Here is a 72,089-nt window from a genome sequence, read left to right as displayed (position 1 = left end):
GGTTTCAGTTTGCGAACACTCATCCATAACACCCTCCCCAGTCAGCATGGCCACGTCTCCCCTCCACATATACTTTGTTTTGCATACTTCCTGCTAATTGATTGAGAGCTAACTAAGATTTAGACCCAGAGGCCAGCAGCCATTTTAGCACACATTGCACAGGACTAGAAGTATCACAAGGTGTCATATTTGCATACCTTGAAGTTGAATAAAAGAAGAGCAGGATCTAGATAAACGAGCATTTAAAAAAAAATTACCTCTGAAGTTATTCACTTGGTTTCTAATGCAAGTTAATCTCCCTCTGTTTTATTTGTAGGTGTGGGAGGTCTAGCCCAGAGCCAACAGGCAGAGCTTTGTGAGAGCGCTTGCAGTGTCAGCAGTGAGAGCCGCTTTCTGCCTCACTGCCCCGGCCGCCCAGGAAGTCAGGACTGGCTCCTGTTTGGATCAGGCCATTTTGCAGCCTTGCTATTGGCCTGCAGCGCAACTCGCTACTGCCATGGGACAAGCCTGTGTCCTGTTGGCTGGCCGGTACCTGGTGTCGAGAATCCTCCATTCACTATGCAACTGGGTCATCAATTTTACTCCCTGACACAGCAGGCAGCTCTGGACATCTCAGCACATTCCAGGAGGAAAAAAAAAAAAAAAAAGAGTAAGTTTGAAAGATCATAAAGGATTTTTTTTTTTTTTTTTTTTTTTTTTTTTTTTTTTGTATAGCTCTTAAGCCCATCTGCTGAAGGCCACGGAAATTTCTGTGCACACACTCAGGGAGAAAAAGAGATAAAGAGCAAATCATCTTTCTTTTAGAATAGGAGGGAAATCACACGCTGGGTTGCAAAGATGCTTAACGAAGTAGCCAGGCCTCTTGTAAGCTGATGCTTTTTGAAATAGAGAATTTCCAAATGCAAAGCTTTCCTGACGTTAAGATTAATTTCTTCTTGCACGCCCGTGCATTCTGGTTGTGTCATATTTCCTGGGTAAGACCTGGGGCACACTCCAAAGTTGAAGCTTGCCCAAAGAAACTTTAGTACATCCCGCCCCCCCTCTCCCCACTCTCTCCAGACTTTGGAAAGAAAAGGATTCAGTGTTATTTTTTCATCCCTTGCCAACCATGGTAGATAAAAGTTTATTTGAGGCAATCGTATCTCCCCCTTAAATCAACAGAAGTTTAATTTGATGCGGATGGAGCGCAGAGACACATTCATTTCCCGACACCGAATGTCTTACATGAAATAGCCCAGAGAAGTGCTAATCTGGGTCCAAAGAAAAAATAACCCATTTTATAATAAAAGGATTGTACCTAAAGAGTATTCCAACACAATATTTACACTCCAACCGAGTCTTATTTCCTCTGACTTTCCCGAGCCAGCTGTCAGCTGGTCAGCCTCAGGCACTGGCCCAGGATCTGACCCCTTTGAGACCTAGATTCCTTCTAGATTCCTTCTATCCCTCCTGAGGGTCTGGGAAGAAGAGGACAAGAACGCTCCCAAGCTGTCCTGTGTGTGCTGAAAAACTTCCCAGTGACAGGATAGACTCCCTCCTTCCTTCCAGCCCCCACTTCGCCTCCCTCAGCCTTTTCTCTAGCTCTTCTCCAGACGATTATATGCAGAGCAGTTGACTGCAACATGGCTGTTACCACCCAGCAAGCGTTTCACATAATTTCTGGTTATAAATAAAACTTGCTCCTTTGTGAGCAGGGAACTGAAAGACAGATTGGGGGGTAATCTTAATTTACTGAAACTGTTTAATTAGCAATCCTGTATAATGATGATGGTGGGACTTTAGACTCAGCCTGAGTCCACATTCTTTCTCACTATTAATAGCTACAGAACTTGACTTCCATGGAACTGTCCAGTCTCAGCTTCCTCATGCGTAAAGTGAGAATAATTCAAGAATTAAATGAGATAATCTGTATAAAGATTTTACTCTGCTCCTGACACACGTAATAATGCTTTAATAGGGGCGCCTGGGTGGCTCAGTCGGTTGAGCTTCCGACTTCGGCTCAGGTCATGATCTCATGGTCTGTGAGTTCCAGCCCTGCGTTGGGCTTAGTGCTGACAGCTCAGAGCCTGGAGCCTACTTCGGATTCTGTCTCCCCTCTCTCTCTGCCCCTCCCCCACTGATGCTCTGTCTCTGTGTCACAAATAAATAAACATTAAGAAAAAAAATATTTTTTTAGATAATGCTTTAATAAATGTTAGCTGTCATTGTAAAATTCTAAACTTATGAAGCCTCCCTACCAACAATATCATACTTAAGGACCAAAAATTACTAACAATAGCAAAATCCTCAAGTTTGGGAAAACAGATTGAAATGAAGGGATGAATTCTCTAAATAAAACAAAGGTGTTAAATAGCAAAGCCAATACTTTTCAATGAAAGAACTTTATGTTTTGCAATAAACATGAAATTAGGAACTTAGAATTAATAAAGGTCCGACCTCAGGGCATAGTATTTGCAGCCTTGGTGTTGTCATTTGAGCCTAGTAAAATCCTTGACCTTCTCACAAACCAAGCTGTTCCTAATAATGAAGCATTGTTGAACATGCTTTCTGGTCCCCAGAAAAAGATATTCTAAATTACGAAGTATTACTCTTGATTGATAACAAGCATCCTCCCTGTTATGGGTTGAATTAAGTCCCCCTAAAAGATGTTTAAACCTTAACCCCCAGTACCTCAGAATGCAAAGGTCATTAGGGTGGACATGACTTCTGTACTTATATAAAGAGGAGATTTGGACACAGAGACAGACGCACACACATAGAGAGCACCATATGCATATGAAGGTGGAGATCCAGGTGATATGCCAACGATTGCCAGGAAAGCTGGCAAAGAAGCTGAGAGAGAAGCAAAGAACAGATTCTCCCTCTAAGTCCTAACGAGGAACCAACACTGGTGACATCTTGATCTTGGGTTTTTAGTCTCCAGAACTGTGAGATAATAAGTTTCTGTTGTTTCAGCCACTTTGTCTTTGTCATGGCAGCTCCAGCAAAATAATATTCACAATGATCTCAACCATGATTATATTCAAAACTATATTGATCATATTGAAAATTATATCAAAGACTCACATATTCCCAGCCCTAAGTACAAACAAATACATGCTTTTAAAATTCCACCTGTTTTCCTAAACTATTGCAGCTGCTGTTTTCCTAAACTACTGCTGCAGCCTTGACCTCTTTTGTGGCCACTGCATTATTTCATTGTGCTTTGGTTTGTTTTTTTATTTTTTTTTTTTTTGAGCATAGTTGGCACACAATGTTACATTAGTTTCAGGTGTACAACATAGTGATTCAACATCTCTCTGTGTTATGCTGTGCTCACCACGGGTATAGCTACCATCTGTCACCATGCAATGATATCACCATATCATGGACTGTGTTCCTTGTATCTTTTATTCCTGTGATTTACTCATACTGTAACTAGAAGCCTATACCTCTCAACCCTCTTCATCCATTTTGCCCATCCCCAAGCCAACCTTGTTCTCTGTATGTATAGGTCTGATTCTACTTTTTGGTTGCTTATTCATTTATTTGGGTTTTTTGTTTTTTTTTTTTTTTTTTTTTTTTTTAGATTCCACATATGAGGAAAATCCTATGGTATTTGTCTTTATCCGACTTATTTCATTTAGTGTAATACTCTTGGCCCATCCCTGTTGTTGCTAATGGCAAGATATCACCCTTCATTATGGCTGAATAATATTCCAATATATATATCACATCTTCTTTATCCATTCCTCTGTCTGTGGACACCTAGGTTACTTCCCTATCTTGGTTATTGTGAATAATGTTGCAGTAAACATAGGGACACACAGATCTTTTTGAATTAGTGGTTTTGTATTCTTTGGGTAAATACCCAGTAGTCCCTGAATTACTGACTGCTGTTTTATATTCTCTTAGATATCCATTAGCTTTTCTGTTGTTATTGTTGCTCTATTTGCTTTTCACCCTGTTAAATCTTTAAGATAATTGACATGAACCTTATTTTGTATTTCACTAGTTAAAACTGAGAATCAGGGGCGCCTGGGTGGCTCAGTCGGTTGGGCGTCCGACTTCAGCTCAGGTCACGATCTCACGGTTCGTGAGTTCGAGCCCCGCGTCGGGTTCTGTGCTGACAGCTCAGAGCCTGGAGCCTGCTTCACATTCTGTGTCTCCCTCTCTCTCTGCCCCTTCCCTGCTCATGCTGTGTCTCTCTGTGTCTCAAAAATAAATAAAAACATTAAAAAAAAAACCAACTGAGAATCAGTTCAGTCTACAAAGCAACTTTAAATGTCTGTGCAGTCAATTTGATTATAACCTTGTGTCTTACCTACATCATCCCTCAGACTCCCGTTCACCTTGATCATCAGCAGCACCCTAATATCCCATTAGGGGAAGTTCTTAACTCTAATATCCCTTTTGGGAAATTCTCCAAGGCTAAATGCCTCCTCTCAGGAATGAAGGGATTCAAATCCTTCCCGGTCCCTTATGATAGTCAGGGAGTGGGCATAAAACCCAAACAACCCATCGAGCCTCGTTCCTGGGATGTGGAATCCAGAGCAGGAATCTTTTTGGATTTCAGAGTCTTCCCAGCACAACACAAAGACCAGATGGATTCCGCATCATTTCTTTTCCTTTTCCTTTTCCTTTCCCTTTGCCCTTTCTTTCTTTCTTTCTTTCTTTCTCTCCTTCTTCCTTCCTTCCCCTCTCTTTTTGACTTGAGGTAACAGAGTAGGTCTATGTGGCTTGAAATCAAGAAAGTTGACAGATTCAAGAGCTAATGAAGAGAGGCTACTAGACTAAGGTGCAGTTGTACCTCGTATGAGGAGTGCGACATGAAAACAACCTTAGCCAGTCTGAATCTGTTTGCTAATGCAGAATGTGAGTCTAATACTTGCCTTCCTAAAAGCTCTTTGTTACTCTTAAGCATGATGAAAATGCGCTGGGATAATGATGATGATACTAAAGATGGTGATGATGCTCCATTAGAATCTCATAAACTAAATATGCCAGTAAAAAAAAAAAAAAAAAGAGAGAGGTGAGGTGTAGGGTGGAATACTTAGTTTACTTAAAAATAATTACATAATAGATTCTGAGTATTGGAATAAAATATTTGAAAATCACATGACATTTTCATGCACAATGAAAGAATGAATTATTTCTTAAAAGGTGTATTTAATACTGCTTAAATAACATTCCTCTTGGTTAATTTGTCTTGTAAATATGGATTTCTTTGCTTCAGATTTTCTTAAGGGGACTTCTATCTGTAGGATATGCCACCCATATCAGATCGTATAATCATATCCCCAAAATGCAGTGCCTGTGAGATCTTTTGTTTATACCCTAATGGTTGGCTATGTTTATTTATTTTTTTTTAATGTTTATTTATTTTGAGAGAGAGAGGCAGAGAGAGTGGAAGGGAGCAAATTCCAAGCAGGCTCCACACACAGAACAGAGCCCCACCCTGGGCTCAATATCACCAACAATGAGATCATGGCCTGAGCTGAAATCAAGAGTAGGACGCTTAACCAACTGAGCCATCCAGGTGCCCAGGCCATGTTTTTTAAATAAACATTTTTATTGAATTATACATTCAGGAAGGTATACAAAAGTACAGGTTATTGAATTATCACAAAGGGAACACATCCATGTAAACACAAGCTAGGTCAAGAAACCAAGCATTCTGAGAAGCCCAGAAAATCGTCATGCCCCTCCCAGGCCATATTTAAACTGTCTGAATTGCCCTGAGTTTTAATGCCACAGAAGAATTTTTCCAGTTTTCGTATTTTATATATGTGGAATTGTAAACTATGCATCATTTTGTCTAAGGCTTCTATGGGTCAACACTACATTTTTGAGATTCATTATGGTTGTTGAGCACAGCAGCGTTTCCTTCATTACTGTGTGTTATTCCATTGTATAAATCTACCACAATTGATTGGTTCATTCGACTCTTTACAGAAGTTTGAAATATTTCTAGTACAAGGCAGTCACAAATGATATTGCTTCAAACATTTTTCACTGTGTTTTGGTGTACATACGCAGTTCTGTTGGATGTTTGCTCGGGGGAGTAATTGCTGGTTCATGGAGTATGAATATGTTCAAATCTTGTAGATACAAAACAATTTTCCCAAAGAGGTATAGATCACCAGCAATGCTCTGCATCTTTGTCAACACTTGATGTTCTCAGTTATTTTTTTAATGTTTACTTATTGATTTTGAGAGAGAGAGAGAGAGAGAGAGAGAGAGAGAGAATGCACACCTGGGAGGACAGCGAGAGAGGGAGAGAGAAAGAATCCCAAGCACTAATAGTGCTGAGCCCACTCAAGGCTCGATCTCACGAATCAGATCATGACCTGAGCCAAAATCAAGAGGTGGAAGCTTAACCGACTGAGCCACCCAGGCGCCCCTATTCATTCTTTAAATTCTAGATATTCTGGTGGGGTTTATTGTTATCTCCTCATAGCTTTAATTTGCATTTCCTTGGGGCGCATGGGTGGCTCAGTCGGTTGAGCATCTGACTTCAGCTCAGGTCATGATCTTACGGTTTGTGAGTTCAAGCCCCGTGTCGGACTCTGTGCTGACAGCTCGGAGCCTGGAGCCTGCTTCAGATTCTGTGTCTCCCTCTTTCTGCCCCTCCCCCATTCACGCTCTGTCTCTCTCTGTCTCAAAAACACACATTAAAAAAATAATAAAAAATAAATTTGTATTTCCTTAATTTTGACACAAAAAAGAAAAATTACATCATTTTTCATGATTTACACTCAGGGATATGTAGAGAGAGAAACCATCCCAAATGAGTTCAAACATTACAACCTTGCCCTCAAAATGAACACATATATTTGAATCTGCAGATAGGTAGGTGATCAGGTATATGACTAAGAGTTCTTCAAATAGCTCCCACCCAGAATTCAATGTTTATGAAGGGATAAGTAATAAAAATGAACTAATGTGAAACTTACATTTATTATTAAAATTCCACAATCATCACAACTGTTTAGAACCCAGACCAAAAACAGTCTTTTTCCAGGTAGGGTATTTTATCATGAAGTCTGTTCACATTTCCTGTACATGGTGATTTTCAAAAGCAGACCACTTAGATGATTTCATTATCATTTTAAATTCTCTACAGACAGCACACCCACTTACTGACAGAGCTCAGGATCGGCCACTCCCCTGCCCGGTACTTGGTTACCACTAAGGGGATTTTATGCCTATTTAGGAATGCTAATATGTTAAAAGGTGAAGATTGGCCGGTGCTTTATTCTCTACTAACACAGACTAATAATATTAATTGTTTTTGTTAACTTTTACTAAACCAAGCATTAAATTGTAAATCAGATGTTCTCTGTGTTTCTTTGCCATGTTCTGGATCTTAGAGGAAAGGCTTCCCATCTTGAGTATGATGTCTGCTGTGGATTTTTCATATATGGGCTTTATTATGTTGAGGAATCTTCCTTCAATCTGTCCTGTTGAGTGTTTTTATCATGAAAGAGGTGCCAGGTTTTGTCAAATGCTTTTTCTGCGTCAATTGAGAGAATGATATGTTCTTTTTTCCTTCATTCCTTTTTGATATGGCATATTATCTTGATCAATTTTTATATGTAGAACTATCCTTAACACTTCAGGAATAATTCCTAATTGGTCATGGTGTATAATATTTCTTTTTAAAAAAATTTTTTCCTGCTGCCCTAAATTATTTCCACCTACCTTCCCAATTTATCTTCTCTAGTTTGAATGAATTTCTGTGCCTTAAAACTCAAAGAGCCCAGTTTATAGTAGATGCTGGAAAAAAGTTACCTTTGGACCTTAATTTACTGGGTTCTCTCTCTGCTAACTCTTGGAAACTAGTGGAAGTCAAAACATTATACTATTACTGCTTCTTATTCTAGTAAGAGGATTTTAAAGAGAGAGAACACGTTTGTGGGAGGTACTGGTAAGGGACTTGATCATTGGCATCATTAGCTCACCTATATCTTTGCGGCCACTGAGTGTGTTGATTGGCAGATGTACATGATGAGGACAACATCAACACTTAACTAGGTACAGATGGGAGGAATCAGAAACAGGAACATTCTACACTGACATGTCATTATTTCTTTAATTAGCATGATCATTTTGAGGCACAGTATCTGTTTCCAGCTTGGAAGACAAGGGCACTGAGATGCCCCATCATGGTCCAATAAGATTTCATGAGACAATATTGTTTTTCTTGTAACTTTCTTTCCATATTTTATCAGTTATATGGTAATTATTTAACGTCTTTACTATGACATACCATGGTAGAGTGGGATAGTCTAGATTAACATAATCTTGCTCCTTTATTGACTGTTAGTATGATTTTTTCAAAAGTCCTGGGCACTAAATAGAAACTGCTTTAAGCTAATGCACAGGAATGTCAGCACAGCTAGAGGGATTAGTCAACGGAGGCTGAAATTCTACACTAAGAAAGCATGATAGTTAAGAGTTGAAGGGCGCCTGAGTGGCTCAGTGGGTTGGACGTCCAGCTTCGGCTCAGGTCACGATCTCATAGTTCATGAGTTTGAGCCCCGCTCTGTGCTGATAGCTCAGAGCCTGGAACTTGCTTTGGATTCTGTGTCCCCCTCTCTCTGCCCCTTCCCAGCTCATACTCTCTCTCTCTCTTTCAGAAATAAACATTAAAAATTTTTTTAAAAAAACAAAGTTGAAGCAGATTATCTATGGGTTTTGGCTTTGAGCCCTAGGGAATAGATATTTTATATAATTATAAGGTAAGATTAACTATCCAAGTATTATTTATTGCCTTATGATATTTGGCCCTTTATCCATCCCTTAATAACTACTATTATTTAGTAAATAACTATTACATTAATAGGTAGAGTGCCACACATAATAATAACTATTATAAAGTCGTTATTCATACATAGCCTATTTAATTTTATTACTACATAGTAATTCAAATATTAACTATACAAATTTCATATATACTGTTCGTTGCACAATAATATATATAGCACTTCTCTCCATATAGTTCCCAGTATGTGGTTGTATTAGTATTTTATACTAGTAGTACTAGCAACTAGTAATCATTTCCTAAATAATGAATATATAGAAAATGATTTCAACATTCCACGTGAAGCCTCCTTTATCTCTCCCACTCTACCCTTAGGCTAGAAGAATTGGGCAATAGCCATCACATTTCCAGGCTTCTCCGAGAGACCTAAAATTAGTGAAACTGGAGCTGAGTCTTGAAGGATAAGCAGGGATGTTAGGAAAAGAGAGTGCAGGGCTTTCCAGGGAAGGGCCAGCATGTGTGAATTCCTAGCAATGCCTGCCACCTCAGAGGGTGGTTGGAAGGGCCGGTCTACCTCCTGGCCCTTCAGCCTCACATTCCTGGGGCTCTTTCCAAGTGGCCTCTCTTCCACAAAATTGTCTGACTTCTTTAACAAAGTCTGGCTTCCGAGAAAGCAAAGGCAGGCTTTGTTAGGCTCCTTAAGGACTAGATCAGGCTTTGAGGTCATTTCCGTCACATTCCGTTGCTCGATGCAAGCGATAAGGCCAGCACAGATTCAAGGGGAAGAGAATTAGCCTTTACCTCTTGATAAGGGATGGATGTGTCCATAAGGATGGGAAGAATTAAATACTAGTATATGAAAAAGGATTGTTCCTTGAGACTTGGGAATGGGAAAATCCCAGATTAGCCATAACCCTTTTATTTTTGAATCTCCTTATGCTTTGGATAACCTTACTCAAAAACTGCATTTGTTTTAGTATGTGAAGATGAAAACAGAAAGAAAAAAAGAAATCTCTGCCAAGGAAATGTGCTAAGTTTCCCAAACTAAAACCACACCTGAATCTCATCTATTTGATACTATCCATAAAACAACCTAAAATTAATAGGTATTTACCTATGCCTGTTAGAATATTTATTTCACTAGCAAAATCATCTCAAGTATCGAATTCTAGACATCTTCTGTTTATACCAATACTGTCAAAGAGACTTTGTCTAAAACAGATTTGTGGCTTATTAGGTGATCATTTTTATTAGATTTTATATTAGATGGAGTTCAGTTGTAGAAAACAGACACTACTCCCTTAAGAAGAAAGGGACTCACCATAATGAGTTAGGCGCGTACGAACTCACTGGAAAAGGAGGAGCAAGCTCCGGGATGCCTCAGATGAACCCTGCTGAAGGGCCCACCAGGGGACTGCTAACTGTCATAATCAGGAAGTAAGTCAGGAAGATGCAGTCTCAGTTGGCCCAGCAGCTTGGCCATGTTCTAGGGAAAGTGTATTGCCTGCAGGTGTTGTCTGGGGTCAGAGGATGGAGAAGCCACCACCCCAACCTGTTGGCGTTAAGACCGTGCACACGTGAAGACTTGTATAAGGCCAAATGCAAATTAAAAATAAGGAAAAACAAGTTTGATTCTTCTTATTGAAAAAGGTGACGCACTTCTCCCTCTCCCTTTTCTTAGAGCATTTGCTTTAGAAAACTTGTAACTTCTCTGCTTCTTTAAAATGCGTGTAACTCTTTTTAAAAATGAAATACACCTCTAGCCAACTTTATAACCCAGGAATGTTTCCTCAAGCACCTGGAAACCAATTCTTTGAAATATAATCATCAGGGAAGATAGTGTCCCTATGTTCCAGTTTCCGTGCAAGGGGAGGAGCCTAATTTCAGCTGGCACCTGTCTCCACGTTGCAAACTTACCTCCTGTCATAATGATACGAGAGATTAGTTTCCCTTTGGATAAAGGCAACGCGCAAACCCAGGTGCCTGCCTGCCCCAATTCCTAGATGAATTTAGGATCAACTGTGCGTGGCGAATGGTGCCATCCAGGCCTCACTTAAGGACGAGTTACTGTTTATCTTGAGAACACGTAAGGCATGGGTTGTGTCTGCTTGGCTATATAAAACGGTCAGATTGCTTTCTGTCTTTGCAATCTCTTAGAGGATTGTCTGCAATTCATATCGCATTCTAGCTTATGCTTAATCAATAATAAAACTGTTTTCTTTCTTTTAGACCTATGTGGAGAGGTTTTCCGAGTTTTCAGGAGATTTTTTTTGTGTGTTTCCCCAACACTTACATGCCATCAGCTTCGTGTCTCTGCTACCACTTATTTTTTTTTCCACGGATTCAAGTCTTACATGAGTATCTCTGAGAGATAAAACCTAAATCACAAACAGAACCCGAATTTTGGGTGAGCCTGGGAAATGCAGTTTTATCCTAAAGAATAAAGTCCTAAATTGCTAGCCAAGTAGTGACTAAGGCGTTATGAAAATTACGTAGTCTAACTGAGCTTCAATTTCTCCTTTAAATCCTGGAGGAACCCCAGTATCTGAATTTTTCTAGCTGCAATACGGGCATCAGTACCTGCCAGATGTCAGTGATACTTAGTGACCAGTTTTGAGCATCTGCCCGGCAATAGGCCCCAAGCTACTTATGTTTAGCTCTCACAACAACCCTGCAAGTTGTGCGTAATTATTTGAATTTTACTCATGAAGACACTAAGGTTCAAACAGACTGCGTGCCTTGTCCCAAACTACACAAACTAGAAAGCAGAAGAGTCAAGATTTCCATTTGCATGTTTTGATCCATTCCCCTACCTGTTTCATGATTCCCCCTTTTCACCTACAGGGCCCGAGACAAAGCCAGTGGCGTTTTCTCCCACTATACCCACTGAGTCTCATTACTCCTACTAAAGTTAAGAAAGTGCTTTCAAGATAAAGAAATGGAGACTCTTCCAGAGGCGGCTTAACTCAGGACTTCTACGGTACTGCCGCTGACGTTCCCCTTCTCCCAGCCCACGCCTGACCACTTCCATGAGTGGGGGACAGGGCAGCATCAAAGCCTGGTTCCGCCTCTCACCAGCCAGGTGATGCTGGATAGGTCACTTGACTTTTCTAAGCCTCGACCAACTTGCAAATTTTTAAAACACAGATAAAAATAGAATCTGCCTCACAGGTTTGTGAGGACTAAATGAGATAGCACATACAGTGCTTGCGTCAGGGGCGACTGGGTGGCTCAGTTGGTTAAGCATCTGACTGGATTTTGGCTCAGGTCGTGATCTCACCGTTGGTGAGTTTGAGCCCCGCACTGAGCTCTGTGCTGATGGTGCAGAGCCTGCTTGGGATTCTTTCTCTCTTTCTCCCTCTGCTCCTCCAGCACACTCTGTCTCTCAAAATAAATAAATAAACTTAAAAACAACAACAACAACAACAAAGTGCTTGCCCCATAGAATGCACAGGATAAAGGTTAGCACTCATGATTCTAGAATGATCAAACCTAACACCTCACAAAGCAGTGCATTCTCATTCAAGGCAGCCTAATTATTGAGAAATTATTTTGTCTACAAAACAGAATTTTGCCTCTAGTATTTTTCATTCACTGATCATAAGTATGCCTTCTGGGGAAAAACAAATAAACAATCATACTCTGTCTTCTATGTAATGACCCTTTGAATATTTGAAGATACATTTTCCCTACATTTCCCTACACGTTCCCCTCTCCAAGCTAATATTTCACAGTCCCTTCCATTGACTGTGATATGGCTGTCAGACCCTATGCTATGCTGTTTGCCCTTTAGACCCTCTCTAGTTTATCACTGGGAATAATATGGGGCTCAGAAGTGAGCACAATACTCCAGAAGTGCTATGCCAACACCGAAATTGAAAGTATTTGGGCACCTGGGTGGCTCAGTCAGTTGAGCACCCAACTCTTGATTTTGGCTCAGGTCATGATCTCATGGTTCATGAGTTTGAGTCCCACGTCAGGCTCTGTGCTGACAGCATAGAGCCTGCTTGGGATTCTCTCTCTCCCCCTCTCTCTCTGCCCCTCCTGCATGCTCTCTCTCTCTCTCTCTCTCTCTCTCAAAATAAATAAATAAACTTGAAAACAAAGTATTAATCTCTCTTGGTCTGTACAATTTAACTTAACCTAACCATAGGATTAGCTTTCAACAGCCTCATTAGGCTGTTCACCTACATCAACTTTATGTCTGCTAGCTTCCCTCCCCTAACACACGCTCATGGCTTTTGTGTATGAACTACTCTTTAGCCAGTTCTTCTTGCCATTTACATTTTATTTCATCTTTATTTCACAACAGTTTTGACTTTCATTTCAGTCTGTCAAGAGCTTTTTGATATTGATTTCATTGTTCAGCACAGAAGCAATCTCTCTGGATTAATCAGGATTAGATGTGGCTATAAATAACATGACACTAAGACATCACAATGTAAACAACATAGAAATGCATTCCTATCTTATGTGAACAAAGACCATAGGTAAACACTTCAGCACTGGAATGATGACTTTCTGATCATCAGGGATGCTGACCCTTCAACTTGGTTTTATTGTCCTAAACACCTCCTTCATTTCATAGTTCAACATGAAGGCTAGAGATTCAGCTGTTATATCCACTCTCCAGCCAACAAGAAGTAGAAAAGAGCCAAAAAGTTGGTCTCTGATTTAAGACGACCGCCCCAAAGTGCCATTCCATGCAACACTTTGATTTACAGACCCTTGAGAAATGATTTTTTTAATGTTTATTTATTTATTTTGAGAGAGAGAGTGAGAGAGAGTGTGCATGCAGGTGAGTGGGGAAGGGGCAGAGGGAGATGGGGGAGAGAGTAGCCCAAGTAGGTTCCACGTTCAGCATAGAGCCCATTACCATGAAATCATGACCTGAGCCGAAATCAAGAGTCAGGCATTTAACCAACTGGGCCACCCAGGTGCCTTGAGAAATCATTTTTTATAGGGAGCAGAATTTTGCCTCTAGTACCTTTTATCCATTGGTTAGAACATAGCCACATGGCCACAACTACCTACAAGAGAGGCTGAAAAATGCTATCTCTATTCTGAGCGACAGTTCAGGATAAAAAGAACAGTTATATTATTAAGTAAGAGGGTGAGAACAGGTACTCAGAGACAACGAGTAGTGTCTGTCACACCCTCCCAGATTTGTGTTCTTAGTAAATGTGAGAGCCCTCTTTCTATGGCTTCATTCATGTCATTGATAAAAATCTTTTAAGAGGACCCAGGCATGGGCACATTCAGCAAGTGAGACCTCCTCCCATGTCCAGGAGTGCAAAGTGCCTTAATCATCGTTCATTCAACAAGTCCCCCAAATACAGCAAGGCTGGGGGTGCGGGTTATAGGGCAGGATGGGGATTCGTTAAAGTCAAAGCATACACCATATCCTGCACTCCTGCACAAATGAGGAAATGAGGATGAGAGAAAAGATCCAAGAACATACATGTCCTTTCTTTTATTGCTTTTAGTGTCATTACTTTGTCACCTTGGCCTGTAGGTCTTACTTGATTACCTTCTGCTAAATTAAGGAGGTTAAAACCAAACACTTTCTAGCTTGTTATCTCTACATTTTTAGTTCTGAATCTCAGATTACCACCTTCTTTTTTTTTAAATTTTATCATTGTTTTTAAAGCCAGGTTAATTACCATACAGTGTAGTCTTGGTTTCAGGAGTATAAACTGGTAATTCATCACTTACATAGAACACCCAGGGCTCCTCACATCAAATGTCCTCCTTAATGCCCATCACCCATTTAACCCATCCCCCCACCCACCTTCCCTCCAGCAACCTTCAGTTTGTTCTCTGTATTTAAGAGTCTCTTATGGTTTGCCTGCCTCTGTGTTTTTATCTTATTTTTCTTTCCCTTTCCCTGTGTTCATCTGTTGTGTTTCTTAAATTCCATATGAGTGAATTCATGAGTCTTTCTCTGCCTGACTTATTTTGTTTAGCATAATACACTCTAGTTCCATCCACATCGCTGCAAATGGCAAGATTTCATTCTGTTTCGTTGCCAAGTAGTATTCCATTGTATATATATGTCACATCTTCTTTATCCCAAATGTCCATCAACTGATGAATAAAGATTTATCACCTTCTTAAATGCAAGAACTATAGGCCCAATGACTGCCCCCCACTCCCCAGCAGTTTTCTAGTCACAAGTGGGCCTATCACACAGTCTCAGATCAGGAGCAAGCAAGACTCCAGAGCACCAGGCATTGCCTAAACCTCCATGCTGGTCTGGGTCCAACCTTATTCACTACTCTCAACAGGATAATTCATTACACAAGCAACATTTGGAGGCAGTGTCTATACCTCAACTGTGTCTGTTTAACTTATCTCTAAAACTCAGAGCTCATTTAGATTTCAAGAGTAAGAATTTTATTCTTCTGTTTGGGTCACTACATGCATGAAATTGTTACAAGTTTTTATTTCTTCACCCTACCTCTTTGTCATGCTATGCTGAAGATGGTGAAAGTAAAAAAGTAATAAGTAAATAAGAGTTTGCTCGGATATTTCTTCAAACAAATAACAAATAGCTCATATGTGAGAGTATGTGCGGTGGCTTAAAAATGGCCACAGATTCTTGGCAGCCTTGGCACCGTCAAGAGGTGGAATCTACTTCCACACTCCCTGAATCTGGGCTAGGCTTGTGACTCTGCTGCGACCAGTATAATGCAATGGAAGTGACATTGAGTGAGTTCTGAGTCTGGTCTTAGGAAGCCATACGGCCTCCATCTTGCCTTCTTGGGATCCTACAGCCCAGGCTGACCTGTTGGAGAAAGAGAGACCACCTGGAGCCAAGACAAAGCATTCTAGAGGATCCTCTCTAGACCAAATAGCTCCCAGCTGACCAGCTCACAAACTGAATCCACATGAGTGACCCTAAATAATACTGGCAGAACAGCCTAGGTGACACCCAGAACTGGGAGTAAATAAAATGACTTTTGCTACAGTAGATAACTGTAGATAATAATACAGTATCCATTACTAACTCTTCATGTTGCTATAGGGATCAAAACCATGACTGTAACACGCCTCGTCCAGGGCCTAGTATACCCCGTGTGCTCAATAAATGTTACACGTGTTACTATTTTTCAACAAATGGTATATTTCAGAAGTTGTAGAGAGTTAAAAGTTAAATGGATTTTATACGACCAACTTAATTAACTTATTTTAGACCAACTCAGCTTATAATTTAGGTGTAATACTTAATAAACCATGGTTGGAAATAAAAGTTTACATCGAAATCTTAAGTTGCCTGAAGATAATTACATTCATTATAGAAAAGCAATGAATTAAATATTAGAAGGAATGGTTTGCAATCCAGTCCTTCACTGCAAATAACTCAGTGGAGTCAAGCAATATTTGCTACTGCTTTCAAAGCTTCTGAAGGGAAAATATTCCAAGATTTCCCTTTGTGACTTTTTCCTCCAATAGGCATGAGTACTCCTTTGTGTCTCAACAAATTCCACTAAAAACCGTTATCATCTGCTTGCATGCTCAACTGAACTGCAGAGCATATTGCCACATTCCTATTGCTACTGTGCAAACACTTGAGGTGCTTTCTATGTTAATGTCATCAAGACTGGTAAAAACGCTGATAGGCAATCTTTTGCGGTGAGTCCTATCTCGATAAATAAACTTATCTCACGAAGAGTTACTCTCACAACAACCCTGTGATGTTAGGCAAATATTTCCCATCTTGTTTCTTTGTTTGCTTATTCTTTTACCTTATTTTATACATGAGAAAATTGACATCCGAGGAAATTGAATATTTTTGCTAAAATAAGAGAGATAGTACAAGGTAGAGTCAGTATTCTAATCCCTCTTACTCGGCAAGTGACTATAAATTCAGGGCTCTGTTTACTAATTCCACTAATGATGACGACATTGAAAGCAGAGCTTCACCAAGGGGACAATATGCCCTTCCTGCAAAAATGGGTTCTTGGGTGTAAATTCTTTTTTTTTGTTTGTTTTTTTTTTAGATATTACAATGGTTTATGGCCCTCTGAAGAGCCACAGAACATAAACAAATGTAAAGAATATCTGTGGTATTAACATTTCATAGGGGGTAAGGGCAATTAGGGGAAAAAAAAGTCCAAAATGTTTCCTTAGGGGGTGATAATGAAAAGAAGATTGAGAAACACTGATGTAACTTTTTTTCCCTTTTTTTTCCTGAGCTTTACTAAGGTATAACTGGAAGATATTTAAAGAGTGCAATATGATGCTTTGATCTACACAAACATTGTGAAAAGATTATCTTCACCAGATAAATTCACGCATCTATCATCTATTTACCTTCTTTACTTTTTTTTGGTGAGAACATAACTTTTCTGTCTTAGCAAATCTCAATTATACAATCTAAATACAATTATACAATACTAACAACTGTAGTCACCATGTTGTATATTAGATTCTCAGACCTTATTCGTCTTATAACTGAAAGTCTGTACACCTTCTACCAACCTCTCTCTACTTCCCTGACTCTGGCCCCTGACAACTACTTTTTCACTCTCTGTTTCTATGAGTTAAGCTTTTCTCTTTCTTTTTTCCTCCATTCCTTCCTTCCTTCCTTCGTTCCTTCCTTCCCTTTCTTTTCCCTCTTTCTCTCTCTTTCTTTCTGTTCCACATATAAATGATATCAAGCAGTGTTTGTTTTTCTCTGTCTGACTTATTTTGCTTAGTATTATGGCCTCCAGGTCTATCCATGTTGTCAAAAATGAAAGGATTTCCTTCTTTTTAAGGCTAATTTATATATATAATATTCTTCTCTATATAATATTCTCTTTCTGATATAAATAATTACACTTACATATTAATATGTTATTATATACATCAATACATATTTTGTATATATCACATTTCCTTTATCCATTCATCTAATGACCGACAATTAAGTTGTTTCCACATCTTGGTTATTGTGAATAATGCTGCAAAAAACATGAGGGTAGAGATATCTCTAGAGATAATGGTATATTTCCTTTGTTTATCAGAAGTGGGATTGCTGGATCATGTGGTAGTTCTATTATTATTTTTTCAGGAAACTTTTTAGTGTTTTTCATAGGGGCTATGTCAATTTATATTTCCACCAACAGTGCCCAAGGGTTTCCTTTTCTCTATATCTTTGCCAACATGTGTTATCCCATCTTTTTGATAACTGCCATGCTAACAGGTGGTGATAGCTCATTAAGATTTTGATTTGCATTTCTCTGATAATTAGTGATGTCAAACACCTTTTCGTGTATTTATTGGCCATTTGTATGTCTTCTTTGGAAAAATGTCTATTCAGGTTCTTTGCTCATTTTCAATTGAGTTATTTTTTGCAACTGAGTTGTAGGAGTTCTTTGTAGATTATAGATATTAACCCCTTATTGAAAGAGAGTTTGCAAATATTTTCTCCCATTCTATAGGTTGCCTTTTAACTTTATTGATAGTTTCTTTTGCTAGAAAGAGGCTTTTTTGTTTGATGTAGTCCCCCTTGTTTATTTTTAATTTAACCCATTTTTAATCCCTTTAAGTCTTTAAGCCATTTTGAGTTAATTTTTGTGTATTGTTTAAGATAGTGGTCCAGTTTCATTCTTTTGCGTGTGGCTGTTCAGTTTTCCCAGCACCATTTATTGAAAATACTACCCTTTAACCACTGTATATTCCTGGATACTTTGTAATAAATTAATTGACCATGTATGCATGGATTTATTTCTGGGCTCTCTATCCTGTTCCATTGATCTATGTATCTGTTTTTATGAAAATACTTCATGTTTTAATTATGGTAGTTTTGGAATATAATTTGAAATGAGAAAGTACAATGCTTCTAGCTTGTTCTTTCTCAAGCTTGCTTTGACAATTTAGGGTTTTTGTGGTTCCATGCAATTTTAGAATTCTTTTTTCTATTTCTGTGGAAAATGCCAATGGAATTTTTATAGTGATTACATTGAGTGTAGATTGTACTGTATAGTTTGTACATTTTATTAATTCTTTCAATCCATGAACATGAAATATCTTTTCATTTATTTGTGTCTTCTTCAATTTCTTTCATCAACATCTTATATATTCCAGTGTATAGATCTTTCACCTTCTTGGTTAAATTTATTCCTGAGTATTTTATTATTGTTGATACAATTGTAAATGGCATTGTTTTCTTATTTCTCTTTCTGATCATTATCTGTTAGTGAATAGTAATGCAACAGATCTTTGTATACTGATTTTATAGTCTACAACTTCACTGAATTTATTAGTTCTAACAGTTACTTGCTGGAGTCTTTAGGGTTTTTTATGTATAATATGTCATCTGCAAACAGAGATAATATACTTCTTCCTTTCCAATTTGGATGCCTTTTCTTTCTTTTTTTTAATTTTTTTTTAACGTTTATTTATTTTTGAGAGAGAGAGCGTGAGGGGGGTTGGGGCAGAGAGAGAGGGAGACACAGAATCTGAAGCAGGCTCCACACTCCAAGCTGTCAGCACAGAGCCTGACGCGGGGCTCGAACTCATGAACCATGAGATAATGACCTGAGCTGAAGTCGGACGCTTAACCGACTAAGCCACCCAGGTGCCCCATGGATGCCTTTCAGTTCTTTATTTTGTCTGATGGCTCTGCTAGGACTTTTCCTACTATGTTGAACAAAAGTGGTAAGAGTGGGCATCCTTTCAATATTCCTACTAGTAATCAGTCTGATCTGATCTTCTATTTCTTCACAATTTAGTCTTGGTAGGTTGTGTGTTTCTAAGAATCTATCCATTTTTTTCTAGTTTGTCCAATTTGTGGGCATATAATTATATATCATAGCTTCTTATGATTCTTTGTATTTGCTTGGTATCAATTATAATGTCTCTTCTTTTATATATAATTTTCTCCTGTTTTCTTGATAAATTTAGATAAAGGTTTTCTGTTTTATCTTTTTAAAAAAACAACTCTTAGTTTAATTGGTCTTTCTATTGTCTCTTTTGTCTCTGTCATTTATTTACTCTATCTTTGTTATTTCCTTCCTTGTACTAAATTTGGGATTATTTTGTTTTTCTTTTTCCTGCTTTTTGAGGTGTATGGTTAGGTTATTTACTTGAGATCTTTCTTTTTCCTTAATGTAGGCATTTATTACTATAAATGTTCTTCTTGGAACCGCTTCTGCCGCATCCCATAAATTTTGGTATACTGTCCCTTTGTTTTTGTTTCTCCTAAGTGTACCTTTTTTTTTTTCTTTTTAATGTTTATTTGTATTTGAGAGAGAGAGAGAGAGAGAGAGAGAGAAAGGGAGACAGAAACAGAGTGCAAGTATGAGAGGGGCAGAGAAAGAGGGAGACAGAATCTGAAGCAGGCTGCAGGTTCCGAGCTGTCAGCACAGAGCCCAACGCAGGGCTCAAACTCACGAGCCTTGAGATCATGACCTGAGCCAAAGTCAGACACTTAAGCAACTGAGCCACCCAGGTGCCCCTCTCCTAAGATATTTTGTTTTAATTTATTTTTGATTTCTTCTTTGATCCATTGGTTGCTCAGGAGCATGTTGTTTACTTTCAACATATTTGTTGTTCTTATTGTGATTGATTTCTAGTTTCGTACCATTGTGGTTGGAAAGAGGCTTGATAATATCTAAATCTTCCTAAATTTATTAAGACTTGTTTAATGGCCTAATATATGATGTATCCTGGAGAATGTTCCATTTGCACATGACAGGAATGTATATTCTGCTGTTATTGGATGGAATATTCTGGAAATGTCTGCTAAACTATATGTTGGATCAGATGGACTTAAGTCCAGTGTTTCCTTATTGATTTTATGTCTGGATGATATATCCATTGAAGGTGCTTTATTCTTGTGCTTTCAAGATTTGACTTACTTTCTTACTGGCTCAACTATAGATTAAAATGATTTATTTTGTTGTTTATCCAGCATATATAGATGATGTAGATAAAAATCTGGAAGGCTTTCAAGATATCTAGCCAATTACACCACCAGTAACTAAGTTCAAAATAGTGATTTTGGATGGCTTATGTTACCAAGAGTAAAGACTAGTAACAGGAATTTAGAACTTGGGACTACAGACAGATTAAGTGGTGTGGGCCCTAGTCTTCAGCTAAAGCAGCAGAAGCTGACCTACTTCTGTACTCCTATTTGCTTTATGCTTCTCCCAATTTGCTGAAGTTTTCCTCTAATCTAGTTCATAACCCAACACTGTAGCCATCTTGGCCATCATATTCTTTCACTTACCCTATGGCTTTTTGAAATAAAATTATAAGGTTTTAAGTTATGCATGGACTGGGTCCACAAATGCCATAAACTTTATATGTGTGTGTGTGTGTGAGAGAGAGATATGTAATATGACATATGGTATATGTAAGTGCACACACCATTGGGATGGCAGTATTATGTAAGCCAGTGGAAAATATGCTAGGTGGGTTTTACACAGCACTTGTTCTATTTCCAGAATGAGGGGGGCATATTCTTATGGTAATAGACTCTTGTAAATATATATAGCTGGATTCTCTCCCAGTCCTCATCCCCATTCAACTCTTCAAAAGTATGCTATAACTACTGCCCACTGCCTATGAGATCCACCCTGAGACTTGGGAGTACTGAGGACCACCTAATCCCATCATAGGTCCACTTTTACCACAAACATAACTAAAGTGTTATGGTTTTTTCTAGAAGTTGAGCAACATTTTCACAGAATCCATACTCTCAGACCTCTGTTCAAAAAGAAAGGATAAATTGAACATAGATAAATTTCAGAGGAATGTACAATGCTGTCGCCACGAACTGGTCCAGTGAGCCCTTATCCCTAGGATGTACCTATCTCTCTCCAGAAAGGATCCTGGTCTGAACCAGGGCCATACTCTTCCTAAGATCCAAGTGGGTGGGCTCCATGTTAATTGTGTCACAGGGGTGAGACCAAGGATGCATAGGGTGCAGAAACCTACTGGCTATACTTTGCTTATGTCGTCTGGCTAAAAATAAATCTAAAAAGGTAGATGACATGCATTTTAAAGAGATGTTTAGATTGACCATGGGAGGAAAAATTTTCCCAGATGGGGACAAAATGTTATGGGAGAAGTGGTTTATGATTATGTTTATTGCTTCTTAATTCACTTCTAGATGCTAGTCAGAAATTGTTCTTCAGTGGGGTGCCTATGTGGCTCAGTTGGTTAAGCATCTGACCTCAGCTCAGGTCATGATCTCACAGTTCATGAGTTTGAGCCCCGCATCAGGCTCTGTACTGACAGCTCAGAGCCTGGAGCCTGCTTTGGATTCTGTGTCTCCCTCTTTCTCTGCCCCTTCCCCACTCACACTCTGCCTCATTCTCAAAAATAAAAAATAGACATTTAAAAGCAAAATGGAATTGCCCTTCAGTAACTAATAAACTTTTGAGAACTCCTGGAATAGATCAGCTGGTAAAGTATGAAACACAATTTGAAATATAATTGGTGAATGCTAATAGGAAATTTTTTAGATAGGAGTATAATTATTAAGACTCCTTTGGGGAGCCTGGGTGGCTCAGTCAGTAAGCGTCCGACTTCAGCTCAGGTCATGATCTCGCAGTCCGTGAGTTCGAGCCCCGCGTCGGCTCTGGGCTGATGGCTTGGAGCCTGGAGCCTGCTTCCGATTCTGTCTCCCTCTCTCTCTGCCCCTCCCCCATTCATGCTTTGTCTCTCTCTGTCTCAAAAATAAATAAACGTTAAAAAAATTAAAAAAAAAAAAAAAAGACTCCTTTGGCTGTAAGCAAAAGAAACCCATGTAGTAAACCTAAAAGAGAAAAAAGTAATTTGTGATAAGGACATAGCCTTGTATTTCTTCAGAACCAATATCTTTAACTGATACTGTAGTATATATTTACTTATTTGTTTATTATGTCTCCCCCACAAAAATCTCATTCTAGGAAGACATTAACATTGTCCACTTTTAATTTTTTTTTTTTTTTTTTTTTTTTTTTTTTTTTTTTGGAGAGAGGAGTGGGGGAGGAGCGGAGGGAGGGAGAGAATCTCAAGCAGACTCCACGCCCAGCCCTGAGACTGATGTGGGGCTCGATCCCACCACCCTGAGATTATGACCTGGGCCAAAATCAAGAGTTGGATGCTTAACCAACTGAGCCACTCAGGCACCCCAGGTCTGCTTTAATTTTATTTATTTATTTATTCATTTATTTATTTATTTTAGAGAGAGCATGGGAGGGACAGAGGAAGAGGGAGAGAGAGAATCTTAAGGTCCATGCCCATCAGAGGGTGATGCAGGGCTTCATCTCATGACCCTGAGGTCATGATCTGAGCTGAAATCAAGAGTCAGATGCTAACCAATTGAGCCACCCAGGCGCTCCACTGTCCACTTTTTTCATGACTATTCCAAGTACCCAGAAAATGGCACCTAGTATATATAATAATGCTCATTATAAAACCAAAGAATAAAAATTTTATCCCCTATTCCTCAAAGGGGGGAGTATAGCTAGCCTACAAGAAAGACTAGAATCTAGTCAAGAATATGCACCTACACATATGTATTATTTAGTTAATGAAAAATATTTACTAAAGCAACATAATTTTAATTTCTAGAAATTTATTCTCTCCAATTATTTTGTCTATAATCCATTTCTCACCTTTACTTTTGCTAAAGGTTCCAGGAACAGGAATCTAAAGTCCTATAGAGATCCCATTAGACCTGGCTAAATATCCCAAGGAAGTCGCCTAAGGAAGCACTGTTTTTGCTCAGCACAGAAGTCTGTAAAATCCTTGGATTCATATTTTAACATAGGTAATTCAGGGAAGACAATGTTAAATAGCGGCAATTTAGTGAAATAGTGAAATTATTTCCTAATATACTTTTGTAAAATTTCTCACATCTTTATGTGTTGTCTCACATAAGACAACGGGTCTAAAACAGGACTGTCATCGGCAAACCTACATATGGTTATCCTATGTCTGACTCACGTGCAATCGGAAAATGGACTTTTTGTCTCAGTCCTACATTATGGCCCCTTATAAAAGTTTCAGGGTATGGTGAAGTAAAACATCAAATAAAATGAAATTTGACATTTGGCAACAAACATAAATATGGGCAGGACTAAAGTTTTTCTTTAGGTTACTATCAAATTGAAGTTATTTTACTATTACAGAAGTTAGGGAAATATACAGAAAACTGATTTTTAGAATAAAATCTCAGAGTCTCAATTCATTATTCCTAATTTGTACAAAACATCCGTAATATTCTGTAAATATCTATTTATTTATTTATTTTTGTCCTACCCAGAAAATTTTTATCCATTCTTTGGTAATATCCGCTCCTACCTTTCTTTGGAGAGTTTGATCTTAACCTTGTCATGTATACAACTGCTATCACAATGCCTGCCACTGCTAAAATGTGGAGGACATAGGACTCCAGCCTAGCCAATCAGAGCACTTCTTAGCAGTGGCCACAGTAATTGGTCCAGAGGGGGAACATATGAGCCAAATTGGCCAGAGTCTGTCCCTGGGATTTTTTTTTTTAATGCTTATTTATTTATTTTTGAGAGAAAGGGAGAGAGAGAGAGAGAGAGAGAGAGAGAGAGAGAGTAAGCGAGCAAGCATGGGCAGGGGGAGGAGCAAAGGGAGAGGTAGAGAGAATCCCAAGCAGGCTCCACACTCAGCCCAGAGCCTGACATGGGATTTGACCCCACGACCATGAGATCATGACCTGAGCTGAAATCAAGAGTCAAATGTTTAACTGACTGAACCACCCAGATGCCGCTTACCCTGGGATTTTTACATAGCAAAATGGATAAACACATATTCTCACTTTCCCCTGGAGTCACTAAACTTGGAGACTGTAAGCCTGGAGTTGGCTAACTTCCCACCCCTACCATGTGGGAAGCGATTGCTCTTCAATGTGAAAGACCAAAGTTAACAAGCCGATAAAACAAAGACAACAGATAACCATGTAGGCATTCTGTGTCTAGGTCCCATATCTGAAGTTCCCCAGAGTTGTCTGATCCCTGTAGATGTTCCTAGGCATCACAGAACAGCCCCCTGAGTGACTTCATTAAAACAACATGTTGCTTAAGCTCTCTTAAATTGAAATTTATGTCATTTGCAAACATACGAATATTAACTGTAGCAGAGATAGCGAACTGTCATCACCAACATGTATGCTTTCCCTTGCACAGTAGTTGTCACCAGCAAACTGTCACCCAGTCAGGAACCATACTTCCCAAACTCAAGACATTTAGGTTGGGCCACGTGAGCTGTACTAATGAATAGAAATGAGTGGAAGTGATGTGTATTACTACTAGATGATGGCTGTTAAAAAGTGGTTACATCTTTTTCACCCTTTTTTTTTCTTCCATTAGTGGTTGCAGATAGCAAAGTGTTAGGGATGGTGAATCTAGAAGATACAACAAGCCAAAAACTCTGAATCACTAGTTGGAGGAGAGTTGCCCACTGACCTCTTTGGGACTTTATATTGAGAGAGAAACTTCTATCATACCTATTTGAACAATTATATATTTCAAGGATTGTATGTTATAGAAGCTACTGATTTTGTAAGTAATATACTAACTATTCTAATCTCTAATCTTAATTTTTTCATGGCTATTGAAGTTTTCTTTGAGCCTCATAGTGAACATGAAAGATAGTGTAGAAAAGATAATGTATAAATGTTACCCCTTTAACCAAACGTGGAAATCTGAGAAGAATTTATTGTGTGATAAAGGAACGGCATTCTAGCAGAAGAGAAGTACATGTACAAAACATGGCGGCAAGTTAAAAGCATAGAATATTTGGAGAAAAGCAAGTCACCTACTTTTCATGAGGAAAACAGAAGGGCAATGGGAGATCAGTTGAAGTAGCAGGTGGGAATCTCTGGGTTCCCATGACCACAATCATTATATCACCTTCAAGGACAGAAAGGGCAAGAAATTCCTTAGAGAGACTTTTGCTAGGATCCATGGCATGTGTATCAGGAGACGAAAATGCTAATACACTGCACGTGATTAACAGAGTTGAGAACTAGGCTAGTTCCAGAGGCACTAAGTTCCAAATTGAACTTGAACTTGAGGGTATCCGATGGCTTTTGCAGTAGCTTCGAATGATACTGCCTAATAAGAACTTTTGCATGTTTTGATGACAAACTAATGTAAACGAATCCTCTCTCTTAGGGTGTAGGCATAGAAAACAGGAAGAGCAAATCACTTAAGCTGTGACTACAAATAAAATAGTGCAAAACCATTGTTACAATTCTCCAGTAGGTTTGTGGAATGACCCAGTTATGAAAATATCAAGACCTAAGGCCAATTTATAACTGGAAAGTAAGACATTAGCCCAAGTTGCTTGTTTTATCTTTATTTGTCCTGCTAAACCTCCATTACCAGTGGTGATCTGGGTGCACTATTCCCAAGCCACCTTAGAAACAAAAGCACTCGACCTTTTACGCCACGCTAACAAGTTAGTATTTTATCTTGAATGGGCAAGCTACTCCTACCACCAGTTAACAACCATAATATCAGCTCCCAGGAAATTTAACAATTGCATTTTTTAGTGCAGGCTTATTTGACCTCCAGAAAATAATCTTGGACTCTGACACAGAACAACTTTACACTAAGTTAAAGAAATAAGTAGGTAAGAGTAAATCAAATGAAACTACTGTTTTATAACACACAAAAGTAATATTTTAAAGTAGTCTATATGTTGACAAGACATTGATACTTGGGAAATCCTGTGGATGAATTTGGCAGGCTTGAGTCCTTGATTTTACAAACCTTGCTGGCCAAAAAGTGGCCACGGAGGCAAAGGGATACTCTTAAGATAGTGCCAATAAGTGAGATAAAAATCAAATAGAAGGATTGTACATCGCAAGACAGAGTCGTTGATTTATCAGTCCAGTATTTTATGTTATTTTCGCAATAAAAATTTCTCAACCTGTTTTTCACAAGATATTATTTGGCATTTTACAACAAAAAGTTTCTGATCAACTGTACTGGGAAAATGTTGCTTAAATACAGTTGATCAAATTTCCCGCTGAGGGCAGGGAGCATTTCTAACCCAATGAAAGCTTTCCTGAGTAAACATTAGTTTTTTTTTTTTTTTTTAATTTTTTTTAACATTTATTTATTTTTGAGACGGAGAGAGACAAAGCATGAACGGGGGAGGGGCAGAGAGAGGGAGACACAGAATCGGAAGCAGGCTCCAGGCTCTGAGCCATCAGCCCAGAGCCTGACGCAGGGCTCGAACTCACGCACTGCGAGATCGTGACCTGAGTCGAAGTCAGACGCTCAACCGACTGAGCCACCCAGGCGCCCCTAAACATTAGTCTTTAATAATAATTTCACGCATACCACACCATCACCCCATTTTCCCACCATCTTCTCAGCCAGCAAGAACTTCCTTGTTTGACAATATGCCACACTATGTGCTCTTGTCAATTTCCTGTAACCCCTAAACCCATCATTTGGCTCTACCCGGAGCAAATTGGACCTGTGTCCCCTTGCCCTGGAATAGATCTTCCCTTCTGTTACATGCTAGCAAAACAATCTTCCGGGAACCTGCCTGGCATCTATCTATTCCACTTTCTCTGAGGCTGCCTTTCTAGAAAGGAGTGGTACAGATTTACAGGACCTTCTTATCCCGGAAACTGTGCTTTTAAAACCCACTCTTGTCTTACTGGATTTTAGCAGGAGGCATTCCAATCACTATCCATTAGTCTCAGAAAATGCACTGACTTCCAGATGAAAATAATACAATGCCATGAATTCCCACTCCTATTGTGAGTAATAACGGTATTTGTATGGGGAAATAGTCATTAGTCTTCTTGGGGAGTTATTGTAAAGCATCAGGAGCAGACCTGTATTCATATTCACTAAAAATAGTCTAGCACACTAATTGGGGGAAGAATAATTTTAAATGTTAGGTAGCACGCACAGCATCCACTGAAATTTGTTCTACCTTATTATCAAGTAAACTACATCTCTCAATCCTTTTAGGAGCACTTAGCAGTTCAGCCTGCTGAACTGCACTTAGATTTTGGCATCTCTTTAAATGGAATAAAACAATGTAGCCTGGACTTGGGTTATCTATAAGAGCAAACAACTGAAAACAATCCAGATGACTATTAACTGAGCCTTTTTAAAGTAATGTGTAATTATTAAAGAGAACAAGGAGCGCTACATGTGCTGACAAGGACCTATCTCCAAGATAGGTTGTTAACCGAATAAAGCAAACTACGGAGATGCACACACAAAAATTATTCCTGCATTAACAAAGAATATTTCCAGAAAGATAAACAAGAAACAGGTTACCACGATTGCCTCTAAAAAGGAGACCTGAGTGGCTGGGCACAGCAGTGGCAGGCCGACTTATTGCTTACTATACAACCTTTTGAATTTTGTAATATGTGCATTGAATTTATTTACAGATTCAAAACGATTTATTAATTTAAAAGTATTGCATAGGCACTGGGATTAGACAGACTTGTGCTAGTGTTCTGACACAGTTACCAGATAAAATATAGGACACCCAGTCAAATTTGAAATTCAGATAAACAATGAATAAAATAAACTGTAGGTCCTGATCCCACCGCTTATTTTGTTTGTGACCCTAGAACGTGAGTTAGGTGAGGGTCCTCTACGGCAGAAAGAAGGAGAGTCAAAGGAGCCAGGATGAGACCTCACGCTGAGCCTGTCTTGAAGTGGCGGTGGCGGGGTGGGGTGGGGGGGTGGTCCAGAAGCAAGCTCAGCCTCAGAGTTGTCTTAATTTGTGGCAAGGGAGCTATGTTTTGTGTCCCACACCCAGGCCAGCAGCAGCGGTGGGGAAAGGAGGGGAACAGAAATTCTCAAGAACATCCAGCCCTGTGCACGTGTGGGTAGAATGCCTTCAGTCTGGCCATGAAAAACCACAGCTGTGGCTGCTGGAAGTACATCCAAGCTGGGAGAGTGAAAGGAAGCTATAAAAGCATATCGAGAGGAACAAGAAGTAGGTCACGGGGAATAATGGTGAGCAGGGCCACTCCTATTCCTGCCTCTAGTTCCTGAACCTCCATATTCCTCCCTTTGGGTATACCCAGCAGTGAGTAATGGCTTTTGTTCTATGGTACAAACCACATCCTGAAGGATCGTACCCCGCTCTCAGCTTTGCCTTCAAGAGGTGGTTACGGTAGGATCAGTGGGTTCCATGGTCCCTTAAACTTTGTTATACCTCATTTACCATAAAGGGTGTCCCCTGACCCAAGGCGATATTTCTCAGACAAGGCACTCTGTGGGGACTTAGTGGTGTTAGCTGAGGCCCTACAGCGAAAAGAGAAGCTTTAAATCTGGAATGTGTCTGCCTGATCATGATGAATTTAGCCATAGCTCCAGCTGAGGAAGAGCTGGAGAAGTCCCTACTGTATTGGAGGGAGTTCTAACTACTTACGGCTGCACGTCAAATCACAGTTTAAACAACAATCAATTTTTTTTTTTTTTTAATCTCTCATGGTTCCCCTAGGTCAGGAATTCCCCAGGTCTCAGCAGGGCTGTTCTGTGTTCTCTAGAAGCAGACCCAAAGGCAAGAATTTTTGTGTAAGCACTTCGTTAAAGGAAGTGCTTGGGAGAGACTTGGGCGAGAGGGTGAGGGCAAGAGAGGAGGGGAAGCATGAACAGGAAGAGGAGGAAACCAAGACAAGGTGTGATCCCAGGCAAAGTTCTGCAGAGGGCTGGCTCAGCTTGATCCACAGGGCAGCTCTGGAGTGTCACCTACATCTCAGAGTTGTCCTAACTAGACGCAAGGGACCTGAGCTTTCACACTCCCACACCTGTCAGTCATTGCTTGTTCTCCACCTTGGGGGCAGGGTACCGGCTGGGGGGGAAAGAAACTCCCAGGCATGCCTCGCTCTTTATTGGTACAGCTCCAGTGTCCACTTCAAACTGCTTTTAAACCTCTGTCCCTTGATTCTTAAAAAGGAAATAATATTTGTATCTACCTCATTGGTTTTAGGACTAAACGAAACCATGTGACGTTCTCACCTCAGTATCTGGCACTTCTGGAAGAGTAGTCCTGAAATTCATGATCTGGAGCCAGAAGTATCCATATGTTCTTGGTTCTGCTTATGTTTCCTCTGTATGCTATACACCAAATATTTCATCACAGGCAGATAAACTATTAATTATCAAAGGCAAAGGTGAGCATTAGGAATTTCTGAAAGGATTTGGACACCATCACGTTAAAGGAGTTTCAGGGAAGCCGGCGGCAGATTCCAGCATCTCACTACCCTCTAACCAAGAACTTGGCACTAGATTCTTCTACATGAGCCTACGTACCGAGAGGCTTTGTGCTGGCTTATTCAGGTTTGTCCTGTGGTTGTAAGTAATATTGTGCTGTAAAAAATTAACATTTAAAGTTTACATATCTGTAGGGGTGCCTGGCTGGCTCAGTGGGTTAGGTGCCCACTCTTTATTTTTTTTTAATCTTTATTTATTTTTGAGACAGAGAGAGACAGAGTGTGAGCAGGGGAGAGGCAGAGAGAAAGGGAGACACAGAATCCAAAGCAGGCTCCAGGCTCCGAGCTGTCAGCACAGAGCCTGATGCGGGGCTTGAACTCACCAACCGGCGGGAGATCATGACCTGAGCCGAAGTGAGACGCTTAGCTGACTGAGCCACCCAGGCGCTCCATGTTTAATGTCATTTCTTTTGGACATTCAAAATACTACCTGGCACATAGAAAAGTCTTCAAAAAAATAATTTGTTGAATACATAAATTACTGTTAGTCAAATGATTGGGGAAAGGGAGGATAATTACAGGTCCATAATCTCTCATCCACCAATCCAAAATCCAAAGCTCTGAAAACTGATTTTTTAAAATAATTTAGTTGGTGGCAAAATCTAATTGGAGCTGAACTCATCTGGCAGCAAAGCCTGAGATAAACTGATGCAGGGCCATACATAGTCTTTGTTCACTATGTTCATAGCCTTTGTGTGAATATTCGTGTTTCCTTGCAGGTATATTAATGTGTTTGATGATAGGGTACCACCCCTAAGTGCCTCTGGGAGAGTTATGTAACATATGGGTTAATTTATGGTTTCATTTGTGCATTATATTAACATTCTAAAATGCAGAGCAAATTCTGGAGGCACGTGGGTGGCTCAGTGGGTTGAGCATCTGACTCTTGATTTAGGCTCGGGTCATGATCTTGCAGTTTGTGAGTACAAGCCCCACCATGGTTCCAGTCCCACGTGCGGCTCTGTGCCAACAGCGTGAGGCCTGCTTGGGATTCTCTCTCCGTCTCTCCCCTTCTCTCTCTGCCCCTACCCCACTCACACTCTCTCTCTCAAAAGAAATAAATTAAAAAAAACTTTTTTAATGCAAAATAAATTCTGAATTCAAAAATATATCTGGCCCTAAGGATTGAGATATATGTGTCTCTACCTCTTTTTAAACTTTCCACGTGACTTCCCAGCAGAGCTTGACCCAGTCCATACCCACCTGCCCCAGCACAATGCTTCCTCCTCAGGGGCTCCACCTGGCTTTACATCAAGTTTCTTCCATCCTCTGGCCATTTACTCTTTTTGCTAAAAATTCTCTCCCCTCTTTGTCTCCTGCCTGGTTCCTTTTCTTCCTTCAGGATTAAGCTTAAATTTCTCCTCATCAGAGAGGCTGTCCCTACCTTACCCATTATGGGTTCCTGCTGTTATTCTTCATCAAGCATCCTTTTCGTCCTTTATAGCAATTGTGTCAATCTATAATTATTACACTAGCTTTTTTAATGTTTGTTTATTTATTTATTTGGAGGGAGAGAACAAGCGCTGATGCATGAGCGAACGAAGAGCAGGGAGAAAGAGAGAGAGAATCCCAAGCAGACTCTGCACTGTCAGCACAGAACTTCAAAGAACCCTGATGTGGGGCTTGAACTCATGAACTGTGAGATCATGACCTGGGCCGAAATGAAATGTGGGACGCTTAATTGGCTGAGCCACCCAGGTGCTCCTACGTTAGTTTGGGTTTTGTCCATCTCTCCCTGCTGACTCTAAGCTCCATAAAGACAAGAACTTTCCACCTTCATCCAGTTTTTTATACCCCAGCCCTTGGCATGATGTCTGGTACATTGTGGGGGCCCCACATACATTTGCTGAAGTGAATGAATCAATTAATCAGTCAATCCATCTCGAACATACTGACAATGGGGTGGGACACTTAGACCTCATCAGCTAACTAATCAAAACTAATACAATAAGGAAGACATGACTTGTATATGAGATATGAAATTTGTATATAAGTTTGTTCTTGATATAAAGAAAGTAGTTCTCCTAGATCAAAACGAATGACTGCAAGTTTATAAAACTTAGGTACAATGAAATAAGAGACATGATAGACAAAATGTGATTCTCTACTTGCAAATATTCTGATGACATTTTTATGAAATCATCCCTTAGATTTATTGCCTTCACTAACATTGTGTTGGCTCATTCTGGTCTGGTGTCTTACTTCTTATTTTAATGTGTCTTTGTGCCCCTGATATGTGGAATTGAAATAGCATTACTTCCCCATCATACAGAATCTGCCCAAACATACAGAATCAACACTGATTTAAATTGTCTAGGATTCTAGGATTATTTCCTATTTCCAGAATAAAGAATTTAACTTATCATCAGAAACTTCTACTGACATGTTACTCATTTCAAGATGAAATCAGAAAGTTTTGAGATGATCTTATCTGTGTCATGATGATTTCTCCAAGGTTTCTGGGTGTGGTATGCATTTCGTAAAATGATGCATTACACAGGTTAACCTCCAGAACTGGCAGTTTTCCAGAAGTCTGCCTGTTCCAGAAAGAGTGGCATATTTCCCACTCCCTCTGTGTTTCTGCCCTGTGTGGCTAAGGAAGGAAGCTGAATTTCGTGGTTAGTGCAATAGACTGAGTCAGCAAGCTTTGCGTCTATATTTGGCTATGTGATTTACTGAAAACCTTTGTCAAACCAACTCTGTCTAAACCATGAAAGAAATCTTTGTTCTCTTATATGTAACTTTTCAAACTTCTGAGTGAACGCTATCTTCATTACTACTGTTCTGAAATTCTGAAACCTATCACTGGGGTTTTTCTCCCCTGTGTTTCTTTCAGAAAAGTAATAAACCAACACACCAACCAAGCAAGAAACAAACTACACAAAACACCAGGAAATCAGTGGCATAACCAAACAGATTTCACGTGACCTCGCAGGGCCATCCACACAGATGAGAATGAGAATACAGGCCCTTGGAGTTGTGCCCAGGTAAACACCATGGTCTTGCATAAAGCCCAGCAAACGAGAAAGAGCCAAACTGTCCCACCATAAACAAAATATTGATTCTTTAACTTGTCCATGAGGGTTGACTTTAGAATCAGAATTTCCCTACCTTTAGATATTTAATTGTATAAAGGAAAAAATGTGTTCCTTGTTAAAATAGTTTAAGTGCTTCTTGGAGGCAAAATATTTTGTAGGGTAGACGTTTCTTTAATCAGGTACTACTATATTCTACAACTTTTTGAGGTCAGCCTTGTCTGCAACCTGGCAATACCTGGCCTATGTCTAGCTGAAGGGTAAATACTTCTTAAATATCTTTAAAAGATTCCATTACATCAATGTATAAAAATGTTCATTGAACCATAGTTAATAACTGAAAACTTTAAAAAAAAACCTTCAGTGTTTATCATTAGGCAATTGATAAAATAAATAACAGAGTTGAAGTAAAGTTAAATATTATGAAATTAAAAAACAACATGGATAGGGTGGTTCAAGTCAGTAGTTTAGGAAGGAAGACCCTGAATTCAGCTGCACCCACAGACACAACAAATCGAGAGAGCCACATATGCAGCAATTCTCTCTGAAAGAAAAAAACCCTGAAAACCAGCTGAACAGATTCTCCACAACAAATGATAAAAAGGCCACATCAAGACTGGCAGAGGAAGCGAGACAGGTCTTTCCAAAAACCCCAACCCTCCCCCCACCCCAGCAACCTACAATCCGAAGAAGCCAGGAGGGGCCTCACAAATACTGAACTTCTCTCTGGGGAGGAAGGGTATGTGCTCACCATCAGGCACCCCAACCCTTAGCCTTGCCCCAGAGAGGTAGCTCCCAAAATACCTGGCTTTGAAAACCAGTGGGGTTCAGGTGCAGGAGAAACATACCATAGGGGACAGATTCCACTCTTAGAAGGCTCACACACAGACGTATTTGCTCCAGGACCCAGCGTAAAAGCAACAGATTGAAAAATGCCTAGGCCATATGTGAAGGAGATTCATTTGCTAACCTTAAGTCATTAGCTGGAGGTGCAGAAGCTTGTTGGAACTTTCTCCGGGTCGGAGGCACAGGCGGGAGCCATCTTTACACTCTCCCTCTGCCTTGCTGATTGCAGGTGTGCGTGGACGTCGTTTTTTTATCCTTACTCTAGCCTGTAAGTGTCAGCAGGTGAGCACTCCACCCTCCACACCATTCCTGCATTTTTATATACTAACAATGAACTATCAGAAAGAGAATTTAAGAGAATAATCCCATTTATAAGTGCATCAAAAAGACTAAAATATCTAGAAATAAATTTAAGCAAGGAGGTAAAAGATCTGTACGCTGAAAACTCTGAGACATTGATGAAATAAATTGAAGAAGACACTAATAAATGGAAAGCTATTTTGTGCTCATGGATTGGAAGAATTAATATTGTTAAAATGTCCATCTTACCAAACGAAATCTGTAGATTCATTGCAATCCCTATCAAAATTCCAATGGTATTTTTCCACAGAAATAGAACAAACAATTCTAAAATTTGTGTGGAACCACAAAAGATCCTGAATAGCCAAAACAATCTTGAGAAAGAATAACAAGGCTGGAGAGCTCACACTCCCAAATTTCAAACTATATTATAAAATAATAGTAATCAAAACAGTATGGTATTCGCATAAAAACAGACACATAGATCATTAGAATAATAGAGTCCACAAATAAACCCATGCATATATGATCAGTTGATTTACAACAAAGGATGCAAGAATATATATATACAATGGGGAAAGTACAATGTTTTCAATAAATGGTGTTGGGAAAACTGGAGGGCCACATGCAAAAGAATGAAACTGGACCATTAATCTTATACCATACAAAAAATCAACTCAAAATGGATTACACCTGCATAGAAGACTGGAAACCATAAAAGTCCTAGAAGAAATCATAGAGGGTCTACTCCTTGAGATTGCTCTTCATGATATTTTTTCAGCTCTGACTCCAAAGGTAGTGGTGACAAAAGTAACAATATATAAGTGGGACTACATCAAACTAAAAAGCTTCTGAACAGGGAAGGAAACAATCAACAGATGAAAATGCAACCTACTGAGTGGGAGAATATATTTGCAAGGCATATATCTGAGAGGTGGTTAATAGCCAAAATATATAAAGAATTTATTCAACTCAAAAACAAAACAAAAAAAAATAGATAATCCAATTACAAATGGACAGAGGATCTGAATATACATTTTTCCAAGGAAGACATGCACATGGCCAAATAGGCACAGGAAAAGATGCTCAACATCACTAATCATCAGGGAGATGCAAATTAAAATCACGATGAAATATAATGTCACACTTGTCAGAATAGCTATTATCAAAAATATAAGAAATAACAAATGCTGACATGGCTGTGGTTATAGAGAACACTTGAGCCCTACTGGTAGAAGTGTAGATTGGTACAACCACCATGGAGATTATTCCTCAAAAAGGGAAAACAGAACTACCATATGATCCAGCAATTCCACTTCTTGGTATTTCTCTGAAGAAAACGAAAACATTAATTTGAAGATATACGCATCCCCACATTCACTGAAACATTATTTACAATAGCCAAGATATGGAAACCACCTAAGTGTTTATCAATGGATGAACGAATAAAGAAGATGTGATATACATGTAAAGTGGAATACTATTCTGCCATAAAAAGAATGAAATCTTGCCATTTGCAACAACATGGATGGACCCAGTGGGTAATATGGTAAGTGAAATAAGTCAGATAAAGGCAAACACCATATGATTTCACTTAAATGTGGAATCTAAAAACATAACACATGAACAAACAAAACTCAAAGATATAGAAAATAGAATGGTGGTCGCTAGTGGGGAGGGATGTTGGGGTGTGGCTGAAATAGGTGAAAGGGATCCAAAGGTACAAACTTCCAGTCATTAATAAGTCATGGGAATGAAAGGTACAGCATGATGACTATAGTCAATAACATTGTATTATATATTTAAAAGTTGTTAAGAAAATAGATCTTGAAAGTTCTCATCATAAGGGAAAAAAAATTTTTCTGGTAACTTTGTATGAGGACAGATGGTAACTAGACTTATTGTAATGATCACTTTGTGATGTATACAAATAGCAAATCATTATGTTGTATACCTGAAACTAATATAATGTTACATTATATTCAATTGTATTATATTCAATTAAAAAGTAAATACTTAAGTTAAAGAACTAATGCGAATGTTATATTCAATTATACTTCAATTAAAAAGTAAATATTTGAGGGGCGCCTGGGTGGCGCAGTCGGTTGGGCGTCCGACTTCAGCCAGGTCACGATCTCACGGTCCGTGAGTTCGAGCCCCGCGTCAGGCTCTGGGCTGATGGCTCAGAGCCTGGAGCCTGTTTCCGATTCTGTGTCTCCCTCTCTCTCTGTCCCTCCGCCGTTCATGCTCTGTCTCTCTCTGTCCCACAAATAAATAAAAAAAAACGTTGAAAAAAAAAAAAAAAAAAGTAAATATTTGAGTTGAAAAGCAAGACTAGAATATTGGTTTGTATGATCCCATGTATGAAATGTTTTGGATCTATATGCACATAGATGCATAAAGAATTATCTGAATATTCATAAGTAAATATTAATATTGATATTCTATGGAAGTGAGACTTCCAGGGCTCTTTTATTTTCTTCTTTGTACTTTTCTGTGGTATTTTTTTCTGTAGTATTTTCTAATATATTATTCATTTATCATTAAAAATATAAATATAACTATTTATATTAAAATGTTTTTAAATTTTTCTTAGAGAAGCAAGTAAATAAGAAGTTAAACATCACCCAATAGCAAGAGATAACCACTGTTACCATTTTTTATGTTTTTCTACATATATGCACATATTGTTACACAATGGGACAACATGTACATAATACAGTCAAATTTTCTTTTCACTTTCCAGTGCATTATGAAGCTTTTCCCAAGATCTTAGTAGTCTTTTATTGTTTATGCCTGTTAGTATTTTATCATATGTTCATACCATTATTATTTAAGCAATCCCCCACTTTCTAGAAGTTACATGCCTTCCAATTCTCTGCTAGAGTACATAGCACTCTGATGAACATCCTCATCCCCAAATTTTCAACTATTAGGAACACTTTTTCTAATTCGGGAGAAGATGAAGCCAGCTCATCTACCATCAGACAAAAGCCAATTGTTTCATTTGTTGCCAAAAACACAGTTCAGCCTCTCAGCCACTTCTGGAACCAGAAATAAATGCTCCATGGTAAAACCAGCCCTGTCAGTTGGGCTTGAAATCTCGTTTCCCAGATCCATGACAAATAATTCCTCACTATTTTATTAGCTCTTTGTCACATTAAAGACATTTTTAAAAATATTTTTTCCAGTATTTTCCATTGTTTTTAGTAAGAGGGTTTTTCTAAATATCAAGTTTTCTATTACTGAAAGTGAAACTAAGTTTATTATTTTATCTTTTTGTCTTCTGCCCTTTCCTACTCGAGACCCTCCAATGGTTTCTTCCGACCCTCAGATAAACCCCAGATCCCACATGCTCTGTTTCCTACCCAAGTATTAGACTATATTGTGCCCTTCATGGCTTCACTTTCAACAAGCTTCTGTCACTCTGTCACTTGGTTTGTCCCCCCCTTAGGGCTATTGTAGTCGCTAACCTCTCTGCCTAGAGAGGAAATAAAAATACTCTGTTTCCAGGTGTTTACTTGCTTACTTTCTGCTCATTATTCAAGTCTCGGTTCAAACATTCCCTTCCTGAGAGGTCTTCCCCGACCATCCCATATAAAGTAGCTTCAACCCTACTCACTGCTTATCACACTACTGTTTTAATATTATTTTCTTGCTGCATTTATCGCTCCGTGCCATCTGTTACAATTGTCTGTCCACGATTCTATCTTCTCACACTACGATGTTAGTTCCATGAAAAAGGAAAGGCCCCTGACCCTGCTCTATCTTGTTCACCATACCATGTGACATCAGCACCATAGCAAGCACTCTTCCAGAAGTATCATTGTTCTCTTCTCAGGCATTTTCAAAGTGTGCAGAGTAGAAGAAGGACGAATGGGAGGAGCCCACGGACTTGATCCCAAGGAAATGTTCACATATGATCTGGTGACTGGTCTGACAGACCAGATGTCATAAGACTCGAGTTATTTTCCAGTTGCTGTGGGACCAGTGACAAGTCATACCACCCTGCCTTTCACAATATTTCAAAACATGTGTCACGCAGCTCTTTAAACCAGTTTACCAGCTTCATCATTTCTTCCTACTAATCCACATCACACATGACCTACTAAAGGGCAGTGAATTCTAAGAGGACAACACCAGAAAAGGAAAACAGTGAGTACATGAAACCCAGGAAAAAGCCATCATTATTCTCATAAACTTAAAAGTGAATTTAAAATACAACAAGCACTAATAATCATTGATTAATAAGCCGCAGGAATTGAATAATAACCGAAGTTGCGCAGGCAGCATTAAAATCTAGGTAGTAAACACATGGTTCCCAAACTTGTATTTTTATTATTTTACTCTGAGAGAGTGCACATATGCGCAATCGGGGTGGGCAGGGGACAGAGGGAGAGGGAAAGAGAATGTTAAGCGGCTTCACCCTCAGGCTCCACCCCCAGGGCCGAGCCCAACAGGCAGGGCTTGATCTCGCGTCCCTTGAGTCGTGACCTGAGTCAAAACTTAGAGTTGGGCTCTCAACCAACTGAGCCACCCAGCCCACCCCATCCTTTTTTAAATTATAGCACAAACACCAGATTTGGGGAAAGCAGTTGAGATTAAGACTCAAGAAACCACTGAATGACAATAAAGGCAACATAATTCTACTTGCATATAACTAAACCTCATATTGCCTACAAAGATTGCACGGCTGATTGCACCGCTGTGATTCAACATAATCATTCACCCTTAGGCACTCAGATTGTGTTTGAAGAAAACAGTTCATGCCCTTGTAGCACTCAAAGACCTAATCCAAAAGTTAAGTCATCTCTTGCCTGCATATTTTTCTTCGGTGAGGGTTTGATTTATATGAATCCATCTTACTTGTAGTAAATTATATCTAATCTGCACCATGTTCCACAAACAACTCAGATCAAGTTCTGTGTGATAAACATTGTCTGTTGGCCGTACTCAGCTGTAGTAAGATAAATTTTACACGTTGATTGAAATTGGCCAGCCTATTTACTGGTAGAGCAGAATGTCATGACCTACCAGTTCAGAAGAATGATGGAATCCCTCACTCCCTATTTCATCCGTATTCTATCATTATCAAGCACACTATTCTAGTGTAAGTAAAAGACCAGATTAAATTTGAAGAGTGTGGGCGAAGGGCAGGAAATATGGTTTCAAAAATAAATTGAAGTAAAATCATGAAGGGTCTTAAATAATATTAAAATGTGTTAAACAAGTACAAAGAAGCCATTAATTAAAGAATTTAATCACTCAACAGTATTTATTGAGTATCTCCTGTGTGCCAAGTTGCTTACTAATCGAGTGCTAGAGAACGCTGTTAAAACAAAGTCCCTTCTTCATGGACTTCTTACATTCCAGTGGGAGAGACAGATAATAACCCCCTCCCCACCCAAAGTTTTAAGTAGATATATAGCTAGTCGGGGCTGGTGGTAAGGACAAGGGCAGTGTAGGGGAACAGGGAGTATGGGGGAGGCGTGATAACTATTACATATAGCGTGGTCTGGGAATGACTTATTCCTAGGGGAACATTTGAGAAGACACCTGAAGGAGGTGAGAAAGCTGAAAAACCTGGGTTGCAGATTCCTTAGGAAAGACTGTTATAGGCAGAGGCAACAAGTGCAAACATCCTGAGGCAGGAGCACACTTGTGTCAACAACAGTCAAATGCCTGGGGTCCCTGGGTGGCTCCGCAGGTTGGGAGACCAACTTCAGCTTAGGTTATGATCTTGCAGTCCCTGAGTTTGAGCCCCACATTGGGCTCTATTTTGTGGCCAGCTCAGAGCCTGGAGCCTGCTTCAGATTCCGTGTCTCCCCTTCTCTCTGCCCCTCCCCCACTTGTGCTGTCTCTCTCTCTCTCTCTCTCTCTCTCTCTCTCTCTTTCAAAAATAAATAAAAACATTAAAAAAAAAAAAAAAAGTCAGTGCCTGAAGGGAAATGTGTGAGAGGGGAGCGATAGGAGAAGAAATCAGGAGAGGAATTGGGAAGTTGGGAGACACAGGCAAGAATAGATAGGACCTCTGTAAAGACTTTGGCTTCTTTTTTTAATTTTTTTTTTTAATGTTTATTTATATTTTGAGAGAGAGACAGAGAAGAGAAAGGGACAGAGACAGAGACTGAGTTGGGGGAGGGCAGAGAGAGAGGGAGACATAGAATCCAAAGCAGGCTCCAGGCTCTGAGCTGTCAGCACAGAGCCCAATGCGGGGCCTGAACTCACAATCTATGAGATCATGACCTGAGCTGAAGTCAGATGCTCAACCGACTGAGCCACCCACGTGCCCCAAGACTTTGGCTTCTTAACAGAGGATTATATACTTTAACCTTGTTTTTTAATATGATAGCTCTGGGAGAATAAAAATGCCAACAGGAGAGCAGAGGAGAGATGGTGGTGTTTGAACCAGGATGGTATCTGCAGAAGAGGTGAAAAGTAACTGAATTCTAAATATATTCTGAGGGTAAAGTTGAAATAATTTGCTTACGGATTAGATTTGGTATGAAAAAGAAAGGAATTAAAGATTACTCCTAGGCTTTCATGTTGGGAACTGGAAAAATGCCATTTCCACGTACTAAGGTGGAGAATACTGCAAGAGGAGTAGGTTTGGGATCAAAATTAAGAAACTCAATTTTGGAAAACATGAGGTTAGCATCACGGGTATTTAAATTTACATTTTAATTGATTAAATTTGAGCAAAATAAAAAATTCAATTCCTCAATTGCACTCACTACATTTCAAGTGCTCAATACCCACAAACATGTGTCTGGTGGCCACTCTATTGGACAGTGCGGATGTTATAGCCCGTTTCACCACAGAAAGTTCTATTCAGCAGTACTGGAGAGGCACTGGGTCTTTACTATGTGCTGGACCTTGGGCTAAGTGCTTTACATACATTATCTCATTTAATATTTAGAACAATGCTATGAGTCAGACAATGTGGTATCTTATTACAAAGAAGGTAGGTAACTAAGGATCAGAAGTCAAGTAATTTGCCGAGTTACACAGTTCTTAAAGGGTAGGGAGCCAGAATTGGATTACAGGACTTTCTGCTTCCAAAGCCCAAGCACTTACATCATCATATTATAGTTTAGGAAGATTAAACAAGTTTGAAATTAAACATGACATCTATAAAGAAATGTCTACTAGGTTATCAGCAACAAAGGATTGAAGCATAGAAAACAGGAGACCTGACAGATCTGGGGTAAAAGTGAGTCCCCGAGAGATCCCGTGTGTTGTAGAACTAGCCAGAATACATTCCAGCAGATGACCATTTAAAAGAATACAAAAATACTCAAAGAAGGCACTACTTTCTATCTTTTGCTAAGGGGTCAAGTGACATTAAATGATCGCTTAGCAGAAAGAAGGGCTTACCTGACACCAGGTGACATGGAGTTGAGATACACTGCTCTATCCAGTCGTTCTCAACCAGGTATGGTACATACCCTTATAGGACATATGGAAGTGTATGGGATGTTTGGGGTAGGCTGATGGGTGCCATGAGCATTCTGTGGCCATGATCTTAGGATGTGAAGTCGTAGGATGCTTGCCATCTGCCAGCACAGTAGAAAATTCTCTCACCCAAAATGTGAACATGTAAGGTACATGAGCCTACTATCCTGCAAGCAATACTCCACGGTCCATAAACTGAGGCAGTGTAGGCATTAGAGCCGGGTGGCTAGAAGCACAGGCTTTACAGTTAGATAAACGTGCGCTCCTATGTGTTCTCTGACTTGTATCCACTGTATGGGCTTGGGACCATTACCTAGACTCTGAGCTTTAGTTTCATCTAAATGCAGAAAACAATCGTTAATGAACATAATCTAGGGTGGTTCTAAGAACTACAAAACTTTTATAGTACTTGGTCCAGGGTCTGGTTCAGAGAGAGTCGTGTAAGTGTATACTATTGTTCGAAGTTGAGAAAGAGGATGGAAGAGGAACTCTAGCATGAAGACTAAAATAAGCAAGATGGAAATTCAAACAGAAAAGGAAGTTTAGAGCAGCACCATCCGATAAAAAAACACAGACACAAAAATGCTAGCACACATAATTTAAAATTTTCCCCTGACACCTTAAGAAAAAGAAACAGGTAAAATTAGTTTTTTTTTTTAATTTAGAATATTTAGGTAACCAACTATATCCAAAATGTTATTTCAATTTGCAATCAATATTTAAAAAAAGAGGAATTTAACCTTTTTTTGTATCAAGTCTGAAATCCAATATGTATTTCACTTTCAACACATCTCAACTGAGATGAGCCACATTTCAAGTCCTCAACATCCATCTGTGGCTCATGGCTACATGTATATTTTTTTGTTTATTTTTATTTTGAGAGAGAGCAAGAGTGTGAGAGAGGGGCAGAGAGTGAGGGACAGAGAGAATCCCAAGCAGGCATCAGCACAGAACCCAACTCAGTGCTCTAGCTCTTTAACCATGAGATCATGACCTGAGCTGAGATCAAGAGTGAGTCACTTAACCAACTGAGCCACCCTGCGCCCCTTAGGGCTCCATATTGGACAGCACAGGGCTAGAGTGTCAGTGAGCTGAGCTCTTTCCCTGACTGCAAGCTTTCAGCAATTCTGAAGATTCTTACCAGCTAACATTTCAACGCATGGAGGGTGGTTTCGCAGGTCTCAATTATTACATTTGAGGGACTTTATAGACTTGGGATCTTAATACAAGCTGATAAGAGGCAGTGTTGCAGAATGACTGAACATGGAGTATACTCTATAAGATGTAGGTTCCCAATACAGCACTACTACTTCCTATATCCTTTAACAGATTCGCTAGTCGAAACCCGTTTTCTTATTTACAGAATTGAGATAATGGTACTACTTCCTTGAAGTGTTACCTCGACTATCATGCATACAAAGCTTTAGCCCAATGTCTACAAGCTATTTCTCCAAATGTGAACTGCAGATGTTTGTATTTGGGTTTGAGAACTAGAACAGGGGTTCATCAGAATTCTGGTTATTCTTTATATAGATACACAGGCAGCATTTTAGAACTCTGTTACTTCTATGGCTTTTGTTAATGAGCAGATTGTGTTCTTCCAAAGTTGGTGTTTCTCCTCACAGTGAGGGGCAATGATGTGACCTTGTACCCAGATATGCCTCAACAGCTAAATCACTGCCTGGCACATGGCACGTCCTCAGAAAATTAGTTAAGAGAATTTGGGTTGCAGAATTCCTGAATAATAGCTATAAATGCACCGTTAAAAGTATGATCATTGGTCAATGATGGTAATTTAACTTTTATTCTAATATTTAAATTATAAAGATTATGTAACAATTTTTAATGAGAATAGTCTTTGCCAGAAATTTAAGATCTTTGAGTTGATACAAAGTTCTAATAGTGTAGGGCAAGCTTAAATGATTGGTAGTGTATCTGCCACAGAAGTAGTTCTCTATATAAATTACTAAAATTTATCTCAATTTAGGACCCTTAAGACTACTCCAGAATTTATTCAATTCATACTTATTAAAATTCACCACTAATTTCCTATGAAATTTAAAAAAGCATACAACACTGGCATAGCACAAACACATTTATTTACTAACCAAAGGGATGATCCTAATTAAATCAACACTTTGAAATAGCTGCATGTAAAATGTTTGTGATAAAGATAATTGAACACAGTGATGAAAAAAAAAAAGCATATGGAGATTTGCTCATTGAACTGAGCTTGTTCATCCTCACAGCTAATTCCTGTCCAAATGATGATGGAATTTTTACTCTACTTTTTCATAGACCCGAGTACAGGTGACATTGTTCATGACGCACTCCTAGAAGAACGATATTAAAGAATTAGGTTAGTCATGCATCCCAGAACAATGGTAGTAGTTCAATACTAGGGTCAGCATCTTATGAAACTTTGTAATCTACTTCATAGATGGAGAAAATGGTTTGTTTTTTTTTTTTGAGAGAGAGAGAAAATGCGCGCATGCACGTGGGGCAGGAGCAAAGAGAAGAGGAATCTTAAGCAGGCTCCATGCCCAGTACAGAGCCCCAAGTGGGGCTCCATCTCACAAACCATCAGATCATGACCTGAGCCAAAATCGAGAGTTGGAAATCTGACTGACTGAGCCATCCAGGCACCCCAGAAAATACATTCTAAAATTCCTGGGTTTGAAAAGCTAGAACCCATTATTTTGCTTATGATGTGTGTATGGCAAACGAAAGCCCTGATTTGCAAAATCTAAAGTTCTCATGTTCACAATCAGTGATATTGAACAATTAAGTGAACTATGAGTGCTAATGAGATCGGCACTTACCACTATTAATTTACCATCTTCCAATTTTCTTGTTATTGTGCTTTCCTTCCCATCCCATTCCTGATGTTGAACCAACGCGCCATTTGTAAAGGTGCAGACAGTCTGCAAAAATAACACTTTTTAATCTTCCAAAGTATGTTACAAGAAGAGTTTCCATGACTCGTAACTTCCTTAATCAACATTTTTTCATCTTTTCCTTTCTGGGTTCACTTCATTAACTATACCGACTCTATTCATAATATAGTTTATGCTTTTCAATCTAGACCCCTATAAGAGACACTCATTCTCTCATGTTTCTTAAACTATTTTTCCAAAATACACTAAGTTATGAAGCTGGTACTTTCACTAATTTGTCAAACTCAGTTCATAAACTAGTTTGACTTTTTCGTTAAGTTTTGCTCATAAACAGTAAGACTATTATTAATACAATCTATCATTCTAGAAGTCTAGAATGGACTTTAAGTCTAGAATGGATTTTGTTAAGTTATGACTGACCTGAGTTTTTCTGCCATCAGCTGTAGTTTCTTCAAACTTCTCTCCCAGGTTACATGAGAACTGTGTTGTTTTCAGAGTGCTCTCAGTTTTTATGGTGAGGTTTTTGCCATCAGAAGAGATGATACAATCTGGTTTGGCCATTGCACCCACTTTTCGCAGAGCCATGCCCACTCCTGTAGAATGTTACCCCATGTTAAATAACAGGAAGACCAAGTCTATGGTTTACATAACAAATAGAGTAAAATTCAACTGCAGTTGCTATGTTCTACATATTTTCATTTATTCACTTCTCAATAACAAGTGTAAACACAAACCCAGTGCTTACCATGTGCCAGAACTTACATGTATTGATTAACAGGAAGCCTTGCAACAACTGTGTGAGAGGTAGCACTGTCTCCATTTTACAAGAGGAAAGAGTGAGGCACTGAAGTTACTTACCGAAGCTCATTCAGCTAGGAAGTGTTGGAGCTGGGAACCAAAAGAACAGACAGTTTGGCTCTAAATCTCAGCTCTTGGCCACCATGCTATGCTGGCCTTCAGAAAGTCAGGGAAGAAATCTGGATTGCTAAAACTATCTACTCAATTCTGCCAAATGTTGTATTATAGGACTCTAGCACACAGTCTGACACATCCAAGGCCCTGGATAAATCTTTGACTAATAACTACACAAAATCCAAATCAACTCTATTCAAATATCACAAGAGTTTTTTAAGAGTTAACTCCACAATCATGATGCTAATAAACTGGGAAAAATTTACCCTCAAAGACAGTGAACATTTCAGAGCTGCGTAACTCAATTACTATATTGATATCATATTGAGTTTATAATCTATGTATTTCTCCTTAACGTTAACATTTACAAGGAAACTTAGATCTAGGCCAAACCCTGGTTTCACAGACGAGACCACAACCTAAGCAAAAATCACTGGCTTGATGATTAAAAATTCAACTAGGCTTGCAATGTCTTCTTGATGCGTTCTCTTTTGTCATTTTGGGGGCTGGTGCCTTGTGTTGTTAGTGAGTGATTATTTATTCTCACTTTGGACAAAGGGCTCTGCTCTTCCCACACCTTGACTGCCCCCTAAGGAATTGAGCCTTGACAACCTTCATGACTCTAGAACCCTGGAAATAAGCCATCTAGTAAACACATTCACTTTCAATGGGCAGAGAAATGGCATTATGTGGTCCTCACAAAAGTGAACACATACACACATTTCCTGGATATGAATGAAGTAAATGGCTTTCTCCAGAGTTCTCTTGATCTAGATAGACTTACAGCACATACACCAAAATAGTGCATTCCAGTTTTACTCACAGTATCATAAATACACTCAAGATTCACCACAGAACCAGCTTAAGCTGTCATCGTCTTGGATAAAGGCTAAGAAGGAGTGTTTCTGAAGTGCCAGGGGGACTAGGTCTCAATAGAGGGTCTTTGTAGTAATTTTTACACCAGAAAGGAAGCCCCTTTCCAGATAAGATCCACACTATAGGATTCGATCCCACTCCACAGTAGCTCCCTAGTGGCCTGCCACAAAGGTCCATTTTTGTTTGCTAATCCACCCATTGTGTCAAGGAGCATACTCGTTGCCACTGGCCTAGAAAAGGACAATAATAGAGAATCAAGTACAGTTCAGAGTGAGAGGGAAAACTGGAATCTTCCTCCAGAGGCTCATACTCCTGGAAGGCTGTAAGCAGTCCAGGGCTTCTGCAGGGCCACACCCATCTGGCAGGCAGCTGGCAAGCAGCCGCAGGAGGGCTCTGCAGCTTGACTGCGGTTTTCCAGTAAAACCCCCTCACCCTCAACACGCAGAGGGCAGGGCAGTGGAGGGTACCCCCCCCCCCCCAGGCTCAGCAGGCCTCGCCGTTTCCCTGGCACAGGCCACCCGCCCACCGCGACGCTCTGGGCGGCCAGCACCGCCAGCACGAGGTCGGTGTCGCCAGCGTCACGCCTCTCAGCGCCGCGCGGTAGGGGGGAAGAGGGCGGGGGACGAGGATGCCCGTACCAAACCCAAGCACCCGGCAGGTTTAGGGAGAGGCAGCCGAGGGCGGAACGAAAGCTGAAGCGGCAGCCCCAATCGGACCTTCCAAAGGGCTTCTGCGGGGAACCGCGCCCCGGCCCCGCGCCCCCGTGGAGGAGAGTAGGGGTGGGGGAACCCGTGCTCCATCTAGCCACAAAAGATGAGGCAGTGCCGGCGCAAGGTGCGAAAGGAGTGGGTGCCGCCACGACGGGGCGACTGGGAGAGGCAGGATGGTGGCGGGGGGTCGGAGGAGGAGTAGCGGGAAGAGAAAAATAGGGAAAGTTACGGGGGCAGCCCGAAGGAGGTCGAAAGAAGTGAAGCCTGGGGTGGGAGGAAGAGGAGCGCGCTCAAGGGCAAGAAGCAGTGCGGGTGGCTGCCGCGTGGGCTAGGGGAAAGCAGAGCCGGGAGGCCCAGGAGACAGAACGTGTCGAGAATCCTCAGGCGGGCGGCAGGCGCTCGCTGCTCTCCGGGCTGCTTGCCCACGTGGTGGTGGGGGGGGGGCGGGCGGCGGTGATGGGAGATGCATGGGTGTACAGGGGGTAGCGGCCGAACACGCCCCGCCGCTGGGCTCAGCACGCTGAAGGGGACCTAGGAACAGACACAGGCTCGCCACGTTACAGGCGCCGCACGGTCGGGAGCCTCACCTACTTCCTTCATGTATTCGTCAAAGCCTTTGCTCTCCACTAAGCGCCATCTTCCTACCAACTGCTGAAGGGTGGCCATGGTGGGCGCTGGCGGGCGGGCGTGCAGAGCGAGCGGAGCCGAGCGGGGCGTCAGGAGCGTGGCTTGCGACCTGCCGGCAACCGTGGCTGCTTTATAAAAGCGGCGCGTGCCGGGCGGCACCGAGAGGCCAATGAGAGACGCGCCTCGCCCGCTCCCGCCCCGCCCCCCCCCCCCCCGTACGCCCCCAGGGCCTCTTTCCCCCGGTCGCCAAATGCGAACCCGTTCCACCTGCCCGGGGACGGAGGTAGGATGGCGGGGGCTCCCCCCCCGGCGCTTCCTGCAAGCGGCAACTCGCCCGGCGCGCCCCACGCCGCCCCGGACGCCGGCGCCTGCACGTTCCAGCGCCTCCGCATGGCCGGGAAGCCAGAGGGGCCACCGGGGCGCCCGGTCCCACCCCTGTTGGGCCGCACCGTTTTCCCTGCAGGCCGCCACTCTTTTTTCTTCGAAATACCCTAAAGAATCCACTAGCCCGAGCAGGGCTTGGGCGGCAGAAATTGGTTGATAGGTGGTGGTTTGGCTGAGAGATAGAGTTCTTTACCCACCTCGTCTCTGCTCTTAGCGGACTAACCCACATCCCATACCTTCCTGAGAGAATCTGTTCTCCCCCTCTTCGGGCCACCGCCCCCCAGTCTCCTCCACCCATGCCCAGTTTGGGCCTCAGGGCGGGTGAGTTAGATTTGAGTTAGACGATTTTATCAGAAGGCACAGGGCAGGGGAAGATGTCCTAGGAGGTTCAGTTTACAAACTACAACTCCTTAAGAAGTTTCAATTGAAGTGACTGTCATTGCTATTAAAGGTAACCATTCAAGAATGTCACTCGTTTCTATTCCTAGCTGAGTGAGCCCTTCATAGTCTGTCCTCAGGCTCCCAAGAATTGAGACTCCAGCGCGTTTCCTCGTTGCCTTTAATTATAATAACACCTTGTATGTGTTGTGTAGAACGTTCTACTTTTCAAAGTCTACCTGTCGCAGTATTTGACTTTGTGATCCCAGGTCCTGTGGGAGTGAGTTAGGATGAGGTAAGAAAGTTGCCACACAGAGAGACCAGCTGCCGTGATGGAGATAAGGTCCATTTATTGCGTGTCTGCTTGTGCTAGAGGCTATGCTTCCCCATACTTTTTCTTTACTTAAAAAATTTTAAGGCTTATTTTTAAGAGAGAGAGAGAGAGTGAGCAGGGAGTGGGGGGAGAGGCGCAGAGACAGGGAGACATAGAATCCGAAGCAGGCTCTAGGCGCTGAGCTGTCAGCACAACAGAGCCCAATGTGGGGCTTGAACTCACACAGACCTGGAGATCATGACCTGATGCTTAACCTGGTGAGCCACCCAGGCACCCTGCTTCCTGGTTACTTTACATCCATTAACTCTGAGCTCCACTAAATTTTTGCAAGTGTTATTTCAATTGTTTGAAAGAGGACGTAAGGCAGCAAATGTTTGCAGAGTGGACAGATCCCTGTCCAGTCCTTCTCACTGCAGACCTTGTGAAACAGGACGGTGCCTGGCTGCCTGTAGCTGACTGCTCATGGAGCTCAGAGTTCACAGAGAACCACACCAAGATACTGGTTCATGTACGTCCTCAACAAACTGAAATCTGAGATTGGTCATTTCCCAACATGCCTCACAACATTTACTCCCCTGCACTGTATCTCTTTTATTTCAAGTCCCTGCCCTCATTGTAGGGTCACCCCAGTTTTTCTTGTGGTACCATTTTACTACTGAGTGACTCAGGCCACATCGTTGTGTCATTAAGAGCCCACATGTCCCACACCTGAGGCTATACTGCTGGAAGATGTTCAAGTTCTGAGGGCAGCTGAACAGGCCATTTGCTCCGTCAGCGATCCAAATGGTGGCTTCCAAACACTCAGGACAGTCTGCTGCCCCTGCCTCCTGGAGAGGCGGCTCCTGTGTGTTTGGACTTACATGCTTGATGTGCTGATTCAACATGTTTTATCCATTTTTGTATAGAACATGGTGATAATGACCAGGACTCTGTCCTGGAATACTAATATTTAGATTATCATAATCAACCATGTTACAGAAATATCAAAAGGAAAATAGTATTTAATACATAACTACTTAAGAAATCATTTTTAGGGGTGCCTGGGTGGCTCAGTTGGTTAAGCATCAGACTTTGGCTCAGGTCATGATCTCATAGTTTGTGAGTTTGAGCCCCAGTTGGGTTCTGCACTGACAGTTCAGAGCCTGGAGCCTGCTTCGGATTCTGTGTCTCCCTCTCTCTCTGCCCCTCCCCTGCTCATGCTCTGTCTCTCTCAGAAAAGAAATAAACATTAAAAAAAAAAAAAAAAGAAATAGTTTTTGAACACAGAAGTATTACCTAAAACTTAACTTTTAAACACACTCTTTGAGGTAATGAGTGGAAATAATCCTTTTGTGGTTAACACACACCAACAAACAACAGAAAGATATAGGCCGAAATACCTGCTAGAGTCTCTCATGAAACAAAGAAGGGCATGGTCATTGTTTTGTGGCTGTGGGCGACACACTTAATCCCTTGTTCTCTGATGTTTCTCACCTGTAATGTATATACAGAAAGAGATTGGAGTAGATTGTTTCTAATGTCCCTCAAGCCCTAAATTCAGATTCCCTTCCTTTCTTAAAAATAATGGTAATGGATTTCAAGTTCTGAAAAGCATTAACTACTTCCTTAACCTGCTAACTGAAGTTCTGTTCTAGGCTACTTAACTTGAACCCAATATGCAATGTAAAAACCAAAAATGTTGTAAGAACAAATCTGATTAAAATCTTGCATGACTCTATGGGATAGTTGAGTATATCTCTTTATTGCAAAAAGGGAGCATTGCCGCTTGATTGAGATTGATTATATTACTAAATATATAAATATTGCTAAATATATAATCTAGGGACAAAGAAAAATAGTTTTATCTTAAACCTATCCTGACAAATGTAAGTGACTGTGCTGGTCATGCTGAAGGACTAATAACACATTATTCATATAGATGAAAATGGTTGAAGGATCAAGAATTACCAGCAACTCTTCCATCTGTAGCTGTAGAGGCCTACCATTTGTAAGACAGATGCAGTTTCACTTAATATCTCTCAAAACTCAGTTTTCTCAGCTCTGAAATTAAGGAGGTAAGAATTACACCCAATGATTTCTTAGGTTCCTTTCAGCTTACCTCCTGTAGTAGCTCATGGCCCTGAAAAATATGCTCACAGTTACTCTATTTCCACCTAGTGGTGAAACAGAATATTTCTCTTTGGTTTTCTTTGATGAATGTTAGTAGTTGGTCAGCTTCACATTCCACAATCTCACACAAAAGTTTGGTGTGTATTGTGTAATTTTATTTAAACACAACTTCCTAATTACAGTTTGAGTAGATAAATGTGCCTCCCACAAAGTTGATTATAGCACATAATCATTTCCTAAGGACCCCAAGCACTGGTGGCCTAAAAGTTTGCACCTGGTAGAGAAAGAGCACCACATCAAAAGCAATCATTGCAGCAAATACGCAAAGCAATCCATGTTCAAACAACTGACTCTTTTCTAAGTACATGGGCAGATTAAGCAAAAAGGAGGCCGGGAATGGGCAAAGAGAACACTATAAAGCAATACCTCTGAAATTTTAGTGTGCAAACAAATTACCCAGGGATCTTGTTAAAATGCAGATTCAGTAGTTTCCACAGCAGGACACAAGATCGTGCATTTCTAACAAACTCCCGGGTGAAGCTGTTACTGGTTTGGGGACCATGCTTTGAATAGCAAAGCTGTAAAGTATGCAAGAACTTGCATATGGTTTCGATACATCAGAGTGACTTTCACTTCCCTACATGAGGATTTCTGATTATATCTCCATAAAAATATAAAAATATATAGAAAAGACAGGAAATCGGACAAACTCACTCCAAAACTCATCGTACTCAACATTGAGACTTTTTTCTAATTAACCTGAGGTCGCTATTTTTCTGGCTGCTCACTGGAAAAGAAGACTTCGAATGGGGTAGGGAGGATGGATACCATGTTTATTTCAATCTAATTTCTTTCTTAAATTTTATAACCAGTTGTTTGACCCTGATTCTTCCATGTCCTGCCCTTCCATGCTTTGCATACCCAGCCTAAAACCAGATATTCCTTAAGAAAACCCCATTTGGAATCAGTTCCAAAAGAAAATCCTAGTAAGTAGATAGAGCAAGGATCTGCATCATGTCAGTTGTCTGTAGCAGCAAAACTTCCCAGATGAGAATAAGGTCAGCAAGCTGTGCAGCTTAAAGAACACCCGGAATATTAACTTATATCCAGCCACGGCAAGCCACCATTCCATCAGTGGAAAGTTGTTTTCTTTTATGTTTGGTAATGAAATTATTTCTCATGAAAGCATTTATAAAAATGGAATTACTTTACGAATTTTGTCTTTTTACTTAAAGTAGTTTGATTCCTACCCAACATGCCTGTAAATGGGTAACCATGAAAACTTTCTAGTTGCTTAAATAATTAATCAGAAGTATGTGCTTGCTAAATTAACTGGATGTGAGAATAGAGAGAAAATGAGACATTGCAAAAGTTACAGGAGAAGTTATAAATTTTTTTTAAAGTTATAATAAAATGCTGTTGGTTTTAAATAAGGCAGGGGATATGGTGGCTCAGCTCAGTGTAAGATCAATCCATTTTGCTTGCCGACATAGATCTTTCTACTGTCCAGACATATAGTTTGGGATATGACATTTGCCATTAGCTCATGGCAACGGATTGCAGAAATACGTAGCCCTTTCATGCCTCATGTGGGTGGTATTCAAAGTGTTCTGGATCTAAAACACGACATGTAAGGGGGCATCTTGAAATAGAGCAGGAAGATGCTTGTAAACTCACCCCAACAAGCACAAAATCTTAGTAAAAACGCTGCGCCTACCAGGCAGCACAGCCTCAAAACAAATCCCTTAGCTACCTCAATCTCCTCAAGCCCAGCTCCAGCCAAACTGCCCCTCCCAATATGCACTAAATTATATACAAAGTCTGGGGCTGCTCCAGCCCCAGGCACACAGACAAGTTCATAAAGGGTAGCTTTACCCTTTGAAAATTGCAAAAACAAAAAACCTCCAAATCAGATTTTTCCATGGGAAGAGGCCAAATTCTCTCCTTGCAAATTATACTTCCCCATTTTTTCAGTCTCACTTTCCATGTAGTATACTTTAAGTATTTTCCCCCAGATTCTAACACAGTTTGATCATTTTTCTTTATTAGTATTTATCCTTAAGTCTGGATTTTTATTTTTTTAAGTTTATTTATTTTGAGAGAAACAGAGAGAGTGCACAGGGAAGGGGCAGAAAGAGAGAGAGAGAGAGAGAGAAAATCCCATACAGGCTCCACACTGACAGCACAGAGTCCGAATGGGGGCTCAGTGTCACAAACCATGAGATCACGACCTGAGTCAAAATCAAGAGTCAGACGCTTAACAGACTGAGCCACCCAGGTATCCCCATAAGACTCGATTTTTAAGTCAAATCTACAAAACCACAGGGTTGCTTGCTTCTGGGCCATTTATCCTGATGGGTCAGGCCCATAGCTTCCTTTCGTCTGAATTAGCTTTTAAGAAAAATCATCAGAATTTAATAGCCTACCTAAATCTGACTGAAGACACCCTTCTCAATCCTAACTCTGGTCGTCTTTACTTAGTGGTAGGAAGAGCTACTCTGTAACCCCTCAGAGACATACACTGTGCCCGCAAAACAGCACCAAGCTGATTCTGTGCCCTGCTTTAAAGGAGTCAAGCGACAGGATGGATACCTCTTGTTCGTCCACTTGTAAACACCATAGGACACTTTTTTGTTCACATTGCATTGACCACACTTAAAGATATAAATTCAACAGCGTGTAATGAAAGGTTGGTTTTACTCTCACACATTTATTTCCCTGTGCTGTCCTGCCTCTCGTATCCCCGCATTCCTCCTTTTACAGCACAAGCTTCTCAATTAAGTGACTCACACATTAACAAAGAGTGAGAAACCGATCTGAGTTTCCAGCGAACCACATTTTGTTTTCTGGGTTGGCTAAAAGCTGTGATTTCATACAGGAACAGGGAGGCCGAGTAGCTATTACCATGGAGGGCAACCATGATCTTGGTTTGGGTCTAATTTAGGAGGCGGGATAAAGAATATTTGTGCTACAAATCTCAAATCTTGTCACCTATTTTGCAGCCTCAAAAGACATAGTTAATCCCTCAGGGTAAAGCTGGGGCTCCTAACGGCCCTTCTGCATTGGTGGGTTAGCAGAATTGAGCACACTGTTTTTTGTATAGTCAAGATGTTGTGTTGTCCTGGTGTAATTACAAACAGTGCTCTCTTTCACTCCAAGTATCTCAGATTGAATAATGTTGGAGGAAGACTTGTGAGATTTAATTCTCACCTATGGGGCAACTCCAAAGCCTAAGTTTCAAGTACAGCATTATTGTGGCACTCTAGTATCATCTAATGGGAAAAAGTGCTATGGGACCATAGTCAGCCTTTCCCGCCTCACACGACATTGTGCAAATAATATGTCATGTGTGGACTACTCTGCTCGCTCACAAATGAAGGGCCGGCAGAGCTTTCCACACAAGATAGATTCCTTTGATTCAAGCCAGCCTACAATTTTAGACCACCTAATAATTATGTGGACTGGATTCTAGTCCTTGTCTTCAAGGAGTTTGTTAACCTAAACTTACATCAGCTAAGGAACTCCCCTCCCCCCTTTTTTTTTCATTTAACCAACATTTATTAAAAAGCTTCTGTTTTAGTTCAGAACATTCGGAAAATTCCCAAGTATGACATGTCTTTGAAAATGTCAGATAAATTCATTTTATCTTTATAATATTAAGTGAATTTCCTGAGAAGATACCACACAATCTTTTGGGGGGTGAGGGGATACATAGTCCTATTGCTTTCAATTGTATCCCGGAAACTCTAGATTTTTGTTTGTTTCTCTGAATGGGTCATCTCTTTGACAGGAACCAGGTGGGTGTACTAAACAGATACATCCTGTTGAAAATGAATGTGCCAAATGCCACAAAGCCACCATCTAATCAGCTGGTTAGAAAGATCTTATCTAAGAAATATTGGGTTAGAGACCGTGATGCAACCCACATCACTACCCAGCTCTCCCTGTGTTTTAAAGTGAATTCTTCACCATGAACTCAGGAATAAAGTGACACTTGGCTGTCCCCAAGGTTGTGGTGAATGCTGAGATACACAGCTTGCATAATAAAATCTGCCAGTGTACAAGTCAAAACAGGGATTCTGTACCACCCCAGCCAGATGGGTAAGGACCGGAAAAACCTGCTGTGTCTCCTTGCTCATGTCATTGACATCCTCTTTTGTGAGAAGAGACTCAGCAACAAAGTGTAATGATTTTACTACACCTGCTCTGATGCCCTTGGCTTTCAGTAGAAACTATACTTGGTCCATAGGGGAAGAGTATGGTTCTGTTAGGATAAGTTTTATTGTATTTGTTACATGGTATAAAATAGTATGACTTCTAAAGCTACGTTATCAGTACATCATACAAAGTAGTAAAAACTCTAGTCAGTCTAAAACAAACAAACAAACAAACAACTGATAGAGGTATCATAACGAATCCTCTTAGAAGCTGCGGACCCAAACCAGTCTTGCAAAGAACCCCTTACACTGAACTATATCCTGAAACTCTTTTCTTCTATTCTAGAATAGTACCAGATTCTAGAAACAGGAAAGAACGTCACTTACTAGTGTCCCTTTAAATGTTACTTACTATATGGAAGTTAGTTATGTCATTTACTATATGGAAAAAAATGTTGTTTTAATTGATTGTCACTCCATTGCATTGCATATTTGCATTTTGGCTGACATAACCATTCCTAATGTATATTTACAGAAACAAAAGTTTGGTTTCATTATGGAACAGAAGATCATAATATCTCATATTATCTAATATCTATATAATCTAATATGTCACTTGAAAGCAGGTGAGGATATAAATGATTAAAATAAAAATCACTTCAGAATTCAATAAACCTTTCAGTTATCACTTTCCAATAAATATGAACAGTGACACTAAATCTTGTGAGAAATGTAACAGGTTTCCTTTTGCTTTAAGCTTTACTGAGCTAGTGGCTGCAGCCATTCATTTCATAGGGCAAGGCTCTAGCTCATTCACACCCCGATCTTTCTCAACCCAAAGCCTTAAGACTTCGGTGCTCCGAGGGAAACTAGCTAGTTCAAGTCACCAGCGCAGATTCAGAAGTAACACTTGATCTCTGGAGCCCGCACCCAAGTTGTATAATTTTTAATTGTACATTTTGGCAGTAATTCCTGGTCAGACCTGATCGGGACCCAATTAGCCGTTGTTGGAGCAGACATATTATTAGCAAATCCTTTAAAGTTATATAGTTGCATTTCTGAATATGGATTTGTGACTTGGGTTCAGAACTAAAGAAGAATCTTAAAATCCTAGAGTTTGGAGGAATTATAGATGTCTTCTACTTCAACTAAAGCCCATTAGGATTCTCTCAATACAAATAAAATCAGGCTCTGCTTAAATCCTTCTGTTAATAGAGGCCTCACTTCCTCACCAAGAAGCCATTTCTATGTTTTAATAGTTCTGATTGGGAGAAAGCCATAATCTCTGTTGTGCTGAGATCTGCTTCCAGTAATTTCTAGATATTGGTCTTAGTTTGACCCTCTAAAATAACAAAATGCTTGCACACTTATTCTTCCGTGGTGGCTCTATAAGCCTGTAAGTATTGGATGATGATATTTCATCAGTATAAAAAAATTGCTTAGATACACAAATGTATTATATATAAAATACCTGGGAGAGAGAACTATAAATAAAACTCTATAAAATATGTTATGTGTATCCATGTGCATATGCGTGTGTGTGTGTGTGTGTGTGTGTGTGTGTGGAGAGAGAGAGAGACAGAAAGAGAGGAAGAGAGAGGTATGAGTTACAGCAAAAATAATATTGAAAAAGAAGAATAATTCCAATTACATTTTCAATTTCGATTAGCAATAATCGCGCCTCGGATAAACCTCATTGGCTACTAAGCTGCCACCGCGCAAAGCTACGTTTTCAATTTCGAATAAGCTTAGAGGCTAGGAAGGACCAAATAATGACTTTAAGTTGTTTAGCAGGACTATTACAAAACGTTCTGAAAAAGAATCATTTCCACTCAAAGTAATTAGAATACTTGCATAATCTAACTGCAGTTGGTGCCTGAATAAAGTCTTTCCAGAGTAAGAAATACCATAACCACAAATCCTATGTTTACCAAGAATGCCAAATGTATTCAGTAATTATTTAAGCATTTTAAAGAATACTTTATAGGGAGAAATACTAAAATAAAAAATAAGGCAAGAGGAATGGCCTAGAATTTAAATTTTTCTATCAATTCATATTTGGTTTACGAATTGATGATTATAGCAATGCTAGTATACGGATTTTAAGTAGCATGGAGAATTTAACACTATCATTAAGTATGCAATTGTTTGGCCTCCACCTTTGTTCCTCAGGAAAACCGGAAATCGTCATAACAATATGTGTCATAAATACAGGCACACAATTTGCTCACTATTTAAACTGTAAGGGACCTTTAGATTCCTTAGTTAAACTTCTTTTTAAAAATGTCACAATTTCTCTGGCATCAGTTGTCCTCTGCCTTCACTTAAGCTGGAAAAGACAATCTTAAAAAGATTAGCTAAGGGACACCTGGGTGGCTCAGTCGCTTAAGCGTCCAACTCTTGATTTTGGCTCAGGTCTTGATCTCACGGTTTGTGGAATTGAGCCCTGACTCGGGCTCCACACTGAGCATGGAGCCTGCTAAGGATTCTCTCTCTTCCTCTCTCTCTTTGCCCCTCCCCTGTCTCAAAATAAATAAAATAAGCATTTTTTTTTTTTTAAAAGATGGTTTAAGAGTTGAGTTAGAACAGTACTAAGGGACTTAGTACTTTAGAAGGTATTTAAAGTACTTTAAGATAGGCCAGGCAAAGAAACACTAGCATCACTCATAAACCAATCATTTTTTTAAGTATCCACCCTAAAGGCACAATGTTGAAAGAACAGTGGCCTAGGATGTAGGAGACCCTCTTTCTAGAATTTAATCTGCTACAAACTAACTGTATAAACTTGGATTTTTGTTTTCTCACTGTAAAAAGAAGAGAGAAGAGAGTAAATCAAGTTTCAAGGATGTACATTATTAATTTCATATCTTTTTTAAATATTTTTTTAAAGTTTTTATCTATTTTTGAGACAGAGAGAGACAGAGCATGAGCAGGGGAGGGGCAGAGAGAGAGAGGGAGACACAGAATCTGAAGCAAGCTCCAGGCTCTGAGCTGTCAGCACAGAGCCTGACGCGGGGCTTGAACTCACAGACTCTAAGATCATGACCTGAGATGAAGTCGGATGCTTAACTGACTGAGCCACCCAGGTGCCCCATTAATTTCACATCTTTAACAACCTAGAAAGAAAGCTGCCATTGCCAAAAACAACAACAAACCCCAACTGTACCTTTTAATCATTTGTTATCTAATGTAAGGATGAAATATAATGGTTGAAAATTAAAATTCATGCCAGTGATTGTTTTCAGACTCAGACCCCTGAACAAATTTTATAATATAACCTTCATTCTTCCTGCCCAGCCCCCCTTCTGCCCAGCAAGATCTTGCCGAAGGGGGTGTTGTAAATAGATGGAAGGGTTCCCGGAGTTAAGGAAACTGCAAGTGAGCAATTTTCAGTGATGGGAAGGTGGGGGAGGTGATATTCACACATGAGATCCACAATAACAGCTCACACACACACAAGTCAGTTTTAAATATTCACTAAGTGCAAAATTTCAGATATATCTACTTTTATTATTATTTACGTATATAAGGTTCAGATCAAACCATTCCAGTCAAATAAGACTTTTTCTACCCTTTCTTTTTCCTCTCTTCCCCAACTCTAGAGCAGCCAGAGTAGCTTGGGGCGGGGGTGGGGGTCAGACTGGAAGATAGCTGAGAAGTCTCCACCCTTCCCTGACAGAGGGTTTTCAGTCTGAGGGACAGGAGGAAGCTGCTTTCTGCCTGCATAAAAAGACCCCTCTTTAAACCTACCGGTCACACGTGTACTGACTTAGGCCTGTGAAAATGTACAAGAGGGACTCTCATTTGCCCATACTTCCTCTTCCTTCCTTAACCCACTCTTGCTTTCCTTCTTTTTCACTGCCTACCAAGGATTTCTAGTGTTTCTTGAAAAACTCGCCAGGGTCTATGCCAAATGTATTATCTAAATCAACTAAGTCAATGGATGCCGTGGAGAGCAAATGGCAAGAAGACAGCATGAGTAGATTTGAACATGAATACCTCACTTTTAGGTTACTGGGTATGTTTATTTTTCTTTACTATCACCAGACACTTGATATCAGCACCATTCTACACATGACTCCATGGGCCAAAGAAAAGGTAATGAAGAACACTGATGCCGTTTTGGAAATTAGTGACCATTCATGTAATAAAAAAGAGAAAAAAAGAAAATCAAGAGGTTGATAATGGACTTTGTGGTTAAAGAAACTGTGGGGGAGAAAAGAACTTTGGGTACTGGAAATACGATAGAGATTAAGCCTCTCTTAATCTTCCATTCATTATTGAGAGATTACATCTCCATTTCTTCTTCACCCATTTAAGGTGTATGAGGCAAAGAGGGGAGGTTCTCTTTGAAGGCTACAGGTTGAACTTGCTTGTTCAGTTTCTCCTTAACATCAGCAAGACGAAAAATTATAGATACATGTACATTACTTACAAATAAATTAAGAATGCCATTCTCTTTTCTACTCCACACCATCTCCAAAGTCTCACTGAACTTTTCAAAGACAAGTTAAAGTAATAGACATTTAATTTTGCAAATTTATTTCTGGAATTGTTCCTGGACCCAGGATTATTTAAGGTAAATGATTATATCTCACAGGTTTTCTCTTAACTGAGTAAAAAGTAGGAATAGTTCATAAGGATTTCTGAAATAAGAGTGTTAGGATTTATAAGGAACTTTAATAAGAGGCTTTGACCTACTTAAAAAAAAATGGGTCAGAAGTTTCAGGCACCTGTTGTCTGTTTAATTAATGCTACCTTCTAGAGTGATGTATTGCAAAAGGTCTGATATCTTTCATCCAAACACTATGATAAGCATTAGATACATTAGGAAGACCTCAGTGTTCATTTTAGCACAGTGTCCAGGCTTAATGTCTCATCCTCTCAATGGCTTACTTTGACATTGCTCTTTTCAGGCCAGTGAATCAACAATGATTTATTAACATCATTTTAAAGTGGTTTTCATACATGAAATCATCACACTGGTATGCTGCCATATGTTATTAAATTATCTATGTTCATAGCATACACTTCCAGCCAGGGTGTGAACAGTTACATTTAGGGAGTAGGTCACAATGACAAGAGACCCCGAAGACAGCTTAGTTACCTGGGGTGGAATATATAAAATCCCTACGCTGCATTCGGACAGAGGTGATGCTTCTGAGCTCCCAACCTTGCTAATAAACATTAAAAATTGAGACTAAAATGTAAAGTGGGAACCCTATTCAGAGCCGGTGAGATTGTAAATTGCTACAACCACTTTGGAAATCTGTTTGGAATTATCTACTGAAGGTGAATGTTTATACCAAGAGACATGTGTGAAACTGTTAATGGTAGTGATATCTGTAACAACCCACAAATGGAAATAACTCAGATGCTCATGAACAATAGATTGGGGTTTTCATTGTGGTGTATTCATACAACGGAGCAGCATTCAGTAATGAAAATGAAATTACAGCTACTTGCAACCCTTTGGATGAAATTTCATAAACATAATGTTGAGTGAAAGAATCCACACAGGTTAAAAACCTGAATATTGTACTTAAAAAAAAAAAAAAACATTCAAAAATAGGTATCCCTAATCTATGGTGTTAAAAGCCATCGTTAAAAAAAAAAAAAAAAAAGTGGGGGTGCCTGGGTGGCTCAGTCGGTAAAGCGTCTGACTTCAGCTCAGGTCATGATCTCATGGTCCATGAGTTCAAGCCCCGTGTCAGGCTCTGTGCTGAAGGCTCAGAGCCTGGAGCCTGCTTCAGATTCTGTCTCCCTCTCTATCTGCCCCTCCCCCACTCACACTCTGTCTCTATCAGAAAATGAATAAACGTTAAAAAATTTAAAAAAAATAAAAGCCAAGACAATGGTTTCTTTTGGGAAGCAGAGAAGGAGGAGCCCTTGGGAAAAGCATGAGGGGGCTTTAGAGTGCTGGCAAAGTTATCTACATAGAAGATGATTACACGGATGGGTTTGTGCTGTGATATTTTACCAACCTGGACACACAGGACTTGTGCATTTTTCTCTATCTAGTGTTAGGCTTTAATTAGGAATGTTTCGTTTTAAAAGGAAAATGGAAGCGTTAGTGAAAGAACTTGAAAATATCTTCACTGTCTCGGAAAAAACAGTAAATGGTTCAATAAAACTCTTACATATATTATTAATCCTAGCTTACAAAAGAGTTCCTTGTTATTTTAATTAGTTAGGGGATACTTAACTTGGAAGTTTTTACTCTGTCAATTTTCACCTGTCAGCTGAGTACAGCTAGAGGTGGTTGGGTTCAGCAATTAAGGAACACAATAACTTTTGATCTTCTACGTTACAAGGTCACAGTAACAACCACAAAGGTGAGATGTAACTAAGAAATATTTGCAGGCTCCTTTTAGAGACTACATGGGGTGGGAAAAGTGTGGAATTTGGAGCCAGATAGAACAGAGTTTGAAATTGAGCTCTGTTGCATACTAGTTGTATGATCTTGAGGAAGTCACTTACTTCCTCTGTGTCCTCATCTTTAAAGAAGAATCATAATATCCATTTAAATGGGAACTATACTACATGTGCATGTATTTTAAAATAACACACGGTTATCTCAAGGTTTTTATTACGTGTTAAAATGAACCAAAAGCACAGTCCTGGCCCCAGCAAATAACTGGCCTATCTCAAAATGTCTGGAGCTGGTATTCTCTGTGGCTCCAGATACTTTCTTCAGAATCTAAGCTAACCGATATGCCCCTAAGACTTACTTGGTACTACAGCATAACTAGTGCCCCCTACAGGAGGACTTGAGACCTGCTTCAATGACTTTCACTTGAACTCTTACAGTGGAATGTCTCTAGGAAAAGCGTAAAGTGGGGAAGAGGGAAGGACATGAGCAATGGCAAGGGTAAAAAGAACATCACTATTCACATAAATAGGGACAAGGGAAGAAATATATAACATTTATATATATTTAAATAATATTTAAATATATATATATATATATATATATAAATTCCTGCGTATTCACAGAATCCCTTGAAAGGAACATGTAGAATGGGAATTTAGTGCATGCTGTGTTATAGGGAAACTTGTATATCAACTGGACAACCAGCTGTATGCCACCTAAACATTAAGATCTTGAAGTTTTAGTTTCTGATATGTAAAATGGATATAAATTAGAGCTTTTAAAGTCTTCTTTGAAGAGAAATGAATAATTTAATTCTTAACTGTTAAAAAATTTTATTTGTCTCTCTGTTGTGTTTTTTACATCTTCAAGAAAGTACATCAGTCTGAAACTACTTATGGAGCGTTGTGAAATTAATACAGATCACTCTCCCTTCTATGAGCCCAAAAGTATGCTCAAAATAATGTCAGTTGTCTTAGGGGCTTTGAATTCCATTCAAATCGCTTTTTATTACAACCACGTATCTTTACAGGTAAGAAAGACTTTAAGAGCTTATTCTGGTCCAGCAGCCAGAAAGGCAAGGAATTACTGTCCTAATCTTACCTGTCTCTGAAACTTCCTCCCCCCAAATTTTTTTGACCTACTTTTAGGTCAAATTGATGCTGACATAATTTAATTAAGCATGTGTGAAAGTGCAGTGGTCTAGAATCTGAAATTGATATAATTAAAGTGGAATGCAGAGTGTGTACCTCTGATACCATTTTTTAAATGTCACACTCCATCACTTCTGTTTAATATCAAATCACAAGAGATATTTTTCATCTGTTAATTGCATTTTACATGCCCTTCATCATTGGCCTTGAAGCAATTACGTTTGAGAAAAAATTATTGAAGCAAGGAGGAAGGTCCACATAATCAAGTCCACTAAAGTTGCTTTCATTTAATAGTGTCTCTAGCAGATAAATGACCATTCATAGTTTCATTCTACTATAGCTATTTTACTCTCAAAAATACTTAGATTAAAAAGCTAAGGGATCTAGAGAAAGATTTTTATCTTCTCAATATTTGTGAAAATCGAGCACAGAGAAAGCTGCTTATTTCTAATACTGTGTTATGGAAATTATTATTCCTTTTTTTAATGTTTATTTAGTTTTGAAAGAGAGAGAGGCGGAGCGTGAGCGGGGGAAGGGCAGAGAGGGAGGGAGACACAGAATCCGAAGCAGGCTCCAGGCCCTGAGCTGTCAGCACAGAGCCCAAAGCAGGGCTTGAACTCGTCAACTGTGAGATCATGACCTGAGCCGAAGTTGGACGCTCAACAGACTGAGCCACCCAGGCGTCCCCAAAATTATTATTCTTTGCTTTGAGTATGCATTATTAGCAAACAGTAACAATGAAACTAATAATTTGTCCTTCATTATCCTCTAACCATGTGTCTCATGAACCACAAAGTATTCCTGGCAACTTGATGCCTCAGGTATTCCCTATGGACTTAATAGTTGACAAGGAGGACCTGAGAATCTGACTTCTAGTCAGTAAGAAACCTAACCCATGGCTTTTTTTGAGTACTGTGTTGATTCATATGAAATTACCGTATTTGTAGTTAAAAATGGTCAAACCCTGGCAATTTCATATAACACAACCAAATAACTAATGGGTTTCGAATATGGGCACTGGGTATACCTGGAAACATCTTTCTCCATTAAACTGATGTGAATCTATTTTGTTGAATTATTATCTGATCAAGGGCTCTTCTGTCTCCTCTTCTTTGTCTTTTCCCCAGCCACTTACTCCTTTATCATTTGACCGGAGAGCTTCTAGTCTAGCATCCCAATAGTGACTCCTCTCTCCAAAATCACTGAAAAATCAGGAAACTGTAAGATCCAAAAAGCTTTTCCTATCGTCTCAGCTTCTCTACAGCCTTGACAATTTGATCGTTTTCTCCTTTAAAAGCATTTCTCCTTTCATGTCCGTGTCACTGTATTACTTGTTTCTGGACCTACCTTCCTAAATTTTTCTCTTTTCCATTCATGATCTAAATGAAGACATTCTATTAGTCTCAACATTTATCTCTTTTCTTGCTTAACAGATTCATACTTTGACCCTAATCCTCTTCACCCTGAGAAACTGAGCTCTTTTTCTGCTTTTTGGCCACCAGAACATACACACTGAACTCCTATCTGTCACTACACCCACCATGTCTCCTCTCCTCCCACTCGGTAAAAATGTGCCCTTTTTCCTCCACTGTCTGCTTGTGCAATCACCTGCCTTCCAACTATGTCAGGGACATTGATCCCTTAGCTTACCACCTGTCCTATAACCTCCAGCCCTTTCTACGGGCTCTTTCTTCTCAGCATATAAACTTGCTTGATTCTCTCCTATGATCTAAAGAAAAAATCTCTTACCTCAAGCCACCTGTTAGCTATTGCCCTATATCTTTTTTTTTTTCATTCACAATCAAACATACTCTAATTTGTCTTAATCTTTGTCTCTTATAACTTTTATTACCTAATGTCTTTGGTTGGGCACTTCCAGAAGTTGGCTTTGATGAGAATTTGATGGGAGTGGCTTATGTGAGGAACAATCCCAGCTAGGGGGGTGGGGAAGTGAGTTAGAGAAAGAAAAGAGCCAATACAGGATGTGTCAGTGCCTAGGGTACTACTGTGGGGAGAAACTGAGATTTGAATCTCATTGAGGGCATTTGAGAAACTATTAGGACATGTCTGAGAGTTTTCCCTCTTTGAAGGGGGGGAATCCTGGGGGACTTACCAATCAACTCTCATCATGGATCATTGAGGGTTGCTCCCAGCGACATTAACTCTCTAGCACTCCTGGCCAGCTCCAAGACAATGCTGGGCTCCTGCTGGCCACAAAGATAGAAGAAAGTGGCAGTGTTTGCAGTAGGAAGCCATCAGCAGGTATGGGAATGGCAAATGCCAAAGGATATGGGAGGAGCACCAAATGTGTCTACTACATCCACTGTAATTAGCCTCCAGCTTTTACTACCTCATTTTATGATACAGAGCCAATGAGCTCATAATTGTCAAACCTAATAACATTTCTTTTGTCCTCCTCCTTGACCTTTCTGTATGCAACAATTTGGGCTTCAGTCATTATCCCTCTATTTTCCTTTCCTTGGCTTTTAAGAAGTCACTTTTCTGGGAGGCACCCGGGTGGCTCAGTTGGTTAAGCGCAGACTTCAGCTCAGGTTATGATCTCGCGGTCCGTGAGTTTGAGCCCCGCGTGGGGCTCTGTGCTGACAGCCTGGAGCCTGCTTCTGCTTCTGTGCCTCCCCACCCCCCCTCTCTGCCCCTCCTCTGCTTGCGCGCACGCTCTCTCTCTCAAAAATAAATTTAAAAATTTAAGAAGTTACTCTCTTTGTTTCTTCTACCACTATACCAATTTTGCCTCCTTTTCAGCTGTCTCTTCCCCAGGTGTTGATGCGTCATAGGGCTCTGCTTTGGATTTCTCATTGTACTATTCCTTAGACATCCCTTCTCATTTTATGCCTCCCACAACCACTTACACAACATTGACTTCTGAATCTGCATGTCCAGCTTAGACTCTTCTCCTGAGGTCACAGTCATACATCAGATCGTATCCCGTGCTCCTGCTTCCCAGAGAGTCTGGTCATCTTAGTCTGAATATCAGAAGCACTCAATCCCAGCACTCACAAAACAGGATTATCTTTCCTGAAAGACACGTGTTCTTCCTCTTATATTCCTTCTCAGCTAACCAATAACACAGTTGAAAACCTGGGAGTCATTAGAGTCTTTCCCTTTCGCCTTACTCTTCACATCCAATTAGTGACCAAATGCCGTCAATTTTGCCTTCTTAACGCTCTGCAGTTCACTTGCTCCTGCTCTTTCTTTTCACGCCGTCTCAGTTCCCTTTCCTCATGTTTTGACTCTGACCTCTCCTCATCACTCAGTAACTTTCACCCTGCTGCTAGAATGGTGTTTCAAAAACATGAATCTGATCAGTTGCTTGCAGAAAAAATCCAAATACCTGGAAGAGCCTCCATGACTTGGCCCTAGCTGGCCTCTCCAGCCTTATGACTCACCATTTCTTCTCCCCACCCACCTCGCACTCTAATCATTATAATTCCCAAATTGTCCCATAGAATTCCAAATCTCCATGTACTTATTTATTTAACTAACACTTCCTTTTTTTCTTTTTAATTTGAGAGAGAGAGAGAGAGAGCAAGCAGTGGAGGGGGGCCAGAGGGAGAGAGGCAGAATCTTAAGCAGGCCCCACGCTCAGCATGGAGCCTGTTGTGGAACTTGATCCCACAACGCTGGGATCATGATCTGAGCTGGAGCTGAAATCAAGAGTCGGATGCTCAACCAACTGAGCCATCCAGGCGCCCCTTAACTAACGCCTCTATACAGTACATATTGTGTATGTAATCTAAGAACTTTACAAATATTAAATTATTTAATCCTCGTAACAACCCTGTGATGTATGTACTATTATTACCCTCACTTTGCAGATGAAGAAATTGAGGCCCACAAGGTTGAAGTGATTTGGCCAATGTCACACAGCTGGTAAGTGCGGTGCCAGGGTTCAAATCCAGGCAGTCTGGCTTCAGAGTCATTTTTGTACCCCACCCCCACCCCCACCCCCACCCCAATGAGCTGGATTTGCTAATGTCATCTCTGTATCTGGAACATCTTCACCCACTCCCAGCGTCCTTCCCTATCAAATCTTTCTTGATCCTTCACTATTTTGATAGACTTGACCTCCCTCGTCCTTTAAATCCCTCTGCAATAAGTACAAACATACTTACGTTTATTTGTGTATGTGTCTCTTTTTAGTATAAACTCCTTGACAACCTCTCTTTTACTAGTTCCTGTAGTTTTCTCTTACTCTAAATGCTGAATGTTCCAAGATTGAAGCCTTGAGCTCTTTTTCTCTCTATCTTACTCATTCTCTTGGTGATTTCATCTGCTTCAGGCTGCAAACACCATCTGTACAGGACAGCTGCCACATTTATATCTTCTGCTTACAATTCTGTCCTGAACTCCAGACTCATATATAAAACAGCCTCTCGCATGACTTTACCTGGTCGTCTCATGGGTATCTCACAGTTAACATGCTCAGACAAATTTCCTGCTCTTTCCTTCCTCCCACAGACTTCATCTACGTGTTCTTCATCCTCGCCAATGATAAGCCATGCTTCCAACTGCTCAGGGCAAAAAAATGTTGGAGTGATCTTTTATTCCCCCTTTCCTCTCACACCCCATGATCAATCTATCAAGTCCCACTGGTTCTATCTTCAAAATGCATCCAGAATGCAACCATTCTCCACCTCTGCTGCTCTTAACCTGCTCTAACTCACATCATTTCCTTCCCAAACTCGCCTTCTAACTACCTCTGTTCTTGCCTCGGTAGTAATTTTTCCCAATGGGAGCCTGAGTGATACTACAGAATATGAGTCAGATCCTGTCACTCCTCCGCTGGGCTCCCTCTGGTAGTGGAAAGCAAAGTCATGTCAGCAGCCCACAAGTCCTTCCTACATGAGCTGTTCCCTGTCACCCCGTGATTTTATCTTTTGCCCTACTTCACTGTGGAAACACTGGCCTTTATGCCATTCTTCCAGTGTTCCAGGAATGTTCCTACCCCAGGGACTTTGTGCTCATTATTCTTGCTGCTACTCATGTTCTGCCTGGAACATTTGCTTCTCGTACACCCATGCTCCTTTACCCACACTTAGTCTTTGTGCAAACGTGGTTTTCTCAGCAAGGCCATCCCTGGTCATCCTATTTAAAAGTAAAAGCCCCTAACTCTAACATTCTCTATCTTGCTTTCAGGCTTTCCTTTTCTCCACATCATTGTCTAACAGTATACATTTTGCTTCTTTTTTTTGATGTTTATTTATTATTTTTGAGAGAGAGACAGAGAGAGAGAGAGAGAGAGAGAGAGAGAGAGAGAACGTGAGCAGGGGAGGAGCAGAGAGAGAGAGAGCAAGACACAGAATCCGAAGCGGGCTCCAGGCTCTGAGCTGTCAGCAAGAGCCCTATGTGAGGCTTGAACTCATGGACCATGAGATCGTGAGCTGAGCAGAAGTCAGACGCTTAACTGACTGAGCCACCCAGGCACCCCTCTAATTTTTTACTTAATGCTTAAGACCTTATCATCCCTTGTTACCAGTCATTTACATACCCACTGACTTCTATATCTCTGTATCCAAACAATCGTCAAATCTTGAGAGTCCACCTAGGCAATATTTCTCCAGTTTTTCTTTCTCTTTCATTCTCACCAATAATGCCCTCATCAGACTTTGACTGTTTCTTTATTCTGTCAATCCAATCAGCCATTCAGTTCTCCATTTACCTCTTCATATATAAGCAAATATTTATTTAGTCCCTATTTCTTTAAGTACTTCTAAGTAGTATACAGAATGTGCCATAAAATGGTTTCCTTGATCAGGAAAAAAGTCACTTGGTAGGACAAACTGACACAATATCTTTTGTCTCCATCCTTCAACTATATTAGTAACATTAGTTTGTTTGACTCCATAAGCAAAGCCAAGTCCTGATGAATCCATGCCAGTCAAAACCCATTTAAACCTTTCTGGTGCTAAAAGCAAGGATATAATATCATCTGTTTGTCGTCTGTGTGCTGGTCCCTCCCCCCCTGGGAATATGTTCCATTGAATTTTGTAAACATTTTCTTTCCTCCCGACAAACTGGACAGTTACAATTAACAGTCTGTACTTCCAGCGCTTTGTTAAGAGACATCCTCCAGCTCAGTGCTACATGGCTCAGTCCCTCCTGTGACTACTCATGTCATGTACCCAAAAGACCACTTCTAGGAAATGTACCAAAGCATCTATCTGTCGGTCATGGTTCATCTCTGATCTTAGTATCCACACACATACTACAAGTTCTGTGAGTGTTGAGAGTAATTGAATGGAAATGCTTACAAGGTTTCGAACTCATTTCGAACTGTTTTGGCATTAGAAAGCTGTATATAACAGGGACTAAACAATAACATTTCATTCAAGGATGAGTCAAGAGGCTGTTCTTTCTTTGATTCAACCTATAAAGGGGAAAAATTCCCCTAATCCTCAAGGGTTAGGATTATAACACCAGCTCCCTCTGTTGTTCATTTTAGAAATGACATGGCATTTGAAACTATTTTGAGCAAGCACAAAAATAGAAGACCCCCTCCAAAAGCAAATATTAATTAAGCTAGAATAAACCAAAGAAGACACACTTAAAATTTTAGTTGTTTGAGGCTGCCGTAATGAATACTACAGGAAGAAATAAATGAGACACTATTAAGTGGTAATTTCATACAGTGTCTCCTTCCCTGCCAATTATTATGATCAACAAATATATACTGCGCTTAGGAAAATCAATGATAATGGAATCTGACATAAACATATAATTTCAGGCTCTTTGAAGATAGTTTTAGTTTATACGAGGATAATCTGGACACATGGTTCTCATGCTTCGGAATACATCAGAAATCCCCTAGAGGGCTTGATAAAACATGGATTGCTGGGTCCAACCCACACCATTTCTGCTCTGGTGGGCTTGTGTTGGAGCTGGGAATTTGCATTTATCATATTCTAAGAAAAACTGCTCTAGACCATGCTACTAAATGTGATCTACAAAACGGCAACATTGCCATCACATAGGAGATTTGAGAGAAAAAAGAATCTCAGCCCCCGCCCCCCCCCCCCCCCCCCCCCCCCGCCCCAGCACAGACCTAGTGAATCAAAATCTTTCTCAAGTGATTCATATGCACACTAAATTTTGAGAGGCATTGGCTTGGAGCAGGGATGGCAAACTTTTTCGGTAAAGGGCTGGATGGTAAACAATTAAGTTTTACAGGCCCATAGAGTTCTTTGCCACAACTACACTTATCTCTGCCATCTTAGGACAAAAGCAGCCATAGACTGAGTGTGGCTTTGTGCCAATAAAACTTTACTTATAAAAACAGGCAGTGGGTCAGATATGATCCACTGCTCATGGTTCATTGACCTCTGACTTAGAATGTGTTCACACGTATTTTTTTTTTTAATGTAGTTTCATCTCCCACAGTTTCTGTTTCAGCAGTTCCATGATTAAACCTACTATTTATTAGGTTTTGATTCAGATGGTCCACAAACCGCACTTTGAGAAACACTTTCAGCCATCATTTTTCTTTTGCAATATCTGATTATTTTATTAGATATTTATGTTTTTCTTTTAAAAAGCCTGTAGAAAAATAAAAATCCTTAATCTATTATTCTTTTCAACAACACCCTCTATGTTCTTTCAAATGTTTCCCACACTAGGGCTGGGCCGGCACTAATTGTATGTATTTTCCCCCAACAGAGCAAACTGATCACTGTAAGGACACTTGGCTCCTGAAAGAGCCTCTCTGCACATGTTTTCCCATAAAAAAAGAGAGCGAGCCGCACGCACATTTAAGCAGGAAACTCATTACAGAAGAAAATTGGAGGCAGTGAGAAGCGCAATTCCTTCTCCTTTATCGGTTCTCTAATTTTTTCAAACCAAAACTCAACTGCTCTAGCTAAACTCTTCAGGGAATAGTTTTATGATTAAAGCAAGCAAACAAACAAAAAAAGGTATTGTGCATTTACTTTCTCTCAATCCTGTATCTAGCAGAGAGGAAAACAAAGACAGCTGTGAAGTGAACTTTGTTCTCATTCTCCAAATGGCTAGTGGTTTCTTTCATGAAAGTAGATTTGAATTAACCTTTTTGTCCCAAGAATCCTGTCCCTTCTCACCACCTCTCCTTTCCCCAAAAGGCACTAGCTGTAAAATAAGTCTATGAAATTTTCTCCTGCCATTCATCTTGGCTTAAAAGAGTTCTGCTGGGGGCGCCTGGGTGGATCAGTTGGTTAAGAGTCTGACTTCGGTTCAGGTCATGATCTTGCGGTTTGTGAGTTCAAGCCCCACCATCGGGCTCTATGTGGACAGCTCAGAGCCTGGAGCCTGCTTCTGATTCTGTGTCTCCCTCTCTCTCTACCCCTCCCCCGTTTGCACTCTCCCTCTCTCTCTCTCAAAAATAAATAAACATTAAAAATTTTTTTAAAAAGTTCTGCGAAGCAATAAATGGAAAGAAAATTGTTAATAAACAAGATGAAAATTATAAATGCTATGTTTTTAATATATTTTTTCAAAGATATATTTTTCTCAAAGTATGTGAAAAGATGTCTAGATTTTCCTTAGCCTTTTTTCCAGCTGCCTTAAAGTGTAGTTTAAATTGTACGTTTCCTGGGAGTTAATTTTTTTTTTTACAATTCTTTCCTAATTATTAAAACAATATGGTTCATTATTAACAATTTTTAAATGCAGGCAAATGCATTTAAAAGAATGCATTTAAAAGAAATCATGCTTAACACCACTACTCAAAGAAAGTCTCTACTAACTTCTGTTTTTATTTTTTTTAATAAAGTTTATTTATTTATTCTGAGAAAAAAAGAGAGTGAGCAGAGGAGGGCCAGAGAGAGAGGGAGAGAGAGAATACCAAGCAGTCTCCACACCCTGGGTGGAGCCGGATGTGGGGCTCGATCCCACGAACCCGCGAGCTCATGACCTGAGCCAGAATCAAGAGTCAGATACTTAAACAACTGAGCCACCCAGGCGTCCCTCTAATTTAAAATATATATATATATTTTATATATATATATATATATTTTATATATATATATATTTTATATATATATTTTTTGATATGAAATTTATGTAACATAAAATTAACCATTTTAAAGTGACCAATTCAGTGGCATTTAGTATATTCACAATGTTGTACAACCACCACCTCTATCTAGTTCCAAAACATTCCATCCCACCTCTACCCTATGGCCCCTAGACTGAGTGAAGCTGGAACCCCCTACGGTTCCACCCCACTCTGACCCGCTTCAGCTCAGGGATGCTCCTTGCTCCAGGAGGCAAGAAGGACTAAGGCAGCCTCTGCCCTTTTCCCTGTGACCATGGTGCTCAACTAACAGGGCCTGCAGGACAAGGACAGGCTCTGGCAGTTTTCAGGTCCTCATCATAAAACCTCCTTAAATCTGTTCAGACCAACGCTGGTTTCCCATCTTGTCCCATGTGGGAAAAGACCTGGAAGGGTGGTTGATTCTGGCAGCCAGATGCAACCTGGCACGAGAGGGGCTGGGACTGCAATCAGACCCCTGGTTAAGCAGGATGGCCTGTGGACCTTTAGCCGATGGCACCTTCAACTGGGGTCCTCCAACTGGTGCCCGAGGCAGG

The 72,089-nt window shown here is 40.2% G+C and overlaps 1 protein-coding gene, 1 long non-coding RNA gene and 1 pseudogene across 2 annotated transcripts; all 3 read right to left on the bottom strand.

Annotated features, from left to right (window-relative positions):
* Window positions 1-43,684: 43,684 nt before the first annotated feature.
* On the bottom strand, window positions 43,685-47,746 carry FABP5 (fatty acid binding protein 5). The gene is made up of 4 exons (XM_060610789.3): window positions 47,585-47,746; window positions 44,920-45,092; window positions 44,425-44,526; window positions 43,685-43,935 (listed from the first exon to the last, which is right to left on the bottom strand). Exons 1-4 carry the CDS (start codon window positions 47,661-47,663, stop codon window positions 43,882-43,884), a joined length of 408 nt encoding a protein of 135 aa, XP_060466772.1. The 5' UTR covers window positions 47,664-47,746; the 3' UTR covers window positions 43,685-43,881.
* A 1,079-nt stretch (window positions 47,747-48,825) lies between these two features.
* On the bottom strand, window positions 48,826-65,089 carry LOC145713468 (uncharacterized). The gene is made up of 2 exons (XR_014136565.1): window positions 64,624-65,089; window positions 48,826-50,193 (listed from the first exon to the last, which is right to left on the bottom strand). It is a non-coding gene; the product is annotated as an uncharacterized LOC145713468 (long non-coding RNA).
* LOC132664901 (U4 spliceosomal RNA) lies at window positions 56,588-56,712 on the bottom strand (annotated as a pseudogene).
* Window positions 65,090-72,089: the final 7,000 nt, after the last annotated feature.

Source organism: Panthera onca, chromosome F2 (assembly GCF_046562875.1).
Source record: "Panthera onca isolate mPanOnc1 chromosome F2, mPanOnc1 haplotype 2, whole genome shotgun sequence".
NCBI classification, from domain to species: domain Eukaryota; kingdom Metazoa; phylum Chordata; class Mammalia; order Carnivora; family Felidae; genus Panthera; species Panthera onca.
Note: the sequence above shows the minus strand (reverse complement) of the source record. Positions and strands in the feature narration are given on the sequence as shown.

Excerpts from the sequence above, each read along its gene's own strand:
- FABP5 (XM_060610789.3), bottom strand. The coding sequence starts at position 47,663 with ATGGCCACCCTTCAGCAGTTGGTAGGAAGATGGCGCTTAGTGGAGAGC. Across the intron at positions 44,527-44,919 it reads CTGATGGCAGAAAAACTCAG|ACTGTCTGCACCTTTACAAA; the intron begins GTCAGTCATAAC and ends TTATTTTTGCAG. Across the intron at positions 43,936-44,424 it reads AAGATGGTAAATTAATAGTG|GAGTGCGTCATGAACAATGT; the intron begins GTAAGTGCCGAT and ends TCGTTCTTCTAG.